General features: G+C 49.4%; 2 protein-coding genes across 2 annotated transcripts; both read left to right on the forward strand.

Moving 5' to 3' along the window:
- The first annotated feature begins 24,663 nt into the window (after window positions 1–24,663).
- On the forward strand, window positions 24,664–31,044 carry LOC114675823 (SH3 domain and tetratricopeptide repeat-containing protein 1-like). The gene is made up of 3 exons (XM_077966593.1): window positions 24,664–24,900; window positions 27,694–27,735; window positions 29,506–31,044. Exons 1-3 carry the CDS (start codon window positions 24,753–24,755, stop codon window positions 30,207–30,209), a joined length of 894 nt encoding a protein of 297 aa, XP_077822719.1. The 5' UTR covers window positions 24,664–24,752; the 3' UTR covers window positions 30,210–31,044.
- On the forward strand, window positions 30,305–44,838 carry LOC144329479 (uncharacterized). Its single transcript, XM_077966591.1, has 6 exons — window positions 30,305–31,044; window positions 34,610–34,791; window positions 35,988–36,147; window positions 39,399–39,521; window positions 41,349–41,545; window positions 44,421–44,838. Exons 1-5 carry the CDS (start codon window positions 30,524–30,526, stop codon window positions 41,521–41,523), a joined length of 1,161 nt encoding a protein of 386 aa, XP_077822717.1. The 5' UTR covers window positions 30,305–30,523; the 3' UTR covers window positions 41,524–41,545; window positions 44,421–44,838.
- Window positions 44,839–71,129: the final 26,291 nt, after the last annotated feature.

Consider the following 71,129-nt stretch of genomic DNA (forward strand, 5'->3'; position numbering starts at 1 on the left):
TAAATGTATATATAAATATACATTTATTATAAATTTATTGATATATGAAATATGTTTATTTCTGAGATAGTGTCTGGCTCTGTCACCCAGGCTGGAGTGCAGTGGCACTATCATAGCTCATTGGAGCCTTGAACAGATGGCTCAAGCGATCCTCCCACCTCAGCCTCCAGAGTGGCTAGGATTGCATGCACACACCACCATGCGTAGCTAATTTTAAAATTTTTTGTGGAGACAGGGTCTTCCTTTTTTGCCTAAGCTGGTCTTGAACTCCTGAGCTCAAGTGATCTTCCTGCCTCAGGCTTCCAATGTGTTAGACGTGGGCCACTGCATCTGGTCTAATGCATTTTTTAATTTGCGAGTTTATATTATTTGATATTTTGAAGTATTGAATGTGTTGAACAACCAACTTGCAGAATTCTCGAACAATGGATGGCCAGCTCTCATGTCCTGGTTCAAATCGCCCCAGCACACCATGGCTGGAAACCTTTCAGCCAACTTCCACTTATGTGTCCTGGGGCAGGACAATGTCACTTGGCCAATCCCCACTAAGAGGGACTCCAGAAAGGCAAGAAACTATTCTGTTCTCTATAATGGAACCTGACCAGGGAGAAGGCAGCTGGGAGGGCCAGCTGGGTCCTCCAACCAGCAGCGTCCACCATCGACCCACTGCCCTAGAACTACACCGTGCTGGGCATTTGGGGCACTGTTATGAACAAGAGTTTCCATTTTTCTTCTCATGGGACCTTCATTCTAGTGGCAAGAGACAATTTTTTTTTTTTTTGAGTGAGTTTTGTTCTTGTCACTCAGGCTGGAGTGCAATGGTGTCATCTCGGCTCCCTGCAACCTCTGCCTTCTGGATTCAAGCAATTCTCCTGCCTCAGCCTTCAGAGTAGCTGGGATTACAGGATTGCACCACCACGTCTAGCTAATTTTTGTATTTTTAGTAGAGATGGGGTTTCACCATGTTGGCCAGGCTGGTCTGGAACTCCTGAGCCACTGCACCCAGTCAAGAGGGAGATTTTCAATCAATAACTATAATTGTGATGAATGCCAGAAAGAAGAATGTGTGTGATGGGGAAGGGACCTAAGTTATTGTCTCATATTTTAACACTTTCACAGGCAATAACTAAAAACTTAGAAGCTTAAAACAACACACACTTTTAAGCCAATTTTGGCAAACTAGGAGTTGAGCACATTTTAGTGGGTCCTGTGCTTGGGATCTCACGCTAAGCAGCTGGGCTGCATCCTCATCTGAGGCTCCACCAGGGCAGAATCCATTTCCTGGGACCCAGTTGGCAAGGGCCCAGCTTTTTGCTTCCTTGCCTACAGGGCCCCTCCAAAGGTCTTTTCTCAGCACATTATCTCCCTCCGGCAGCGCCTGCAGGCGGAACATTTCTCTCAAGTGTGAGAAGGTGATGCACTGTGACAGTGACATCCGATTGCTTTTGCCAGGCTCTATGGGTTAGAAGCCAGTCACCGGTTTTGCTCGTACCCAAGGTCAGGAAGACTATACAAGGGCATAGGTTATTGGGGGGTCAGCCACTTTAGGGTGTGGCTGCCACCACAGAACTTGGTGAGAATTTAAGGGTTGGTAGGAGCTGGCCAGGTACAGGGGTGAGGGTGTGTCAGGCAGGGGTGAGGGCATGAAGGGGGATGCAGAGGCCTGCACCCTGGAATGTCCTTTCACTCCCTGAGGTTTTGTCCTCCTGATCCCTGAGTACATCCCAGAACACGGTGGGGCCCTAGCAGGGGAGAGGTAGGGAAGAATGTGTTGTTCATCTTGGGAGCTTGTTAGGCAAATCAGATTAGGGGCCAGGCTTTCAGTGGTGGGTGCGAGCGTGGGAGTGATGAGTGTTCAGGTGTGTGTGGGAAGAGCGATGGGGATGGGGTCAGCCCCAGCCACCATGAAGACCTTAACTGTGCATCCACCCATCCCAGCAGCCTCCCTGAGTGAGTGACTTCAGGGTGCAGGTCCTGTTTTACACAGGTCCCAGTAGCTGGGACCACAAGTATGCGCCACCACGATCGACTAAGTTTTTGTATTTTTAGCAGAGAAGGGGTTTCATCTTGTTGGCCAGGCTGGTTTCGAACTCCTGGCCTCAAGTGATCCACCTGCCTCGGCCCCACAAAGTACTGGGATTACAGGCGCGAGCCACCCCGCCCGGCCCTACTTCACTCCTAAAGCCCACCATACGTGCTTACAAATGTTTGCTGAATCACAAAGTGAACGAGTGAATGGGACTACGTGAATTCGGGCAGCAGGCAATCCTATTCCTTAGACCTCAGTTTCACTTTTTGTAAAGCAAGCCTGTCTCTCGCTCTCTGCCCTAAAAGCCTGAGTTCTGGGCTTGAGATGAGCGCGTCCTGTAGAGCAGCCTGCAGGTGGATGTTGAGCTGGGTCTTCTAGGAGGCCAGGATCCGGCCAGCTCTTGGGTCCGGTCCTCCCGCGGAACCCTGTACGCCCAATCCCAGCGCCGCCCCGCCCAGCCTCCATTTGTTCCCCTAGGCCCCGCCCTCTCCGCGCGGCTCGCTCCCCATTGGCCGGGGGGCTGGCCCTGGGCGCCAGGCTCCGCTGGAGGCGGTGCGGCGGGCGGCAGGCGGGGCCCTGTGCCCCAGCGTAGTGTGTGTTCCGGCCGCAGCCTCGCGCCAGCTGCAGCTCCTTGATCCGAGGCGGATCCTGAGCGTGGAACACGGGCTGAACCCGCGGCAGCGGCCCCGCCCCGGCACTCCATTGTTGAGCCTGTCGCGGCTCTGTCGGCTGCTCAGCTGCGCTCCAGTCGGCCCAGGCACCGCGGCGAGGAGCGAGCACTCGGAGGCGGCGGTCTGAGGTGAAAACGGGTAACGAGGTCTCTGGACCGGGCGGGGGTCTCTGCCCCGGGCGTGGCGGCTCCGAGCTGGGCTCCGCAGGGTCCGAGATCGGGATCCGGGGTCCTTGCGCCTGGGCTTTGTCTCGGCCTCGGGTGGCACCGGGGGCTTCGCACCTGCTAAGATACCACGTGGGCCCGCGCGGGGGTCCCTGTGGCCCTGCCGGTAGGGGCCGGTCCCCACTGCTCCCCGGCTCCCCGCGTCTGCCGCGGAGGGGGCTGCATGGACCCGGGTGCTGGCTTCTGAGCCGAGATGACGTCACTGCACTCCAGCGTGGGCGACCGAGTGAAACTCCGTCTCGGGGGAAAAAAAAACCTGGTCAAGTGTTTTACCCAGCCTAGGTACGTGTGGTAGAGCCGAATGAAAGCTTAGAAAACGATGACTTGAGAACTAGCCCAGCAGAGGAATCAGGCGGGATGTGTTGTTACTAAGTGAAATTTGCACCTGTTTTCTCCCAGGTCTCGTTGAGTTGTGTACAACAGAGAGCTCAGGTGTTGGGGGCAGTTGACCGATTGAAGAATGCATTACCATTATGTGAGAAACATTGGCCTTTGAAAAAGCAGAACTGGATCCACGTTCTTGCCTGGTAACTCTAACTATCAACTAGTTTGTAAAGGGGAATGCAGTTCACTGAAAAATTCTTATGACAGTGGGGAAAGGATTGGGGTGTCTGCATTGGTTTGTGTAATATAGGTCATATAAAAGAGCTTTTAGGCTGGAGAGAGACTTTTCACCTCTCTAACTTTACTTTCACAGGACAATTCCATCATGATTTGAAGATTTTTGAGTGAAAACTACATTGTTCTGCTATGTGTTTCGGAGCAAATTTCTACATACAATTTGCTTACATATTTCAGATGATACAAGAATATATGTGTGGGGTAAAAAGCTGAAATTTGCATTCCCCCTTCTCTAGAAGTAACCATTGTGAATAGTTAAGTCTGTTTTCCAGCTATTTTGTATACTATAAATACACTGTGAACATTTGAGTGTATATAGACATGTATGTTACACACAGTTTTAGAGATGGAATATTTCTCTGTTGCCCATGCTAGTCTCAAACTCCTGGGCTCAAGTGACCCTCTCGCCTCAGCCTCCCAAAGTTTTGGAATAACAGGCATGAGCCACCGCGCCTGGCCTGCATGAGTATATTTAGTAATTGCTAAGTTACTCTGTTCAGTACGTGTCTATTGAAGTCCCCCATGTACCAAGCATTATTCTGAATACCTTATATGCACCAATTGACTTAATTTTTAGAGCAGCTCTCTTATTGTGGCCGTTTTACAGTGAGGAAACTGAACCACAGAGAGGCTGGGGACGTCGTCTAACATCACACAGCCGGTGCTGTTGGAATTGAGGTTTGAACCCAGACAGCTGGCTTCAGATCTCTTAGCTGTTATCGTAGATGGCACACCCAAACCTTAGGGCCGCCTCCCAAGCCTTGCCTGAGCTCTGCCTGAGCTCTGCGAGAGCCGTGTATGTGAGGTTTCTTTCCTCTTTAAGAACACAAGTCTTGGAATTGTCGCAGACCCTGGTAGGACCTCTTGAGGACCAAAAACAGGGATTCTTCAAGCCTGCCCCAAGGGCTAGATCTCTGATTTAGCTACTTGGAAGGTAGATGTAGAAGAGAGTAATTTTACCAGAACAAAAAGTCAGGATGGCTGGGCTGACTCGGCCAGATGCCGTGGCTCATGCCTGTAATCCCAGCACTTTGGGAGGCAGAGACAGGTGGATCACCTGAGGTCGGGAGTTCGAGAGCAGCCTGACCAACAAGTTGAAACTATGTCTCTACTGAAAATATGAAAACTAGCTGGGTGTTTTGGCGGGTGCCTGTAATCCCAGGTACTTGGGAGGCTGAGGCAAGAGAACTGGTTGAACCTGGGATGCAGAGGTGGCAGTGAGCTAAGATTATGCCACTGCACTCCAGCTTGGGTGACAGAGCGAGACTTCGTCTCAAAAAAACAGAAGGAAGGGGAAGGGGAATGCCTAGGCTGACTCATAGGGAAGAGGCCCTACAGCAGCCGTAGGACCTTGGCCACTTGGGTGGAAAAGAAAGAAGGAAGAGCTTCACCCATGGCGGTGACCTGGACCGCAGAAACCACACTAAACAGTCCACATCCTGGAGCCTGGCCACCCCATTTGCTTCTCTTCTCCTTGGGTAGAGGGCGTGGGGAGCTTTCTAGCCCGGAGGCTGAGCAGCGCAGCTTCTAACCAGGGTAGGCGTTTGTCTGTCCCTGGGAATACAGACAGCATTCTCATAAGCAGCCCAAATCCTCCTGAACAGCTTTTTGTAGGGTGCGGCGGGGTGGGGCAGAGGGTCATTTTGACTCGTAGGTACCTTTTCCACTTTCACTGCTGATAACTGTGTTACAGATTAAAGTTTTGTTTTTGACACTGAAGAGGGCTTAAGAGAGTGAGCTATTATGGCACATCTAAGTCTGCTAAAATAGAACCACGGGGTAGTGTAGGAAAATCTCTTCTAAATTATGGATCATATATGGTGAACGTTAGAAGCCATGTGTACCTAAGTTGAAAAATCAAACCATGTCTTGTATTTGGGTGACCCCGGTAAGTCTGGATGTCACTGCGCCTTGTGTGAACACAGGATGCTGAGGTGTAGGGATCAACAGGCTTTTTCTGGACATCTTGCGCTTCTCCCTTGGGGTAAAGTGGGGCGGCAGTAGCAGCGCACAGCTGTTGGGCCCCTGATATATGTCAGCTGGTTTACATGTGGGATTCCATTTAATGCAATCTTGGAGGTAAAATTATGTTATTGAAGATGAAGATAGAGGCTTAGAGAAGTTAAGAAAATTGTTCAAGGTCACATCATTTGTTTTGTTTCGTTTTGTTTTTGAGATAGTTTTGCTCTTCTTGCCCAGGCTGGAGTGCAATGGTGCGATCTCGGCTCACCACAACCTCTGCTTCCCAGGTTCAGGTGATTCTCCTGTCTCAGTCTCCCGAGTAGCTGGGATGACAGACATGCGCCACCATACCAGGCTGATTTTGTATTTTTAGTAAGGATGAGGTTTTTCCATGTTGGTTACGCTGGCCTTGAACTCGCAACTTTGGGTGATCCACCCAACTCAGCCTCCCCAAGTGCTGGGATTACAGATGCGAGCCACCACGCCTGGCCAAGGCCATGTAATTTCTTAAGTTGAAAGATGAAGTACTGGATGAACTCAGAAGTTTGACTTCAAGGCCCTTGATCTTTCCATAACTCGTGGTTCCTTCCCTGGTTGGTGGGAGTAACTGAAGAACTCCAGGAAGCTGTGTTTTGTGGAAAGAGGACCTGAGGGGTGTATGGTCTTTCCAGGCTTGGAATCTGCCATGCTGGGCTTCTGAATTGTATAGCTTGACCATATAGAGAAGCCCCTCATTTAAGACTTATTCTTTGGGGAAAATGAAGGAAAGCTGCCCACATGAGACAGGCAGAGGCGACTTTCTCAGAGCTGCTGTGGCAAGAGAGTCGGCACCGTCACTTGCGTGTGGCAGAGACTGACATGCAAGTGAGTGGCGGATGAGGAGTGGGGAAGCTTCAGGATGGAAAGAATAGCTCCCAGTGGAGGCTGTTGTGGGGGCCGGAGGCGGCTGTGCAGAGGTGGGGTGTCCTATGTGATTGGGTAGGGGCATATTTGGCTTTCTCTGAATGATCCTAACTGGAAACACTGGGCCAAAATTGGGGTGGCTGTCAGTTTTGAGTCAAGTCCTGGTCACCTGGGACAGAATTGTGGTTTAGTTTCTGGGTTGTGGAGAGAGAGCAGTCTGGCTTTCTGTCTGATGTGCTAGCCTGGCTGGCCTCCTGGCTGTTGACTGTAGATAGGGGATTGGTTTCCTGGGTGGGCAGCTACAGGTTGTGATCTGAGTTCTGTCTTTCTACATATGATCAGGCATGGTCTGTTTGTATATTCAGTCCCTCATTTTTCTTGTCAGTAAAAATATCAAGTGACAAATTGGATACATTGGGAAGATTTTAGATGTCTGTGTCCCCTGGAGGAAGTTTTCACATTCACATTGAATCAGAATGAATATAAACAATGGGACCATTTATCTTGAAGATTTAAAAGAGGAAATCTTCAACAATACTACCTCGGCGCCATTGCCTCTCTGTCCATCGTTAGGGAATGTGTTTTTATGCACCGCCAGCTCATCGTCCACCAGTTTGTGGTTGATCCAGTTCTCTATACGTCTTACCTTGTGTGTATCTCATTGTTTGCTAGTGTTACCTTTCCCCTTCGTCAGTGTAGTTTATTTGTGTAGCCTCTGTTGGTAGGAAGTTATTTGTGGAATTTGTGAATGGAAGGGACCTTGGAGGTCTGCTAAGTCAACCAAGTGATTTTAGAGATAAACGGAAATACAGGGAAATGTTCCAGCTTTTTTGGTGGCAAAACCAGGAATAGAAAGCAGTGTTCTTTGTGCCACAATGTCATTGGAAGACAGCTCAATGTGGGCCTAAAATGCAGAGTAACTAACTTTCATTTATCTCTGCTTCTGACTCTTGTTATCAGACATTTTAAATTGACCTAAATGTGTTAGCAGAAATATGAAAAGTCTTGACTTGTTTACATATAAGGTACTTTGTCGCCTACTCATTTGGTTGTTTTTTTCAACAGGATTGAAAAGATATTGTTATAAACTGAATGTTTATGTCTCCCCCAGATTCTTGTACTGGAGCTCTAACTGCCTGTGTGATGGTATTAGGGGGTAGGACCTTTGGGAGGTGATTAGGGTTAGATGAGGTCATGAGCGTGGGCCCTGGTCTGACAGGATTAGTGCCCTTAGAAGAAGAGAAACCAGGCCGGGTGTGGTGGCTCACACCTGTAATCCCAGCACTTTAGGAGTCGCAGGGAAAGGGGGCATGGAAAGGAGGTCTCTGAACAAACCTTGCAACATCCATTTCTGCTGAGTCCGGTCCGAGGTCTGGTTCTTGACATGTACACTTTTCAGAGATACTTGATTTCGATTTTTATCATGGCTCACCTGAGCAGCAATGGTTTCGAACTGCCTGGAGATGTGGTCTGGAAGGCCAGTGCTATGGCCATCCTTCCCGCTCCTGCAGTAGAGGAGTCATCCTGGGACTAGGGGGCTTCGCCTGTAATCAGCTTTCTCATAATAAGTGGATTTGATGCTGGTTTTGCTAGGTCAGGAAATTTCCCATTTGGAAGGAAAACGGATACTTGTTTTTGGGTTTTGCTGAGGAGCCACAGAGTTTAGAGCAGGGACTGGAAGTTTGTTGAGACACGCGTGAGTGCACTCAAACATCTTCCATGAAACATGGAAATAAAGGCAGTGTTCCAGAGAGGTCCTTGGCTTTGGGATATAAATATTTCTGTAACAGAATGGCACTGGATGTCTGCTGTATTTTTTTCTCTGCTATTTTGGCAAGTTTTATTTGGGTGTGTGTCTCCTGTACAGAAAGTATCGCATCAGTTTTTGCCACCAAGTATTTACAGCCATTGGTTACCTCCTATGTGGGTCACTTTTGTGCCGTGGTTTCTTTGGGGAAATTGTAGGTCTCCTACCCAAAGCACATTGCCCATTTCAAGGTGCTCCTGGTTTCTGAACACCTGTGGCAGTGCCTTCCACGTGGGTGAAGCCCGCCGAGAAAGTACCCCTCCCCAGGAGGTGGGGACTGGTGATTGCCTGAGTGAGGAGGCCGGGGATGAGCCCTGGACTAGAACTTGTGACCGGCTGCTTTTTCTTCCCCTCGTCTCCCTCCTATTTTTCTACCACCCCCACTTTTTAAAAATTTCTTATAAAAAATTAAGCAAGTATTTTGGTTTCCTTTATTCGCTATTCCTTGCTAATCGTATGCAGAATGAGCCTGGGAAAGTGGAAAAGAAAGTTGTACTTAGCTTCAGATGATCCTACCAGCCCCGCATTGAGGGGCTTCCGCCAGGCGGCATTGTCAAGTGGCGTTGTGGAGGTTCTCCTTTCAGTCCTCAGCGTTAACCAGCAGAGGCAGGTGGCACTTATTCCTGGTTAATGTTGAGGAAGTTGAGCTCAAAGTGGCTAAGGGAACTTCCCAAAGTCACATAGGAAGTAGCAGAGTAGAACCAAACACAGATTGTCTCTGAATCAGGCAGGTCGTCAGATTCCAAAATGGGCTCTTAATTTTTGGAGGTCAAAAAGCTGAACAGACAAAGCTATTTCTTTTTTTTTCTTCTTCTTCTTCTTTTTTTTTTTTTTTTTTTTGAGCTAGGATTTCGCTATGCTGCCTAGGCTGGTCTAGGCTCAAGCTGCCCTCCTGCCTTAGCGTTCTGAGTGCTGGGCTTACAGGTTTGTGTCACCACACCCAACAGAACAGACATTTCTTTAAAGAAGACATACAAATGGCCAAAAAATATGTGAGAAAAATGCTTAGTATCACTTTTAATCAGAGAAATGCAAATCAAAACCACAGTGAGGTATCATCTCACCTGTCAGGATGAGTATTACCAAAAAGACAAAAAATAACAAGTGCTGGCGAGGATATGGAGACAAGGAAGCTCTTACACACTGTAGGGGGGTGTAAACTAGAGGAGCTGGCTGGGCGTGCGGCACACGCTGACATCCCAGCACTTTGGGAGGCCGAGGCGGGCAGATCACCTGAGGTCAGGAGTTTGAAACCAGCCTGGCCAACATGGTGAAACCCCGTATCTACTAAAAACATAAAAATTAGCTGGGAGCGGTGGATCACACCTGTAATCCCAGCACTGTTGGGCGGCTGAGGTGGGTGGGTCACTTGAGGCCAGGAGTTCAAGACCAGCCTGGCTAACGTGGTGAAACCCCATCTCTACTAAAAAATACAAAAATATGCCAGGTGCAGTGGCGGGTGCCCGTAATCCCAGCTACTCAGGAGGCTGAGGCATGAGAACCACTGGAACCCGGGAGGCAGATGCTACAGTGAGCAAGCCGAGATTACACCACTATACTCCAGCCTGGGCAACAGTGAGACTCTGTCTCGAAGAGAAAAAAGAGAAAGAGTAAGAGTAAGCTAAGGCACCCACTATGGCAAACAGTATGGAGGTTCCTCAGAAAACTGCAAATGAAATTACAGTGTGATCCAGCAGTCCCACTACAGTGTAGATACCCAAAGAAAAGGAAATCATTGTCAGAGGGGCATCCACACCTCCGTTTCCTACAGCACTGTTCACCATAGCCAAGATATGGAATCAGCCTCGGTGTCCAACAGCAGATGATGGATAGAGAAAATGTGGTCTTCATACACAGTAGCATACTATTCAGCCATAACACAGGATGAAGTCCTGTTATTCTCAGCAATGTGGATGGAACTGGAAGATATTATGAAATAAGCCAGAGACAGATAGTTACACAGCACATGTTCTCTTATGTGGAAGGCAAAAAAGAGTGGATCTCATGGAAGTTGAAAGTAGACAGAGGATCCTAGAGGGTGAGAAGGGTGTGGGAAGAGGGAGATAGGGAGAAATTTGTTAAAGGATACAAAATTATAGCTGGATAGGAATAAGTTCTAGTGTTCTATAACATAGGATGACTATAGTTAACAGGAATATATAGTTTCAGACTGGGAGTGGTGTCTCATGCCTGTAATCCTAGCACTTTGGGAGGCTGCGGTGGGTGGATCACCTGAGGTCAGGATTTTGAGACTAGCCTGGCCAACGTGGTGAAACCCCGTCTCTACTAAAATACAAAAATTAGCCGGGCATAGTGGTGAGTGCCTGTGTAATCCCAGCTACCAGGGAGGCCGAGGCAGGAGAATAGCTTGAACCTGGGAAGCAGATGTTGCAGTGAGCTGAGATCACACCACTGCCCTGTAGCCTGGGCAACAGAGGAAGACTTTGTCTCAAAAAATATATATATATTTATATATATAGTTCCAGATAACTGGAGGAAGGGTATTGAACGTTACCAACACAAAGAAATGATAAATGTTTGAGATGGTGGATATGCTAATTATGCTGATCACCTACAATACATGTATTATAACATCACCATGTGTACTACATACATATGTACAGTACACAATTATGTGTCAATTAAAAAAGAAAAAACTGAACTTAGATTGGAATGGCTATGAAGTAGCTAGCTTTTTCATATTTTTTATATAGACCCTAGGCATTTATTTTAAGTAAACTACGCTTGGCTTCAGGAAATGTTTAGTATTTGAATTTTAGCCTTGCATTTTATAATACAGAGAAGTAAAACTGTAGACTTGCTTTAGATACAGTCACAGGGATTTGCCGTGATGACCTTTTTATGTAATAAGGGGGAAATATACCTTAATTAATACACATACATGCTCAGTTTTCTCCCTCGTACACATTTTTAGTTGTTGTCCTGGCATTGTGATACTTATGTAAACTGTATGCGATATCTTAGGTAGGAATCAGAATTTTAAGTTAAGAATACTTAAAGTTATGTATTTTTCAAACTTTCAAACTGGATATTTTACATGTCCATTATATAACTGTAATTAAATTATCAAAAAGACAATACCTGTCTTTAATATGGGTGAGGCTCTAGCTTTTCTTTTTCTTTTTTTTTTTTTTTTGAGACAGGGTCTCACTTTCTCCCAGGCTGGAGTGTAGTGGTGTGATCATGGCTCACTGCAGCCTCAGCCTCATAGGCTCGAGAGATCCTCCCACCTCAGCCTCCCAAGTAGCTGGGACCACAGGTGTACGACACCATGCCCAGCTAATGTTTAAAATTTTTTGCAGAGACAGGGCCTCCCTCTGTTTCTCAGGCTGGTCTGGGATTCCTGGATTCAAGTGATTCTCCTGCTTCATCCTCCCAAAGTGCTGTGATTACAGGCACGTGCCACTGCCTGGCCCCATATAAGTGGGATGATGACTTGAGCCTAGGAGTTCCAGACCAGTCTGGGTAACATGGCACAAGACCCTGTCTCTACAAAAACTAAAAAAATTAACTGGTCATGGTGGCACCTGCCTGTGGTGCCAGCTACTCCAGGAGGCTGAGGCGGGAGGATAACTTGAGCCCAGGAGTCAAGGCTGCAGTGAGTTCTGATCTTGTCATTGCATTCCAGCCTGGGTGACAGAGTGAGACCTTGTCTCTTAAAAAAAGTTACTGGCTACCTGATTATTCATAGGAAAAAAAACTGAACTCTGCTCTAAACCTCATACCTAGTACAAAAATTAACTCAAAATGGATCATGGACTAAAATGTAAAATGCAAAATAAAGATGAAAAGAGGAGCTAGAGACTGGGAGAAACTATTCGCGAACCACATGTCTGATAAAGGACTCATATCTATAATATATAAAGAACTATCAAAATTCAGCAGTGAAACCGAATCATCTAGTTTGAAAATGAATAAAAGACCTGAAGAGACATTTCAGATAACATATAAGCACATGAAAAGCTGTTCAACATCATGAGCAATCAGAAAAATGCACACTAAAGCCACGTCACTATACACCTATCAGAATGCCTAAAATAAAAAGTAGTAACAAGACCAATGCTGGTGAGGACGCAGGGAAACGGGATCACTCACACTTGGCTGGTGGGAATGGAAGACGGTACAGACATTCTGGAAAACAGCTTGACAGTTTCTTAAACTCAATGTGCAATTGCCATAGGATGCAGCACTCACATTCATGGGCAGTTATCCCAGAGAAATGAAGACTTATGTTCACACAAAAGCCTATATGTATCTGTTCATAGCAGCATTATTTATAAAGGCTAGAAACTGGAAACAACCTGGAGACTGCTCAGCAGGTGAATGGTTAAACAAACTGGTGCACCCAGGCCCCAGATACCACTCTGCAGTAGTTAATGACATCCTTGTTCATCAGTCTTTCAAACTAGAAACCACCATCATGTTTACTCCCCTTTTTTCCATCCTGGGTCTGAGTGGACTTCATTTTGCATTTCTTTCCAATGCATTTTCCCTCTGTCCTTTCTGGTTGCACCTCATGCCTCATTTGAACCATTGTAAGAGCCACCGAATTGTTTCTCTGCCTCATCATGGAATCCTTTCTACACTTCATGCCCCGCATTGTCATTGGAACAATCTTTCCAAAACATGAACAAACTAACTTAAAAGAAATATCCCAGGTAGCCTTCCAAATAAGTATAAGCTTTCTGTGAGAAGTTTGACTTCTTGTCTATAGGGAACCCCAGGACTGTAGAGAGACGGATTTGCTGTCTGCATTTTCAGATCAGCCAGAAATCCCTGGAGGGGCCCATGTGGAATAGTGGCACAAATACCGGTTCTAGAATCAGAAGCCCTCATATCCTGGTTCTAACACTAGCTGGATGTTCTTGGGAAAGTTTTGATTTCATAACCTCAGAAACTCCATTTCTTAAGAAATGGAGATGAGAAAACATACTCAAGGGATCACACAAGGATACTGGGAGGAGCAGATGAGGGACATGGTTAACATGCTGTGTAATCCGTGAAGTACGTCGTATGTGTGAGAAGTGGAACTGTGTGGATAACGGTTCTGGAATCATTGTATGAAAACGATGGAAAGCACATTCATAGTTCTGCCTGATGATAGCACTGGGCACCTGTGTTGTACGTGACTGCAACATGGGTGAGGCCCGGGTCAGTACAGCTCACAGTTTGCTTTTCATGCAGTTAGAAAGGCCCGAGAGGACCCTTCCCCCCTCCAGCTGTAGGAAGGAAGTGGCTGTCTCCTGCCTCTATTTGGTGGGATTGTCTCTGGCTCCTTGGTGACAGGAATGCAGGGAGTGGGGGAAGAAAGCCGGCCTGACTGCTCACTAGTCAGCCTTCCCCCAGGAAGGAGTGGAGGGGTCATTTCGTGGTAACTTGCCAAGTCTTTCTTAACCCATCTGCTCTTTGACATGACCAGCATGACAACTAAAAGACCCATTAGAGACAGATGGGCTGTGTGTCCCGTGCCTTTATGGCTTTGTGGCCTCAGAGCTGCCAGAACTCGATAGCTTTCTGGGGAACGGTGGGTCAACCAAGGGGCTGAAAATAGTGAGAGGAAGAAAATTCCCCCTCGCTGCTCTGGTCTGGGAGTGATTACTGAGGAGAGCGGCATGGAGGGCCCAGCCGTGGGGTCCCTCTCAAGCACACCCTCACCTCAGTGGGAATGCGGGTCTCAACCTCCCTAGGCCTCCGGGATTTTCGTCTGTCACATACTCACCTCCAGCAGGGACGTCTATGGTAATGAGATGAAGGCGCATCCTAGCACATGTGGCACTTAGTAGGCTTGCGGTGAGTGGACGCTGGTGTCAGTGGAACAGGAGACTGGGAGCTGCATGTGGACGCACTCACGTGCTGGTGGTATGGGTGGACAGAGGAGAGAGGGACGCTCTGCCGTTCTCCTTTTGGTCTGTCACCCCCGCTGTTGTGAACAGAATCCGTGAGTGTATTCTGTTGCCCCAGTCAACTTGGTAGGCTGATTGCTCAATTTTCTGCTTCCACTTTTGATTTCTTAAGAATGGGAAAAGGAATACTTCAGTTACTTTTCTGGTTGATGGCATAGATTCCTTGATATCACCTTAATGCTTTTTAATTTCGATGTATTTTGGATGCTGGAGCTTGCCTGACATCTGTGTTTTTATGCCTCACACTCTCGCGTAACTGTTGGCCACACCAGGACCAGAGAGAAGTGACCAGACCGATTGATAGCAGGGCTAGGACCGGAATTCTCCAGCCTTTTGATGCCCAGCAGGCTCTGTTTTCTGTATTGCACTGCTCTTTCCTGTTTCGACCCCTGTTAGGACAGTGGATGTGAAATGTAGCTGGGCGCTTTTGGGGGTGTGATACAAGTATGGCAGATGCCTCAGACTGGCATTTTTCTCTGACTCTGAATTCTCATGGCTCAGAGTCAGTCTCTAGGCTACTGACCGGGAAGATACAGGAAGCTGTTCTGTATGGCAAACGATGCCAGGGCATTTTTTTCACCCGGCAATTTGTTTGGTTTGGACTGGAATAAATCTCTGATGTTGGTTTCTTTGGCAATATTATTAGGGAGTGGAGCCTGACTTGTTAACTTAGCCCGATTCATAGTGCTTAGAATCTCAGTGAGTGTGTGTTGAACTGAGTGGAAGTGTGAGAGCATCTTGGACAGTGGTTTGCAAACGTAGCTGCATCTGGATGGCTGTGAAAAAAGCATGCTTGCTTACTCCCGACCAGTTGAAATAGAATCTGCAGGAATGGAGCCTGGGCAGCTCTAGTGCTGTTAAAAACCCCCAGGTGGTTCTGATATACCGTAAAGGTTGAGATGCACTGATCCACAGTGAATTGGAGGCCTGGATCATAGACATGCCTTATGCTTTCACCAGCTTAGAATGGCTCTTGTGCTTTAGAACTGTGAAAAAAACAAATTGTTACCCAAACAAATGTGGAAACAGCCTAAATGCCACATCCTGTCATGAAGTATATTTAGCAGTTATTCACTCTATTCTGATCTCTACCCATTCCACCTTTTCTTCATGGAACAATAATTTGACAGTTGGTTATGCAGAACCAGAGTAAGTCTAGTTTGATTGGCAGGAAACGATTTTGGGTATGAAGTGCCCTTTAGGCATTTATTGAACTCTTGTTTGTACCACCGCTGTGCTGGACAGTTTATAAATATTACTTCTTTAAACAAGGCCTATGGAGTCAGGCTGCCTGGGTTTTGCTAAGTAGTTGTGTCATTTGGGGTAAGTTTTTAAGCTTATATAAACCTGACTTTCATCTATGAAATGGGATGACAAGGGGTCATTATCATCTCACAGGATCGTGCAAATGTGTGTGTAAAGTGCTTAGTTTCGTGCCTAACACATAATAACTAGTTAGTAAAGTTATTACACCATCGTCGTCATATTTAAATGTAAATATTAAGAGCTAATAAATTTGTAAAAGGTACTATACCTTTACCCCTTGACTACTTTAGTTTTAAGTGGTTGGGTTAATTTATCCCTTAAATATTGGCCTCTTGAATACCTTGAATTTCAATTGAACGTAGCCAGAGGAATTCATAATTGGACCATTGCCTCTGGAAGTTGGAGCTTTGTTTGTTCGTTTGGTTTCACTTCCTACACTAAGCATGTGGCTGTGCACACCTTTATGGTGACTCCTGGTACTGGGGAATCAAAGCTTCATTCGCTTCTTTGGAGGAGATGATCTTATGCTATATGAAGCACTCAGACTTTGTTAACTGTGTACCATCCAGAGAAGACCAGGTGCTTCCCATGGCAGCCTGTTCTTTTCTTAGCTCTCTCATCAATCTAGCCTGTTCCTTCTATTCCTCTTTATACTAGAACTTGTCTTTGAACAAGGAATGTTGTTTTGTCACTGCTAGGTCCCCAGCAATTAGTAATGCCTAGCACATACTAGGTGCTTCCTGAATGTTAATAGGTGATAATCTAGCAGAACACAAGATAAATCCGCAGGTTGAGATTTAAGCTGTGTAGTATGAACGCTGCATTGGCAAACTTATTAAATCAATTTTGTTAATACAAGTTTAACATATCTTAGTAACTGACTTAGTTCAGGAATCATTTACTGAGTGTCTTCTAGGCCAGACATTGGGGACAGAAAGGTAATAATATATGATCCCTGCCTCATGCACAGGAAGTCTAGTGTGATGGACGGGCACGTGCCAATGGCTGCCATGGAATATGGTGAGCATTAAGATAAAGGGGCACCCTGTGTGCCCTTGGAGCACAGAGCAGGGTTTGTGTTCTGGGAACATGAGCTCCATGTGAAAACACAATTTAAATTTTCTTTTTTTTTTTTTTTTTTTTTTTGAGACAGAGTCTTGCTCTGTGGTCCAGGCTGGAGTACAGTGGTGTGATCTCGGCTCACTGCAACGTGCTTCCCCCAGGTTCAAGCGATTCTCGTGCCTCAGCCTCCTGAGTAGCTGGGATAACAGGTGTGCGCCACCACGCCTGGCTAATTTTTGCATTTATAGTAGAAATGGAGTTTCACCATGCTGACCGGGCTGGTCTTGGACTCCTGACATCAGGTGATCCTCCCACCTCGGCCTTCCAAAGTTCTGGAATTATAGGCATGTATGTATTCATCCTTTTAAATATCTGCGGGTAGAACTTCACTTTAAATGGGTACTAATTAAACTATTGAATGACTTTAGTATGGATTGAATGACTTTGCTTGGGCCTCGTTTTTAATTTCCTTCATTAGAGGAAAAAAAAAAATGCACGTTGAATATCCCTCATCCAAACTTGGAACCAGAAGTGTCTCAGATTTCTTTACATTTTTGGATTTTTGAATATTTGTATTATACTTGCTGGTTGAGCATCCTGAATTCAAAAATCCAGAGTCTGAGCTGTTCCAATGAACATTTCATTGAGCGTCACGTCGGCACTCAAAAGTTGTGGATTTTGGAGTTTCTGGTTAGGGAGACTCATCCTGTATGGGTGCTGGGTTGTTGCAGGAGTTCCGGACCAGAGGTTGGGTGACTAGGCTTTGATTTTCGCTTTGTTACTAAACAGGCTGTTTTCTTCCATAAGCTCAGCTTTAGATCCCCCGGTTGTCAAAGAACGGAATGGGCCATCTGATGTTTAAGGCCTCTGTTAGTTCTGACTTGGAGACACCTGGCTTCAGTTCATCTTCCTTAGGAGTGGACAAAGAATATGGGAATTTTGAAATTGTTAGTCAACATCTACAGGGTCGTTGCAGCCTGGTTTTGGGTAAAGGTCATCTTTAGTGAGCCCAGGGAGAAACAGTGGTTTAGCTGTCAGCTGAGAGGGGTAAGCGGTCCTATTAATTTTCCTCTGTGTTAGTGAAAGCATTGTTAAGGGTCACAGCGTTAGTGGAGCAGGCTGGAAAGAGGAGGGGAACTCACTGTTACAGGTCATATTGAATGTCTTTTCAGTCACTAAATGCTTTTTATGATATGTTTTTCAGGATTTCAGTGTGGTATGATTTCTCTGTGTTAAGCACAGGAAATTTAACATCAGCAAAAGAGAATGCTCTTTCTTTTTTTTTTTTTCTTTGAGATGGACTTTCGCTCTTGTCACCCAGGCTGGAGTCCAGTGGCGTGATCTCAGCTCACTGCAACCTCGACCTCCTGAGTTCAAGGGATTTTCCTGCCTCAGCCTCCTGTGTAGCTGGAATTACAGGTGCCCGCCAGCATGCCCGGCTAATTTTTGTAGTTTTAGTACAGATGGGGCGTTGTCATATTGGCCAGGCTGTTCTTGAACTTCTGACCTCAGGTGATCTTCCTGCCTCGGCTTCCCAAATTGCTGGGATTACACGCATGCGCCACCATGTCTGGCCTTGAATGTTCTTTCTATGGGAATCTACAAAAGCCAGCTTTTGAGTCTAGTGGCAGAAAACCTCTTCTTCATTGTTTAGCTGTGCTGTGAGCTTGGAGGGCTTCAAGCCCAGCTGAAAAAGCTGTAGTATTTTATGTCAGTTGGCTGTCTTGGAGAACTTAATGAGCACTGGGCTGGAGTGATACTGTCAGAGTTCATGAGCTGTTTGAGACTCTCAAAGCCTAGATACTGGGGTTGCCCAAATACATTGGCTGGACTCACTATTTCTCTCGGGAGTCGGGGGATGGAAAATGCTGTGGTCTTAACTCTTCTCTTAATTTGACAGTGCTGTTATTAATGCTAAGAATGATTTCATACGGTTGCATTTTGCTTTGTAATTCACAGAGAATTTTAAAATCCATTATCTGATTTTATTCTCTCAGCAGTTCTGTGAAAAAGGTAGAGCACTTTCATATCTTCTGTTTTCCCGTGATTCTCTTGTGGCTCACAGAAGCTAAGAGCCTTCACCAAGGTCATAGGGTGAATGAGTCGCAGAGCTGGGAGTAGAGGCTCAGGCTTCTAGTGACCCTGTTTCTTCCTTGATTGCTCGCTCTGGTGGCGCTATGTTCAGGTAACTGCGCATGATCGGTTTGGTCTTTTGTAAATCCCTGCCCCATTTCGGGGGAGGTTCTTGGGAGGCTTCTATTCGTTTTGGAGCATTGAAGTATCTTGTCCTCTCTCCCTCTTCCCAGATGCATGGGCATTTCTGCAGGCCCCCAGGCTGGCCCTTGTGCATGGGGGCGTCTCCTGCCTCCATGTTGCTTGCACGCCCCCTTCTGAAGGTGCTCTTCCCCGCATGGAACCCCCTCGTGCCTGCCTCCACACTGCAGGCTGTTCGGTAAATGTTCCTAAGTCAGCATCGTTGTTTTCTAGAAATGGGACGGGGTATGGATGCCAAGTTCTTTTCTGTGTGAAGGCTGCGATTGTATCATCTTGCCTTCCCTGTGTGTGCTCCTTGAGGTTGTCGCTGTGCTGCGGTCATCTGTGTTCCCTAGGGTGCCTTCCTTGGAGTCCTGGCCGTATTAGACATGCCGTCAGTGGTCATGGCCTAAATGAGAGAAAGGCCAACAGAGTCATTAAATCTGGAAAATGACAAGTGAGGGAAAGGAATTTTTATTGAAGGCATGTGAAAAAGAATCTTTTTAGAAAAGTTGACCTGTTTCTCAACTGGAGTTGAATTTCAGCTCAGAAAAACAGCTGTGTGCCCAGAGGGCTTTGGGATTTCAGTTTGTGACAGATGAATTGAATTTGTTGTTGTATGAATGTGCTATCCTTTTGTGGTTTTATTAGGCCTTTCCCCCAAATGGAATCGATTTTTCTATAAAAGTCACACTTCCTTTTTGAGAAGTGTAGCACTAATTGTATGGGATGGTCTCCCAAAAAATTACCATCCAGGAACCAAACACACTGCCTGAGACTCACGGCCCCTGGTTTCTGCCTGTGCAGCTGCAGGGCAGAGAGGCACGCTCGAGCCGAATTCAAGACGCATGTCTGCATCTTCTCTTTCTTGACTGCTGTTTCGTCTCTGAGCTGGCCTGCCTTCAACGTCTAGGAGCTTGGTGGGTGTAGACACATTACGGTATGGAGGAGGGATATGGCGTTGCCACAGCCAGGAGACTCGCTGAAGTCTCTGTTCTCTTCCTGCTCACTGCTCTGACTTTGTACAAGTCACATTTGTAGGGCTGTGCACGGTGGCTTACACCTGTAATCCCAGCACTTTGGGAGGCCGACCTGGGAGAATCTCTTGAGCCCAGAGTTTGGAACCAGTCTGGGCCACATGGTGAAAGCCCATCCCTACAAAAAATAAAAATTAAAAAATTAGCCAGGTGTGGTCACTCATGCCTGTAATCCCAGCTACTGGAGAGGCTGAGGTGCGAGAATCACTTGAGCCTGGGAAGTCGAGGCTGCAGTGAACCATCATCACGCCACTGCACTCCAGCCTGGTCAGAGCAAGACCTTGTCTCAAAAAAAACAAAAACAAACAAAAACCATGTGTAATAGTGGCAGTAGTTAACTTTTGAAAGTTTGGAGAAGAGTTCCTAAATACCAGTGACCATGGACAACTTACTTAGCCTTTCTCTGCCTTAGTTTCCTCATCTATGAAAAATGAGAGAATATGGTACTGATCTTACAGGATTTCAACGAGAACCAAATGAGATCAAACTCAGAGCCTGGCACCTCGTGAGTGCACACTCAATGTTATTATTTCAACATTTTAGAGGAAAAAGAATGCTAATGGGTCATTATGGCTAAACATAGTCTATCACTGATGTTACTCATGGTATTGGAAGGAACTTGAATTCCATATAGATAGTGTGATGGAGAAAGTATTTTGGGCATTGGCAGTATTTATTCAAAGAACAAAGGACGTGTCTGTCCTAGTCTTGATTTGCATTTTTGTGTGTCTGTGCTCTTTATAGACAATTAAGACATGGAAGCCTGTTTATGGCAAGCTGGCAAATTCAGCAAAACATGGAAAAACCTGTTAGCACAGTTTGCACGTGTGTGGTGACAGAGCAGCCAAATAAACACACACGTTTTCCTGTATTTTAAAACTCTCTGGAAAAAAGAAAAAAGACATTAAACCATTGCCCAGATGGCTTCTAGAGATAGAACTTTTTCCTTGAAGTACATGAGTATGGCTGTCAGACATCTGAAACCCGAAGCCATCTTAAAACATCATTTGGATGCTACCCCCTGCCTGCCCCTTTTTTCCATTTGTAAGGGACAAGGATCCAGGAAGGAAAGTATCAGCTTACAAAGGCTTTTGTTACAATTAATCGTTCATGTTCTTTCTTTTGGTATCTTATTCTCTGTTTACATTTTATTTTTATTTATTTATTTTTTTTTTTTTGAGACAGATCCTTCCTCTGTCACCCAGGCTGGAGTGCAGTGGCATGATCTCGGCTCACTCCAACCTCTGCCTCCCAAGTTCAAGTGATTCTTGTGCCTTAGCTTCCTGAGTAACTGGGATTACAGCGTGTGCCATCACGTCCAGCTAATTTTATGTTTTTAGTAGAGACAGGGTTTCTGCGTGTTGGTCAGGCTGATCTTGAACTCCTGAACTCAGGTGATTGAGAATACAGGTGTTAGCCACCGCGCCTGGCCGCTGTTTCCATTTTGTAACGCTAGCATCACCCCAGTGTAGGGTGGCTAGGAGTATTCTTCTTTCCTGTTTCCTGGTGTATTTTCCTCTACAGTATTGATCACTCTTTAACATACTTTTTGGTAGTCTGTCTCTACCTAGAAAAATATGTGTTCCCTGTGATATCACCAGTGCCTGGCACATAGATAGTCAATATTTGTTGAATGAATGAATGAACGGGCTGAAAGAACCTTATTCTTCTTTCTTCTGTCCCTTCACACCAAATGCTTTTGGAAAATGCTATGTGAACAGGGATCATAAGCAGGAGAGGTTACACACATGGCTGTGGGATAGCCCATCATCCTCAGATACTTGTCTGGAAGGAGGTGGAGTACTTGAGTAGAAATGATACAAGATAATTTCTTCAGAAAATCAGCCAAGTGTCACAGCTTTTCACAGTGATGTTCGCGTATGTGTGTATGAAGAGCTGTCGTGGCCTAGAATCACGGGCCTTTAGATCCCTTGTACAGATGGAAAAATAAAGGCCAAGGCCCAGGAGTGCTGCAGGCCACCGAGATAGAGTTCCTCTCTGCCCTTCTCAGTTGGCGAGGTGGGATAAGTGTTCAGATGCCTGGTCATGGATAGCTTTTTACTTCCACGTATCACATGGGAATTTGGGACCGGGGAAGCCCGCTGAGAACTGATGATTATCTGTCCCCTAACCAACTGGGTTCTTTTTCATCCTGAGCTCAGAAAGATTGCTCCTACTGCAGCCAGGGAAGACAGGTTGTTGACTGGTTAGAAATCATGGCAGGTTATTTTCTCCACCCGCAGTTCGCAGTTGGAAAGCAGAGCTATCAAAAAGTTATCTTCTCTATTGTATTTCAAATCTGGGTGTTTAAAAAATTATATAAGCAAATTAAGCATTTCTTGGATGGTAGTTGTGTGTGTTCTTGATGCAAATGAGAGGTGCATTCCCTTGTAAAATCCCTGGGACTTTGTAGGAGGATGTGAGCCTTAGAACAGAAGTTGGTTTTCTAGATGATGATGTAGACATGATGCTGAGCACTAGACAAAGATGTTGATTGAAGTGATTTAAAAAAATTTTGTCTGAGTTCAGATTTTACACCAATATTTAGAAAATCTGCAAAAGAACTTTTAGGAATGTTCTCAGGCATCCAGTTCAGCCCCCTGCGCACATTGTCATAAAATCCGAGTGTGTGTACAGGGAGATGCATTCCTTTCTGTTCTCATCACAGGTCCTTCCCTGGCTCTGCACCTGCCTGTCATGCACGTCCGTGTGAGGAGACCACCAAACAGGCTTTGTGTGAACAATAAAGCTTTTTAATCACCTGGGTGCAGGCGGGCTGAGTCCGAGAAAGAGAGTCAGGGAAGGGAGATAAGGGTGGGGCCGTGTGATAGGATTTGGGTAGGTAAACGAAAATTACAGTCAAAGGGGGGTTGTTCTCTGGTGGGCAGGAGTGGGGGGTCACAAGGTGCTCAGCAGGGGAGCTTTTTGAGCCAGGATGAGCCAGGAAAAGGAATTTCACAAGATAATATAATCGCTTAAGGCAAGAACCGGTCATTTTCACTTCTTTTGTGGTAGAATGTCATCAGTTAAGGTGGGACAGGGCATTTGCACTTCTTTTGTGATTCTTCAGTTTGTTCAGGTCATCTGGGTGTATACATGCAAGTCACAGGGGATGCGATGGCTTGGCTTGGTCTCAGAAGCATGACATTGCCGTCTTCCCGACCTTCCCTACCTTTTCCCTCCTGTGCGGTTCTCTCACAAAGTGAATGGCCTCAGCCACAACTTCTCTGCAGCTGCATCAGACTGTGGCGACAGGAGTGGTGGCTCCTGCAGGGCCTGCTGTTCCCACGGAGCCCAGTCTTGCTTGCCGCTGCAACTTGGTCACCATTTTGCACCGAAAGTATGTAATTCTACGGAATGAGAGCCCACATGCTGGGAATGGAGGCATCTTTATCACGGTGCTCTGCATATTTTAATCTTGGGTGGAAAGTATGGAAAAGTATGTGATACCTGTGGTTTGATGTCAGAAGGACGTTGTGAACTTGACGTGGACTGAGGACGTTCAGGTGCAACAGGCACCCCGGCTTCATTAAATGAGACTTCCCCATCTCCCTGCCAGGCACGCACAGGTGTATGGCCACATCTTATGTGTTATCCTTATCTAGAGTGCGCCTTGTCGTCATGCTTAAAGTTCCATGATGATATTCTGCCTCATAGAGTAGGTCCCAAACCACATTCAACACAGAAATGTACTCTTGCTATTCTACATAGAAAGTGCTTTCATATACCAAGTGGGAGAGCAGTCCTAAAATCTGGGCTGGAATCGCAGAAGGAAGGCATTGGAAAGCAACAGATTCCCTAGTCCAAAGCTGATTTTTGATGAACCTAGAAACAGGACCAAGAGAAGTGAATTTGCCTAAGGCCCTAACAGTGTCTCACGGTAGCATTTGAACCTAACAGTTTCTTGACCTATTTCTTTAAATGATTAGTCATGCTTCCTCTGATTCCTATATAAACGTATTCCTCATTCATTCTTCTGTTTCAGTGAATTATTGCAGTGCTACCACGTAACAGTATTTGAGTCAAAATGTGGCAGTGTTTATCCTTTTCCAAGGTTTTTAGTTGCACAGTTTGTCAAAGTTGTGCTTACAGTTTCTTGTTGGTTGCAAGGTGTCCTTTCAGAAGCCAATTGTGTGGTGTATTTACGTTGATTGTTGGAGGTAGTTTGGTTAGAACCTACTTCGAGTGTCTGGTGTGGGCCTGGGGGACAGTGACAACTGCCCGCTTCATGGGCAGAGATGAAGTAATTGCTTCCTGGGAACTACCATCCTCCTGGCCACACTCTCCAGCCCATTTCATTTGTGTTGGTTTCCTTGGCATCTGCATGGTTCTGGCTTCATGTGAGTCTCATTTATTTTAGCATATGACTTCAGGCTGTGGGGAAGAATGGCCATTTTAGCACAGAGATGCACACAAAGGAACAACTGGCTAAATGTGTGTGAAGACATTCTTGGGGGGGGGGTTTATTTCTTTTATTCTGTAACAGGCAGTCTGGGAAGCATTCTGGACATGTGGCCTGCGCTGTCACAGTTCCTCCCTGCAGGATCGCAGATGTTTGGAGATTGTAGTGATAACTGTTATCATTGAGAATGTCATTCTCACAGGCTCTAATAAGTCAGGATTTATTCAGTGTTAATTTGTTAAAGACAACTGTGTTTCTAGCCAAATCCATGGGAGACGTTTCTCCTGGCAGTGTTGCTGGGAGTATTCCCGTGGCTTAGTCTTAGGGGAGCACACGCCTTTGAATACTGCTGAAGCTGTGAGTACCCAAAGCGCACCGGAGTACTTTTGCCATACGGGGTGTTAGTCACTGATACACGTCTCAGTCAGACCTGATGGATTCTTGACCCCTTCCTTTTTTAATTTTTTAATTTTTATTTATTTATTATTTTTTTTAAGAGCACAACCCCTCAGGTGGCCACCATGAATCTCTGGTGTTTTCAGTTGGCTGCAGCCTATTTGTCATCTGTGGTTCAAACATACTCGAAGCCTGATGATGCTTCCCTCTGTTGTTGTTCTGCTGTGTGACCTCCGCGCCCGCAGGGTTCAAGACTGTCAGAGCTGGGAGCCACCTTCACAACTACCAGGATTTCCGGAACCTCCTTTATCTACTCCTGGGGATGGAAGAGATGTCATCAGAGGTGAAGACCTATTAGGTTTACATGCCATTGATAACGAATGAGGTTTTCTTTTATATAAGGGGAGCTTCTTATAACGTGCTTTAGTAGGGTAAAGAAGCTTTTGAGGTTTGCTTTCTCTGGAAAGATAATTTGTGATCCTGCAGTTGTTTTCAACAAAAATATAATTTGCATACCAGTGCATGTTGTATTACTGAGCACTGGCTGACAAATGGTTCTTAACTCGTCATTCACTCCGCCACTGTTTCTTGAATGGCATATGTGTGCCAGCTGTAGTAGGAACTTGCTAGGCTCTAGGACTAACCCTTATGAAATAGGGGTCCTGGGGGAAGCAAATGCATATAACTATAAACGTTTGAGGGGATATCAGAGGGGGTGCCTATAGGTGCAAAACTTCGTTCATTCATTGCCCCATCTAGGAGGTTTTGTGTCTTAGCAGCGTGTTCCATAGCAACACATCCCTCTATCAAAATATTCATCATATTATTTTGAAATTCTCTGCTTAGGTATGTGTTTTTCCGACTAAGTTTAGAACTGGTTAAGGACAGGCTATGGGGTATGTATTATATATATCTACACACACACATATATTTATATATATACTCATTACCATTTTAAATATATATTATATATTGATATATGTACACACATATATATTTCTCCCTCTCTATATATACATACACACCATACACATATATATATATACACACACACACTTCTACTGCCAAGCACAGAAAGTCAAAACTCGGCAAGGGTTCTTTTAGTGTTCATGAAAAAATAGGTGTGTTAGTTGAGAGCGTCCTTAAGTTGCCAGGGGAAAGACAGGATGGATTCACAAAGGGAGATAGTGTGTTTTTTTTTTCTTTGTTTAACTCTTGAATTCCAAATAATTCTGACTTATGGAAAAGTTGCAAAAATAGTACAGAGAATTCCTATATACTCTTCCCTCAGATTCCCCAAACATTTCACCCCATTTGTACTTTCTCTCTCTGTGGATATAATTTTTTTTTTTCTGAAATGTTTGAGAGTGGAAGGTAGAATGCAGAGCAGGGTGAAAGGCGGAAGGAGAGAGGTGGGTTGGGAGGCTTTTTTTTTTTTTTTTTTAACCTTCTAAGATGGAGTTTCGCTCTTGTCATCCAAGCTGGAGTGCAATGGCACAATCTTGGCTCACTCTAACCTCTGCCTTCTGAGTTCAAGTGATTCTCCTGCTTCAGCCTCCCGAATAGCTGGGATTACAGACGCCCACCACCATGCTCGGCTAATTTTTTATATTTTTAGTAGAGGGGTTTCACCATGTTGGTCAGGCTGGTCTTGAGCTCCTGACCTCTGATGATCCACCTGCCTTGGCCTACCAAAGTGCTGGGATTATAGGCATGAGCCACTGTGCCTGGCGATTGGGAGGCTTTTGCAGTAACCCAGAGCGCTATGATGAGGGCTGGACCTGGTTGGAAATGATGAGGAAGGTGGGAAGTGGTTAGGTCTGGCATATATTTTGAAAGGAGAGTTTAAATGGGTTGGATGACAAGAGAGAGAAAAAGAAGTTTTAAGGATGATGTCAAGGATTTTGGCCTGAGTAACTGGAAGACTAGAGATGCTGTTATTGGGATCGGGAAGACTATGGGAGGAGTGGGTTATAGCAGGGGGAATCAAAAGTGTGTTTTTGGCATGCTAAATTTGAGGTCCAAAAAGGGATGTCAAGAAGTGTTGGCTGGGCACCGTGGCTCAAGCCTGTAATTCCAGCACTTTGGGAGGCTGAGGCGGGCAGATCACCTGAGGTCAAGAGTTTGAGACTAGCCTGATAATTATTAAAATCGATGATTGATGTTTGCTAATTAATCATATTATTGCTTCTAATACTGCAGGGGGTGAACACCTACCTGTGATGTTGTTCCTAATATCTAGGGACAGAGAGCATGATTTTAGTTTTAATACCACAGTAGGTGTACACTCACCCTGTGACACTGATCCTAGTATTGAGAGGGGTAGAATATGACATGACTCCCAACATAACAATGAATGGACAGCCACCCGGTGATATTGCTCCTAATATTCACAGAAGAAGCATATGATATTACTCCCAATATCCCAGGGAGGGTACAGCTCTTCTGTGATATGGTTCCTAGTATCTGGAGGGGGAGAGGATGATAATAATTCCAGTATCGCAGGCTGTGTTCACCCACCCTGTGATACTGTTATTAATATCCTGGAAGGGAGAGGATGATATGACTCCCCATAGAGCAGGAGGCGTACACCCAGCCTGGGGTATTGTTCCTAATATTCATGGAGAGGAGAGGCTGATATTACTCCCAATATGGCAGGGGGTGTACATCCACCCTGTGATATTCTTCTTAATATTCCAAGGCTGAGAGGTTGATATTACTCCTAGTATTGCAGACACCGTACACCGCCGTGTGATACTCTTCCTGATGAAGGGGAGAAGATGGTATTAATCCCCATATCGCAGGAGGTGAACACGTACTCTGTGATATCTTTCCTAGTATGCAGGGAGAGAGAGGATAATATTATTCCCAATATTGCAGAAGATGTACACGCCCCCACGTGATATTGTCCTTAATATTCCAAGGCACAGAAGACGATGTTACTCCCAATATCGCAGAAAGTGTACACCTCACAGTGATGTTGTTCCCATGATCCAGGAGGGAAGAGGATGATATGACTTTCAACCCTTGCACCCTGCAATGCTCTCACCCTGCAGCACTGACACCAGCTCAACCTGACATGGGACCAGAGGTGCTGGCTGGGGGTGTTCATTGCTTCTCTTTTCTCCCTTGGTAGACTCAGTAGAGGAAACTGAGACCGAGCAGCCGCAGGAACAAGGTAGGTTTTGCCCGTGGTTCAGGCTTCCTCTGGTTATGAGCTGGGCCTTGGAGTAACGCCGGGGGAGGGGACAGAGGTGAGTACAGTGGGCATTGGATGTGGCTGTCACACCTCTGTGGTGTGGGCCGGGGACTTGAGGGACATCGCTTGAGGTGGGCCTGAACCTCCCGTCTACTCTGGCACTGGAGGCTGTGGGGTCCCACACTTCTTCCAATGAACATGCTGACCCCCGCCTGGTCCCCGACCGAGGTGGGGCATCCTTTCCACTGCTGGGGCCCACATGTAGCTGTGGGTTCCTTTTTCATGACCTGGAGAAGCTGCAGTTCACCCTGTGCTCTGCCTCAGAGATGGGAGGCCACACAGCCCTCAGCGGGGAGCAGAATTCAGAGCCTTAGGTTGCAGGGGCCTCAACTGAGGTCCCTGAAGGGTCTGCTCCTTCCTGAGGGGCTGATTCAGGGAGGCCCTCCCGTCTCCCCTCTGCGGCTCTGTCGCTTCCCCTCACACAGGGTCCGCATGTGGACAGCCTGGTGATGTGGATGCACCAAGGGCCCTTGGAAGTTCCCTGGGAATGGGATCCATCCCAGTACATTTGGGATGCAGGCACAAGGTCCCAGAGGAGGCCCGGGAAGCCAGTGCGGAAGGGAAGGCTGTTGTAGGTTTCCCTTGGGGAGGGGGTGGTTCCACCCTCTGCCACAGTCTCTGGAGCAAAGGCACGTGGCTCTCCAGCTGCCCCGGAGGCCAGGGTAGTGGCTGGGAGGGGCGTTGTGCCTCTGCCGGGTGGGGGAGATTTCTTAGCTAATCTAGTGTAGTCAAGTCACATTTGCCTCTAAATCATATTTATTTATTTTTTTAATTCCAAGGCTTTACAGATGAATAAGGAGACAGTTTGTATTGAAAATAGTTTTACATGTGAGCTTGAAACAGAGAGTCTGTTTAAATCTAGTTTTTCCCTTCCCAGTAATGCCTCCTTTCATCCCAGGTTTTCCAATAGGAAATGTACTTGTTTGCTCACCTCTGGGAGGGGGCTTTGGCTAGGAATCCACCAAAACCAGCAGACACCAGTGGGCTGCTTGAGCAGTCTGGCCTTTGTTAACCCTTTAGGAACCGTGGGCTTCAGGTTTTCAGACCATCCAAGGTGAAGGTGGCCACAGGGGCCTGGAAGCTTTCCCATCCTTCCTGCAGGGATGGTCCGTTTCCCTGCACAGAGCTGGGTACATGGGTACAACACCCCTGTCCTGTGCCATCAGTGGCTTTACCAATTTTGCATAGCAGCTTTTGAGCTGATCAATAGCTCTGATTGGCTGTTGAGGATTTCATGGATTCCTGTACCCCACCGGGGGGCCCAATATGCTGACAAAAGTTACATTTGTAGTTGTAGTGCTGCATATACATGGGTCCAGTTAGAAGGCTTTGATTCTATCTAAAGGGAAAGGCGTCTCTGAGGGATCACTGAGCTGACATAGTCTCCTAAAACCATGCTATCAGGTGGGCGACAAAGCAGGACAGGAGGGTGATTTTGTAGGAGAGTCAATTTTGTAGGAGAGTGATTTTGTAGGTGATTTTGTAGCAGGGCCACGGGCCTGCGTGTTCTCTGTGTCCCCGGAGTTCATACGTGCTCCAGACCCTGGGTTTGCATTGCGCATAATTCTCAAGGGCTCATGGCAAGCTGCGCCAGGGACACAGAGGACGGGGATGCGGGGATCCTGCCCCAAGTGGACCAAGGACTCACTGTTGGACTCTAATCTGTCTAGGTGTTTTTGTGACTTGCAGAAATACCTCCACCTTGCCTGGGCCTGGAGCCACAGGAGACCCTGCCGAAGGTGAAGAATGTTCTGGAACAATGCAAGACCTGCCCAGGCTGCCCCCAGGAGCCAGCGTCCTGGGGTCTCTGTGTAGCATCCAGCAACGTGAGCTTGCAGGACCCCGAGGAGCCCTCCTTCTGCTTGGAAGCTGAGGACAACTGGGAGGATCCAGAGGCCATGAGCTCACTGCTGCTGTTCCTGAACACCTCTGGATTCAAGGCCAGCTTCTATGGCCTGTACAACCTGGCGCTGCCATGGCTGAGCAGCATGTTCAGCAGCTTTAGCGACGAGGAGGAGCTGACTGGGCGCCTGGCACAGGCCCAAGGGGCGGCCAAGAAAGGTGGCCTCCTCATGGCCCTGGCCAGGCTCTGCTTCCTTCTGGGGCGGCTGTGCAGCAGGAGGCTCAAGCTGTCCCAGGCCCTGGTGTACTTGGAGGAAACACTGGGGGCCCTGGAGGGCAGCTTCGGGGACCTGTTCCTGGTGGTGGCTGTGTACGCCAACCTGGCCGGCATTTACTGGAAGCAGAACCGGGAGAAGTGTACACAGGTGGTTCCCAGAGCCATGGCCCTGCTCCTGGGGACCCCTGGCCACATCTGTAGCACCGAGGTGGACGGGGAGGTCCTGCAGCTGGTGCTGCAGTGGGCGGTGGGTGGCCAGAGCCAGCAGGCCTAGGCCCGGGCCTGCTTCCTGCTGGCCAGGCACCACGTGCACCTCAAGCAGCCTGAGGAGGCCCTGCCCTTCCTAGAGCAGCTGTTGTTTTTGCACAGGGACTCGGTTGCCCCAGACGCTGCGTGGCTCTCAGACGGCTGCCTACTCCTGGCTGACATCTACAGCCGCGAGTGCCTGCCCCACCTGGTGCTGAACTGTGTCAAGGTGGCCTCATTGAGGACACAGGACTCGCTGGCTGGTTCGCTGAGGAACGTGAACCTGGTGCTCCAGAACGCCCTTACAGCCACTATGGCTACCATGGCCCAGCCATCACCTTCATGACGCAGGCGGTGGAAGCCAGTGCTGTTGCCGGAGTACGTGCCATCGTGGACTTCCTGGTGGCCCTGGCCTGGCTGCATGTGCTTCATAGGCAGAGCCTGGTGGCCCTGAACATCCTGCAGTCTGTCCAGGATGCAGTGGTGGTCAGCGAGGACCAGGAGGGTGTGATTGCCAACATTGGTGGCCGTGGCTCTGAAGAGGACGGGCCAGACGAGGCAGGCAGCCGAGGGCTACTACCACGCCCTACGGGTGGTTTGGCACCTGGGCCAGCGGAGGAACCAGGCAGTGGTGCTGGCCAACTTTGGGACCTTGTGCCTGCACGCGGGTGCCAGCAGGCTGGCCCAGCACTACCTCCTGGAGGCTGTACTTCTGTTCTCGAGGCTTCCCTGTGGGGAGTGTGGCCGGGACTTCACCCACATACTCCTGGGCTACCTCTTCACCCGCCAGGGCCCGGCCCAGCAGTGCAAGGGCTACTACGAGTGGGCCCTTCTGGTCGCCGTGGAGATGGACCACGTGGAGAGTGAGTGCCCCAGTTCCTCCTGTGCGCCTTCTGGGGCCACTTGGGTCAGGGCACACCTGGGGTTTGTGATTCGGAAACAAGTGGTGGTTTTACCACCATCGAAAGCGCTGAGTCATGGCCAGCAGCAGATGTTGGCAAACGCCCTGGAGACAGGCCGTTCCCATGCAGGGCCAGCCCCTCTGTACCCTACTGAGGCAGGCAGCTCTCCCTGGTTTGCCCAGGGACCATCCTGCCTTGAGCACGGAAAGTCCTGCGTGCTGGCAATCCCTAGACATAACCCTGGGATCAAGGCATGTTGTGCTGAGCTAGGACTTGGGGCCCCTCCATGAGCCAGGCCCTGAATGCCAGTTCTTGTGCCTGTGTTTGCTTGGTATCTCGGCAGCCCTGTGCACCGGTCATCCCACTTCACAGAGGACACAGGGGTGGGTGATTGGCCAAAGCCACAGAGCAGTTCACGCAAAAGCAGCTCGTGCTGAGTGTGCCAGGCCCCACCCACAAAAGGGGCTTGTGGGGTCCTCGGGAGGGAGGTGCTGAGCGTGGGAATGTGAGCTTCAGGCCAGAGAAGCCACAAAAGGGTGAGTGGCGTGATGGCGGGGCAGAACTTGGCCCCGGGTTAGGGAAGCCTCTTTAGTCTGGGACCAGAGGGTTGAGAGGATTTAGTCAAGTAATAGGTGTGGATGAGGGGCTGGTGGTGTAGCCTGTGTGAAGGCCCAGGGGTGAGCGAGTGGGGGTGAGTCAGCGAGGATGGGTGGGGTGTGAGTGGTGCTGACTGAGCGGGAGTGTGAGTGGGGATGAGTGTGGTGTGAGTGGGGGTGAGTGAACGGAAGTGGGAGCGGAGATGAGTGGGGTGTGAGTGGGGGTGAGTGAGCGGGAGTGTGAGCGGGGATGAGTGGGGTGTGAGTGGGGGTGAGTGAACAGGGCTTATGCAGGGAGGTGCAGAGTTGGGAGGGGTTAGGTTGGGTGCTGGATGGTGAGAAACTCTTCTGGAGAGCTAAGCAGGGCCTGGGGCCTCAGGCTGTGGCTTGGCCTTTTCCCTAAGAGCACTGGGGAGCCACGGAGTGCTATCGAACAGTCAGTGCAGACCGAGCAGTGAACGGACAGTAGCTGGGCAGGGCTGTCCGAAATCTAGGCCGCAGAGAATAGATGAGGAAGTTGAGTGCAGGGAAATGGCTGAGACAAGGGATACTGTTGAGTCCCCTCTGCCTTGCAGTGCTTTGTCATGGCATAGTGACACCACTCAGAGGTGCCTCCTGTGGCCTGGACCAGAGCTCCAGGGGCTGTGCCCAAATATGAATCTGCTCATTTCCCAGCACAGGCCTGGCACCCACTCTTGGCCCTAGGAGTGATGAGATTTTGGAAAGGACCGTGTGAAGGGGCCCCGGTCCCACACATCTGCCCAAGGAAGGTTGGGGGGTTCAGACCCAGGCTTCTTCCCCAGGGACATTCTGTGACTGGAAGGAGACCCTCCAGGAACCCAGCTCCCCAACCCCCACTGCAGCCTCCGGTGGCTCCTGGCACAATAGCCTGTGGTACCTCCTCCTACGAGGCCCTCCCCTGGGTGCTGGGGGATTCAGACTTGGAAATGCAGGCCAGGGAACGGGAATCATGCTTCCCTGTCTCCCCACCCTGGGCTGAACGATCGAGGAGACCGAGGGCGGGGCTGACACCCCACATGCTTCCTTGGGGTCATTTTTGAGTCACTTTCGGTAGTTTGTGTCCTTCTAGGAGTTTGGCTGTTGTGTCTAGATGGTCTGGCTTCTTGGTGTACAATTGTTCGTAGTGTTTTCATGGAATCCTTTTATTTCTGTCAGGTCGGCAATCATGTTTCCTCTTTCATTTCTGATTTTAGAAACTTGGGTTTGTAATTGTTTATTTATTTTTATTAGAGATGGGGTCTCATCATGTTCTCCCAGGGGGGTCTTGAATGCTGGCCTCAGCGATCCTTCCCCCTCGGCCTCACAAAGTGCTGGGATGACAGGCGTGAGCCATGGTGCTCAGTCTCTGATTTTAGTCGTTTGTGCCCCATCTTTGTTTTCTTGGTCAGTCTGGTGAAAGATTTGTCACTTTTGTTATTATTTTCAAAAAACCCACTTTTGGTTCTGTTGATTATCTCTTTTGTTTTTCCATTCTCTATATTTTTACTTCCCATTTCCACTCTCACATTTATTATGTTCTTCCTTTTATTCACTTTGGGTTTAGTTCATTTTCTAGTTTCTCAAGGTGGAAAGTTAGGCTTTTGATTTAAGATTTTTTTTCTTTCTTTGAATGTAGACATTTACAGTTATAAATTTCCCTTTCAGCACTGCCTTAGCTACATCTTGGTGTTTTTGATACACTGTGCTATTTTTTTTTTTTTTAAGTTTTGCTCTATTGCCCAGGCTGGGGTACAGTGGTGCAATCTTGGCTCACTGCAACTTCTACCCAGGTTCAAGTCATTCTCATGCCTCAGCCTCCTGAGTAGCTGGAATTACAGATGTGCACCACCACACCCGGCTAATTTTTGTATTTTTTTTTATAGAGACAGGGTTTCACCATGTTTCCCAGGCTGATCTCAAACTCCTGGACTCAAGCGATCCTCCCGCCTCGGCCTCCCACAGTGCTGGGATGAGAGGCGTGAGCCACCGTGCTGGCCCGGGCTGTGCATTTGTTTGTATTCTTTTCAAATTAATTTTCAGTTTCCCTGATGGTCTCTTCTTTGACTCACTGGTTGTTTAGGAGTGTGTAGTTTTCACATATTTTTGAATTTCCCACGTTTCCTTCACTGTCGATTTCCAGTTTCGTGCCAGTACAGCTGAAGAACACCTCTGCTTTGGTCTCAGTCCTTCTCTCTTCACTGAGGCTCATTTTGTGGCCTGGCACATGGTCTGTCATGGGGAATGTCCCATGGGCGCTCAAGAGGACTGTGTATTCAGCTGTTGTTGGGGGGCGTGTGTGACAGATGTCCATTCGGCGTACCTGGTTTCCTTTGTTAATCTTCAGAATGATTCTGACACTAGAAAATCAGAAGCTTTCCACTGTTCCCAGCGCCCTGGCTTTGGGAGAGGCCAGCGAGCCTGTGGGTTTGGAGCCTTGTTGCATGAGAGAAGCATGTGTGGAAATGCCAGGGGCCGGCTTTGAACCCCATTCCCCCAACATGATGCCGTGTGTGGCAGACGTGATGCTTGGCTTTGCTCTCTCAGGGTTCCATCTGCGACAGGGGTTACTTGTGTCCCTGGTCTCATCATCTCAGGCTGAAGGTGGCCCTGGTCCTGGCCAGAGGGGCTTTGTGAAGCAGAAATAGATGGCCTGGTGCAGAGGCCGAGCCTGGCCAGAACCTCGGCCCTGGGAGTTGTAAAGAAGGCCGGCCTGTACCATGAGCATGTGCACCAAGCTGTGCCCATGTCACGGTGTGCTCGGCGCCTGCCCTTGCACAGGTGCATGGCCTGTCTGAGCCCAGGTTCCCCGCCTATGGGGCCCAGGTTCACAGAGGTGTGAAAGAGACAAGCACAGAGCAGGGGCCTCTGAACCCAGCCAGCCTCGCTTCGATGCTGGGAGGCTGACGTCTTCCATTTTGTCTTCTGCCCAGGCCAGCTGCGGGCCGTCCAGCGGCTGTGCTGCTTCTACAGCGTCGTCATGCCCAGCGAGACCCAGTGTGTCATCTACCACGAGTTCCAGCTCTCCCTTGCCCGCAAGGTGGCCGACCAGGTGCTGGAGAGGGCAGCTCCTGGACACCACCAGTCAGCTCTACCTGTCCCTGGGCACCTAGTGGTGAGGACAGGCTTTGCAGTGGTGGGGGTGTGGAGGGGTGCAAGGGGGTAGGGGTGGCAGGGAGGGGGGCACAGGGAAGCTGGCCCAGGGCCTCCTCAGCCCCTTTCCTTTGGATCATTTGGTTCCTTGGCATCAGATGCTTTGAGCTGGTGGGTCTGGGGTCGTCCCAGGGCTGCTGCTGGCTTGTGAGTCCCAGCTTGAGTCTCCCTTGTTGGGTCAAAGGTCATCTCAACCCCAGCAGAGGCAGTACGTGCACGTGCACTCTGGGCTGTTCTTCCTACTATGGTGGCCTTTGTCATCTGACCTCTGCCTGCCCCGAGTCTTGACTCCTGGCCTTCATCTGTCCCCTTAAATGTGAACACAGCAGCCACCTGTGGCTTCTCTCCCACAGAAGACAGAGCCAATTGTGTCACCTGCTTCCCCGGGGCAGGGTTTCAAGGTCTCACGTCCCATATGTGGCCCACTCGGCTTCCCCCGAGCATGCTGACCTGGTGGGGTAACCATGGCCCTGGCCACCCCACCCACAGGGCCTGGTGACATTGCTGCAGTCACAGCCCCTCAAGTGTTGGACTTACTGAGAGAGGAGGGAAGGGGCCAGATTCCATGGGGACCTGGGAGACTGGCTCCAGTCTTGGCCTCAGGTTCACAGAAGGAAAATGGGCCAGTGTGCTAGAGCCATGCTTCTCAAAGTGTAGTCCCTGGACCAGCAGAGCAGCATCCATGTCACCTAGGAGCCTGTGGCAAGTGGGAGTTCTAGGGCCTGCCCCAGGCCTGTGGAGCCAGAAGCTCTGGGGGCAGGGCCAGCAAGCTATAAGGACAGGCCTCTGGGTGACTGTGATGCCTGCACACCTTGAGAACCATCGGCCTAGATAGCCTCTGAACACTAACGGCTCCTGGTGCGTTTGGAGAAGACACAGGCCATGTCTGGGAGGCAGGGGAGATGGACTAGCACACTCTTCCTGCCACAGGGCAGCATGATGCTCGATTCCCTCAGAAGGATGTCCTTCATCTTTTCCATGCCGTGTGTGTTCACCCTGGCCCTCCCAGCAGCCTGGGAAGGGCAGAACACTGCACACACAAGAGGGCCGTTCCCAGTCCCCACATTCCAGATTCATCTGTCACCAGACCCACGAGAGGAGGCAGACTGGTTCCAGGAGGATGAGAGCCCTTGTTCTGACACCTGTGTCTGATTCCAGTGATTCCAGGGCCTACAAATCCTCTCTGGACTACACCAAACGAAGTCTGGGAATTTTCATTGACCTCCAGAAGAAAGAGAAGGAGGCACATGCCTGGCTGCAAGCAGGGAAGATCTATTACATCCTGCGACAGAGCGAGCTGGTGGACCTGTACATCCAGGTGAGTGGCAAGGGATGCAGGACGACCCCTGTGCTGTTCACTCTCTGTCCATCCACCCATCCATTCATCCTTCCATCATCTATTTACCTGTTCATCCTTCCATCCATCCATCCATCATCCATCCATCCTTTCATCCATCCGTCATTCATCCATCCTTTTATCATCCATCTATTCACCCGTCTATCCATCCATTCACCTGTCCATCCACCCATCCATTCATCCTTCCGTCATCTATCTATTTACCTGTTCATCCTTCCATCCATCCATCCACCATCCATCCATCCATTCTTCCATCATCTTCCCATACACCTGTGGGTCCTTCCATTCACCCATCCATCATCCATCCATCCATCATCCATCCTTCCGTCCATCCATCCATCATTTATCCATCCATCCCTTTGTCCATCCATCCCTCCATCATCCATCCATCTGTCCATCCATCCATCCATCCATCATCCATCCTCCTGTTCATCCTTCCATCCATCCATCATCCATCCATCCATCCATCCATCCATCCATCCATCCATCCATTCTTCCATCATCTTCCCATACACCTGTGGGTCCATCCATCCATCCATCCATCCATCATCCATCCTTCCATCATCCATCCATTCATCTGTTCGTCTTTCCACCCATCCATCATCCATCCATCCATCATCCATCATCCATCATCCATCCATCTTTTTATCCATCCATTCACCTGTTCATCCATCCTTCCATCCATCTTTCCATCATCGATCCAACTGTTCATCCTTCTATCCATCCATCCATCCATCATTCATTAATCTATTCACTTCTTCATCCATCCATTCACCTGTTCGTCCATCCATTCATCCATCCTTCCATCCTTCCATCCATCCATCCTTTCATCCATCTTTCCATCCATCTTTCCATTATCCATCCATTCAGCTGTTCATCCTTCTATCCATCCAACCATCTTCCATCCATCCATGATCCATCCATTCACCTGTCCATCTATTCATTCATCATTCATCTTTTTATCATCCATCCATTCACCCGTCCATCCATCCATTCATTCAGCCGTCCATCCATCCATTCATCTGTTCATGCCTCCATCCATCCTTCCATCATCCATCCATTCACCTCTTCATTCTTCCATCCATCCATCCTTTCATCATCCATCCACTCGCCTGCTCATCCTTCCATCCATCCATCCATCATCCATCCATCCATTCTTCCATCATCCATGCATTCATCTGTTCGTCCTTCCATCAATCCGTCCATCCATTTATCCATCCATCCATTTGTCCATCCATCCATCCATCATCCATCATCCAACTGTCCATTCATCCATCCATCATTCATCCATCCTTTTATCATCCATCCATTCACCCATGTATCCATCCATTCACTTTTTCATCCATCCATCCATCCATCCATTCTTCCATCATCCATGCATTCATCTGTTCATCCTTCCATCAGTCCATCTTTCCATTTATCCATCCATCCATTTATCCATCCATGCATCCATCATCCATTCGTGTCCATTATTCCATCCATCATTCATCCATCCTTTTATCATCCATCCATTCACCCGTGTGTCCATCCATTCACTTTTTCATCTGTACATCCATCCATCCATTCATCCTTCCATCATCTATCCATCCTTCCATCATCCATCCATCCTTCCATCCATCCATCCATCCATTCATTATGCATGCATCCATCATCCATACTTCATCATCCATCCACTTGCCTCCTGTTCATCCTTCCATCCATCATTCATCCATCTATCCATTCATCCATCCATCATTCATCCATCCTTTTATCATCCACCCATTCACCCGTCTATCCATCCATTCATCTGTTCATCCATCCATCCGTCCATTCATCCTTCCATCATCCGTCCATTCACTTGTTCATCCTTCCATCCATCAATCATCCATCCATCCATCCATCCATCCATCCATCATCTATCATCCATCATCCATCCATTTATCCATCCATCCATCATCCATCCATACTTCCATCATTCATCCATTCACCTGTTCATCCTTCCATCCATCCATCATACATCCATTCATCCACCCATCCATTCATCCACCCATCCATCATCCATCCACCCATCCGTTCACCCATCCATTCATCCATCCATCCATCATCCATCCTTTCACCCATCCATCAATTCACCTGTTCGTCCATTCATCCATCCATCATTCATCCATCTACCCACCAATCTACCTATTAATCCATCCCTCCATACATCTATCTGTCCATTTGTTTATCCATACCTTCGTCTATCCACCATCTATCCATCCACATGTACATACATCATCTACCCTCCACCCATCCATACATTATCTACACACGCATACATACATACAGACATACACACATCATTCCACCCACCCACCCATCCATCCATCCATCCATCCATCCATCCATCCATCCATCCATCCAAGTATTCATCTATCCACACACCCTTCCATCCATCCATGTGTCTACATCTCATCCATTCATCCATCCATCCACTCATTCCTAAGCCACTGCTGAGCATCTGTTGTGTGCCTTTTCCCTCCCTCCAACTGGTTCCCTCACATCCTCCGCCGGTGGCCAGCATCTTCTCCCTGAGGGCAGAGGCGCGGCCCCTCACAGTGCACAACACCTGCTGGTATACAGCACATGCTCAAATAATGTGACCACTCAATTAACACACAGAAGAACTTGCTCCAAGCGACATGTGGCACATGTCCTTATAAAATGAATCTATCATAGTGGCTGTTTTCAGAGGCTTTCCCAAACACAGTGTGATCTGGAACAAATTGTGAAGCCCACGAGCCTGATGAAGCTTTCATTATTGAGCACCTGCTATATACCTCCTTGAGCTGAGGAGAGGGATGAAGAGCTCATGGCCAAGAGGGGACCAGGCCCACCCACAAACACTGCTGATGTGGCGGGGATGTGGCAACGCAGAAAGGAGCCAGGGGCTGGGCTCCCAGCAATCTGGGGGCCACGGAGACTGGTTTGAGTGCAGGGGGAGTGGGCTAGGGCTAGCCCTGTTGGTAGGATTCACAGGTGTCGGGCTTCTGGGCTGCAGCTGCTCAGTCACCTCCTGGCACTCAGGAGCATCAGTTCATTGTCCTCATGCCAGTGGTGGGGGCAGCCCTAATGCACAGGGTCTGAAAAATGCTCAAGTGTACCTGTACTGTGTGAGAGGAAGGAGCCTGGCAAAGGTGCGCGTAGCCACCTCGCTAGGTGTGGGCCTTGAGGGAACTTCTGTCTCCTTTCAGGTGGCACAGAATGTGGCCCTGTACACAGGCGACCCCAACCTGGGGCTGGAGCTGTTTGAGGCAGCTGGAGACATCTTCTTCAATGGGGCCTGGGAGCGGGAGGAAGGCCTGTCCTTCTACCGGGTGAGCTGGCCTGTGGGCTGATGTGGGTGGGCCTCAGTGGGGCACCTGGAGGGCTGAGGCACAGGTGTGGCAGGGTAGAGGCCTCCCAAATGGAGGCAGGGCCACCCATGCACATGATTAATTTCCAAGTGGTCTCACCGGGAATGATATTGACCATGCCCCTGCCTGGGACAAACGCTTGGGGCCTGGACGTGACAATGGCTCTACCCTTGTACCTGATGACCTCAAGCAACCCTGAGTGGGAAGTCCTGTCCCCATCTTCCAGATGAGGAAACTGAGGCTCAGAGAGGCACAGGGACATGCCAAAGGACACACAGCATATCAGTGGGAGACCCAGGTCTGCATGCACCCCGAAGTGGGACGGCTTCTCCCTTCCTCTGAGCTCACGGTGTGGCTCAGCCCTGGGCACAGATCAATGTGGTGTTTTTAGAGCAGAGAGGAGTGCTGGCTCCCCCCAGTCAGACCCCCGGTGCCCAGGTGGGAGAGGCTGGTCTGAGGCTATCGGGTGTAGCTGGATGGGCCTCAGGTGACTCTTCAGCCCCCAACTTGGATGTCTGAACTGTGTGTTATCCCAGAGCACAGAGCTGTGTCGAGGTGCAGGGGTAGCTGGGGTGTGGGAAGCTCCAAGCACATGTTTGAGCTCTGAGGAGGGCGCTGGGCAAGGTGGGTGCTGCGGGAAACCTGACCCCACCTGCCTGTGTGGTAGGACCGGGCCCTGCCCCTGGCAGTGACTACAGGCAACCGCAAGGTGGAGCTGTAGCTACAGCTGTGCAACAAGCTGGTGTCACTGATGGCCACACTGGAGGAGCCCCAGGAGGACTTGGAGGTTGCCCACATCGTCCTAGCACTCAGCATCACTGTGGGTGCGTCCCCTGAGCCCCCGCCCTGCCAGGACCCACCCTTTGCCAGAGCCCAGCCTCCAGGTCTGCAGGCCAGGAGCTGAAACAGCTGCTGGATTTTCCTGGTCTCCTGTCCAGGCAGGCAGCTCTGCCCAACTGGCTTCCCCGTCCGGCTGTGGGGCACAGCCCGAGGTCTCTCAGGCAGTGCAGAGCTCCCTGTCTGACTGAGCTCTGCTTCCTCTGCCTGTTCCCGCTGCTGACCACAAGGGCCGCCCAGTGTGCCCTCTGCCTTCCAGACATCCCAGGCATCTCGTTGGTCCCTGTATGTGTCAGGCTGAGTGGCACATTCCCTTTCTCTTGTGCCCTTCCCACCGTCATCAACCACACGGCTCTCTGGCTGATAAAATCCCAGTTCCCCTTCCAGCAGTCTGCCCCTTAAGGCCGTGCATCCCCTGGTGCTGTGCCAGAGTCGTTTGTCCCCCTGCAGAGACAGGGAACCCTAGGCAGGCCACATGCCCCAGCGCCTTGTGCCCCGTGGCCCAGTACACAGTAGGTGTGCAGCTGACTCCCCAAGGTAGGGGGCTCTGATCATGACACACCCAGGAGGAGTCGGATGTCACGTCTGTGGGTTGCCTGGAGCCGGGGAGCCCGGGAGCACCTGCACTGCATGGCTTTTGGGCTCCCCTGGTTAAAAGCAGTGAGCAAAGGCAGGTGGCTATGTGTAGGCACAGAACTGGGCCATCCAAGTCCGACTTTGCCAAAGCCTCTCAGTAGACAGGGGCAGGCCTTATTAGTTCTGCTTTGCAGATGGAAAAGTGAGTCTGGGAACCTGGAAGGGAATGGCCAGAGCTGCCCAGGTGACCACAGGTGCCTGGAGACAAGCCACGTGTGCTGCCTGGGGGTCTGTATACCTGCTCCTGAGGGGCATGTTCCCTCCCTGCCCCAGAGAGCCACATCCTCACACCTGCCCCTTTGGCCTGCACCCCAGGGGACCGGCCGAACGAGCGTGTGGCCTACCACCGGCTGGCCGCCCTGCACCACCGGCTGGGCCATGGCAAGCTGGGGGAGCACTTCTACCTCAAGGCCGTTTAGCTCTGCAACTCGCCGCTGGAGTTCGACGAGGAGACCCTCTACTACGTGAAGGTGTACCTGGTGCTCGGTGACATCATCTTCTACGACCTGAAGGTGGGTGGGGAGGGGCAGGGCTCGGGGTGTTCCTGGCCCCCTTGGAGTGGGATCTCCATCCGGACCCCAGAGGCCTGGGTTCCAGCCTTTCTTAGGAATGGCCCAGTGGCCTCCCTGGAGCTCTACACCCAGCTGGAGGGGCCGGCAAGGTTAGCAGGTAAAACCCAGCTCCCCAGATGGCCAGGCCCCACCCTCAAGAACTCAGTCTCAGCCAGGGAGGCTGACACATGAGTGGGCAATGGTGGCCTCTGGGTAAAGAAGGGGGATTGTAGTCAGGGGGCCCTCCTGGAGGAGGTGACACCAAAGCTGAGTCTTGACAGTCAAGTGTCAAGGTGCATTTAACAAAGAAAACAGGGTCGGGAGAGTGACATTTCAGAGGACGCCATCATCCTCACATTGAATCCACGTTGCAAGATCCAACCCAAATCTTGGCGCCTCCTCTAGAAAGCCTGCCCAGGGTGCCAGCCTGCACTGAGCAACTCCTTCCTGGAGTCCCGAGACACCTTGAATCTTCCCATCACTCAGGAAGGGTGGGGTGGGACCAGTGTCTTACCATTGAGTTCACAGACAGGGAAACCCCAGCTCAGGGCAGGTGCAGTGGGGCGGGGCCCCAGCCAGCCAGGCTGAGGCCTTGTTAGGTCGGGTGTGTCTCGAGGGGAGGTGCTGTGCTCCCTCTGCCCCCAGCCCTGCAGGGGTGGAGAGCTGGGATTGGCAGACTGAGACCTGTGGTGTCTCCACCCATCTGCCCAGCGGACACCGCCCCTCCTTAGCATCACACCAGCCTCGTGTCAGTGCTCCTTACGGGCCGAGGGGCCAGGGCACTCCAGTCCAGGGGCCGAGATCTTGGGGGCCTTAGAACAACATGAGGAGCTGGGGCGGACCTAAGACCCTGCCCCGTATACCCCACCGCAGGCCTGGGGCTTCCCGCGAGGCCCCCGCCCAGTACTGGCGACACCTGGTGGTCAGACGTGGTTTCTGTGGCCTCCCAAGTCCCAGCCAGATAGGGAGGTGCCAAGTATCAGGCCCAGGGGGACGCTGTTCACGGCTCAGGGGCACGCCTGGGACCCAGGGGGACGGGCATCCCAGAAGAGGACTTTATCTCTCTTGGTCAAGCCTGCCGCCCACTCCGCCTGTCCAGGAGAAAGGAAAGGGCCAAGTAGCACATTCCTCCTTCCCATGCACAGCCCTGCTTCCCATGCAGTCCTCCTTCCCATGCACAGCCCTCCTTCCCATGCACAGCCCTGCTTCCCATGCACAGCCCTCCTTCCCATGCACAGTCCTCCTTCCCATGCACAGTCCTCCTTCCCATGCACAGCCCTCCTTCCCATGCACAGTCCTCCTTCCCATGCACAGCCCTCTGGGCCTCATCGTGACTATGCTGTCAGCACAGGCCAGCTTCCCACAGGGAGGCCCCCTTGGAATTCCCCAAGGGCGGCTGTCTTTCCAAGGCTACACCCTCCTCCATGTATAGGAGGCTCTGGACCCAGGGCCCAGAGGAGTGGGAGAAGAAGCCAGGCTGTATGGGACCTGGAAGGCTGGCAGAGAAGCAGGAGTAAATGGGCATCTATGCCAATTGCCTCTAAAATGGGGTCCCTTTTACTCTACACATGAGAGTGAGCCCTGGAATAGGGTGGATTAGGTGTTTACTGGCTCAGGCTGTCACTCACTACAGGCACATGGAAATGCACACGCAAATGCACACAGGCACAGGCACACGCACACACAGGCGCGCGCACACAGACGTGCACACAGAGGCATGCACACAGGCACACACACAGGGACATGCACGCACAGGAACACAAACACGCACATTCACATGCACAGGCACACGCAGAGACATATGCATTGGCTGGCTCCTTCCTGTTTAGTTGGGAAGCCCCCACCCCTTCAGGAAGCCTTTGCCTTCCACCCCCGGCTGAGTCTGGGGCCTCCTGGGCTTCCCTCTGCCACAGCCCGGGCCACCCTGTGTGGTCAGTGTTCACTCCCGGGTCCCTCAGACTGGAAGCAAGGACGTTAGGCTCAACCATGCACCCAGCACAGAGTCCAGTGTTCGGCTGGGCCAGGGGGCATTGGATGAGCAGTGGCGGTGACTCGGGGTCTTCTCACGTCCCTGCTCTGTGTGTGGGGCGGGGCAGTGAGGGAATGGACTGCTGCATCTTGGACTCTGTCATTGGCCCTGGGAGCCATCTTGAGATGGTAAAGAGGGACAGGCCAGGCATGGGTCTTAGAGAGGTCCCTTGGGTGACCCCCATGTGGAGGAGGTGCCTGGGGAGAAGCCGGGTGGGGGATGGGAGGGTCAAGGAGGAGGTCTGGGAGGCGGCATCCCAACCCAGGGATGGTGAGTTTGAGCCAAAGACTCATTGAAAATGGGAGTGGATGTCTGGGGAGTCACACTCCGTCAATATTTCAGGGAACATTGCCAGAGAGGACACCTGTGACATGGTTTTGTACCTGGCCTGGCCCGTGGAGGGCCTGGAAATGGTCAGCATGGACAGGGGCCAGAGGGGAGCCTGGGTCACTCAACGCAGTGGCCCTGCTGTGGCTTGGAGCCACGGGTCCTGCATGGAACTCTCAGAGCAGGCAGGATCTGCCCTGACCTCAGCCCATGGGGAAAGCAGCCACTGCCTGCAGAGAGGGTGGCACTGGGGCAGGAGGCTTGGGGTGAGTGGGGCGTAGGGACAGTCAGGAAGGCTTCCAGGGGTGTCAGGGTCGTCCCCACCTCCTGCAGCTGAGACCACAGCAGTGTCACAGGCTTCGGGGCTCATGGGGTGAGCCAGCATCGGATGGACATGTGGAATGACCTGGAGACAGGAACGGCCTCTGGGTAGACGGGCTCCGAGTCCCCCTTTTGCTGACCATGACCTGTCCCCTTCAGGATCCGTTTGATGCAGCCGGGTACTACCAGCTGGCACTGGCAGCTGCCGTGGACCTGGGCAACAAGAAGGCACAGCTGAAGATCTACACGCGGCCAGCCACCATCTCCCACAACTTCCTCCTGGACTGCGAGAAGTGGCTCTTCTTCTACCAGAAGGCCAGGACCTTCGCCACAGAGCTCAGCGTCCACAGGGTCAACCTACCTCCTCTGCCACTCTGCGGGTGGGCCCCCTGGTTGGCCTCCAGCCACCCTCGCTGAGGACAGTATCCGAGGGAGTGGGTTTTGTGCAAGGAGGATGATCTCCTGCCTCTCCTGGTGTCTCCCGTAGCTCATTTTCTGGGTAATGGAAGCATAAAAGCAGGGTTCAAATAGCAATAAATGTTTTTTTTTTTTTTTTTTTTTTTTTTTTGCAAAAACATACCGAAGTCCCCATGGCATCCTTCCCTGTGTGCTTCCTGGGCTGTGTCTAGGGGACAGCTCCTTCCCTGGTGGCAGCCCTCTGATCTTGGGGATGAGAAGGACCGTGAGTCCAACAGACCTGGGCCAGGTCACCATGAGCCTCGGTTTTCTTGGCGGCCAAAGGGGAGATGGTGATTGAACTCTGGGCAGCTCCCTGCTCTCCCTGCTCAGAGTTCTTGCTGTAGATCTCGTGCCGCCCTTGCCTTTAACCTTCAGGCCACTGTGCCCGGATGTGGGGGCTGCTAGTGTCCCTGTTCGCCATTGAAGAAATAGAGGCACAGAGAGGTTAGGAGACTGGCCCACCGTCACACAGCAGGTAGAGGCGGACACGCAGAGCCCAGTACACTGACCACCACACCACCCTGCCAGCCTGGAGCCAGGAAGGTGTCCCCCATTAGGACCCAAGGTCAGCTCCTGGAGCTCTCTCGTGGTGTCAGGAGAGCCGAAGGCCAGTGAGGGTGGCCCCGGGGATCCCTCACTCAGTGTCCTTTGCTCCCAGACTTGGTTGGGCCGAGCCTGGCCAGTCCCACCTCTGGCCACTGGTCAGCCCTGCGGGAAGGGATATGCAGGGATCTCCGCCTGTGTAGACGCTGCTACCCAGTATTGAAAGCCTTATCTGGGCTGCCCCCCAGCTGTCCCCACCAACCCCCTCCCCTTCCGGCCTCCGGCCGTCATTCCAGTCCCAGGAATCCCAGGTTTTCCTTCTTGGAATCTCTTGGCCCCAGGGAATACAGTTCACACAGTCTCTTTGCCAGTTTACGCAAGGAAACTGACGTTCAGAGACTGGGTGTCCCACGTGATTCTCACATACACTGCACTCTCCCAGACCCCTCTTTTAAACACTTTAAATGAGGTGATTTTCACATCGCATGCAATTAACTATTTCAACGCAAATAATGTGATGGCATTTGTACATTCACAGTCCTGTGCAACCACCCCCGCCATCTAGTTTCAAAATGTATTCATCTCCCCAGAAGAAACCTCCCATCCTCACTAAGCAGTTACCCCTCCTTGGTATCCCCCAAGCCCCTCGTTTAATGGAAGGGGAAGCTGAGGCCCGGAGAGAGACTTGCCAGTGGACGGAGCTCTGATAATAAGGAATCAGGCACCCATCTGCTGCTTCAGCCCTGGGTTGGTTTTCCACCCAGCAGAGGTGACAGAGCCAGGAGGTTCTGGGAGCGCCACAGGTGTCACTGGTTCAGCCCTGGGTTGGTTTTCCACCCAGCAGAAGTGACAGAGCCAGGAGGTTCTGGGACCCCATGCTTGCAGCCAGAGCCCTACCCTAAGCCTCCCCACCAGGGGGCAGCAGAGAGCTTTCCAGAACTGGCCGCGGGGCTGGCGGGAAGCAGCGGGTCAGAGCTGCTGACAAACCTCACGTGGACCCCAGATCGCTGTCTCTGTGGGTTGGGCTTGAAATTGGAGAGGAGGCCGCATGATTGGAAACGTGAAGACAGCATGGCCTGGCTGGAGCAGCCGGAAGCGCCGTCACGTTGACTGAGGACACAGACCTCCTGTCCGCTGGGCCGGGCCTGCAGCCATTCTTCTCGGGGTGGGGCCCGTAGGTCCGGGTTGCTCTTGGTCCCTGACCTGCTTCAGAGTCCGGGGGGCTTTGGACCTCTGCCTCCCCATCTACGCCCACCCTGGCTGGTGCCATGAGGGGCCTGGATCCTGGGATCCTGTTCCTCTTGGGCAGCAGAGTCTGGGGGACCAGAGGAGATGATGGGTCTTCAAGCCCCACATTCAAACCCCAGCCCACCACTGACAGTCTGGGGGTTCGGGATGAGGGAGTTGATATCTCTGAGCCCCAGTTTTGTCACCACTAAAATGAGGCCGATATAATGGGGCAGAGTGCCAGCCCCCGGGCTAACAGAGGCCTGTTTCCTACTGACAATACCTCTTACTCCTAGGAAGAGCTCCAACCACCACACACTAGGGAACACTCAACCCAGGCCAACTTGTCAGAGGCACGAGAACCAGAGCGACTCCATCTTGAATGGGGGCTGGGTAAAGGGAGGCTGAGACCTGCTGGGCCGCATTCCCAGGAGGATGGGCATTCTTAGTCACAGGATGAGATAGGAGGTCGGTACAAGATACAGGTCCTAAAGACCTTACTGATAAAGCGGGTTGCAGTAAAGTTAGCCAAAGCCTACCAAACCCAAGATGGCCACGAGAGTGACCTCTGATTGTCCTCACGGCTCATTATGTGCTAATTATAACGAATTAGCTACTACAAGACACTCCCACCAGCACCGCGACAGTTTACAGATGCCATGGCAACATCTGGAGGTTTCCCTACATGGTCTCAGAAGAAGGGAGGGCAGAAACTCTCATTTCTGGGAATTGCCCATCCCTTTCCTAGAACACTCATGAATAGTCCAACCCTTGTTTAGCGTATGATCAAGAAATAACCATGAAAATGGGCAACCAGCGACCTTTGGTGCCTTTCTGCCTATGGAGCAGCCATTCTTTATTTTCTTTTTTTTTTTTTTTTTTTTTTTTTTTTTTTTTTTTTTTTGAGATGGAGTCTCGCTCTGTTGGCCGAAATGGAATGCAGTGGCGTGATCTTGGCTCACTACAACCTCCACCTCCTGGGTTCAAGCGATTCTCCTGCCTCAGCCTTCCTAGTAGCTGGGATTACAGACACCTGCCACCACGCCCAGTTAATCTTTTGTATTTTAGTGGCGACACGGTTTTGCCATGTTGGACCAGGCTGGTCTCGAACTTACCACGTCAGGTGATCCACCTGCCTCGGCATCCCAAAGTTATAGGATTGCAGGAGTGAGCCGCTGCGCCCGGCCAGAGTAGCCATGCTTTTATTCCTTTTCTTTCCTAATAAACTTGCTTTCACTTTATGGACTCGCCCCGAATTCTTTCTTCTGTGAGATCCAAGAAACCTCTCTTGGGGTCTGGATCGGAACCACTTTCCAGTAACAAACTTGCTTCACCTCTCAGACCCTTCGTCTCTTCATCTGTACCCAAAGACAAAGCCTTCCCCGAGGTTCCGAAAGTGTGGGGAGAACGCATGGGAAACAAGGGGCACAGAGTTGATGTGCAGAACCAATATCACAGACTGGGTGTCAAGCCACTGTCATACTGGAAGTAATATCATGCTCTCCCCCAAGTTATGAGAAACAATATCACAGGGGGGTGTGTACCTTCTCTGGTGGTGGGAGTAGTATCACCATCTCTACCTTTAGATGACAGAAACGATGTCACAGGGTGGGTGTACACCCCGTGAGTTTTTGGAAGCAATGTCATTCTCTCTTCTTCTAGGTTTTACGATTCACATCACAGGTGGGATGTACACCCCTTGTTATATTGGATGGAGTCTCATCCTCTTTCAACCTGTATCTTTAGAACAATATCCCATGGGGGTTGTATATCTCTTCAATATTGGTAGGAATACCATCTTCTCCTTTCCTGGATATAAGATACAATATCACAGGAGGGTGTACACCCCTTGCAATGTTGGTATTAATCTCACCTCTCCCCTGTGGTTATTAAGGACAAAATCCCAGGGTGGCTGTACGGTTCCTACGTTATTGGGAGTAATAACATCCATTCACCCCCTGGATATCAGGAACCATATCACAGAAGAGTTGTCCACCCCCTTCGATATTGTCATCCATGTCATCTTCTTCCCGCCTGGATATTAGGAACGATACCCCAGGGTTGGGGGCGGTGTACACCCACTGCGATATCGAAAGTAAAATCAGCCTCTTTCCCGCTGGATATTAGGAACTCTATCACAGGTGTGTGTGCACCTTCTGGGATATTGGGAGTACTAACGTGGATATTGGGTGTAGTGTCTCAGGGGTGTGTACACCTTCTTCGATATTGGGAGTAATATCATTCACTCCCCTCAGGATCGTAGGCTAAATATCGATATGGGCAGTAATATCATCCTATCCCCACCTGGATGTTAGGAACTATATCACAGGCGGCTGTACACATCTTGGCATATTGGGAGTCTTATCATCCTCTCCCATCTTGGATATTATGACAAATATTAGAAACGAGGTGTACACCCGCTGAGATATTGAGAGTAATATGCTCTCCTCTTCGGGATATTAGGAACAATATCACAGGACGTGTGTACAACCCCTGAAATAATGGGAGTAATAGCATTCTCTCTCCTTGAATATAAGAAACAATATCACAGGAGGATGTACCACCCCTGTGATACTGGGCGTCATATCGTGTTATTTGGAACAATAGCACAGTGGGTGTGTAAAACCCCAGCGATGTGGCCACTAGTATTATCTTCCCCATCCCAGGATATAAGGAACAGTATCACAAGGGGATGTACAACCCTGTGATCTTGGGGATAATATCTTCCTCTTCCCGGCTGGATGTGAGGGAAAATATCACAGTGGAGGTCGACGCCCCTTGCGATATTGGGAGTAATATCATCCTCTCGCACTTTGGATGGAAGGAACAAGATGATCGAAAGGATGTACACACACTGCGGTAGTTTCCATTATGTCGTCCTCTACCGCCTGGTTATTAGGAATAACATCACAGAGGAACGTATACTTTCTGCTATATTGGGAGGAATATCATTTTCTCCACACGGGATATCAGGAATGAGTCTATTAATTATTAATATTAATATATATAATAATAATTAATATTAATAATAGACATTAACAATGACAATACAGACACTAAACATAAACACTGCTTTAAAAAGTTAATGATTAGTATAAATAATAATAACACTTAATAAAATAATGATATCAACAATTAATGTTACTTAAAACAATACTAACTGATGCTGGCAGAAAAGCAATCATTAATATTAAAAATTAATATTAATAAATGACATAATTATTAAAAATTAATTTTTGCCATACATCATAATCTACTTAAACTAATTATCAATATTATGAGAAAATATTAATTGACAGTATTATTGATAATTATTACAATCGACTCTTGATGTTTAATAATTAATTATATCATTGTTACCGGAGCAATACAATGAAGGTGCAAACCCATCTGTGAAAGAGTTTACTATTTCCACAGGAGGAGACGATACTACTCACATTATGCAAAACAGGCTCTGAGACCACAATGACTCCCAATAGCCAAGGGGGGGAGAGGGGGTGGCTATTGGTCCCCACCTCGCGGGGGGTGGCTCACCCCCCTGCGAGGTGGCTCCCAATAGCCAAGGGGGGGAGAGGGGGTGGCTATTGGTCCCCACCTCGCAGGGGGGTGGCTCACCCCCCTGCGAGGTGGCTCCCAATAGCCAAGGGGGGGAGAGGGGGTGGCTATTGGTCCCCACCTCGCAGGGGGGTGGCTCACCCCCCTGCGAGGTGGCTCCCAATAGCCAAGGGGGGGAGAGGGGGTGGCTATTGGTCCCCACCTCGCAGGGGGGTGGCTCACCCCCCTGCGAGGTGGCTCCCAATAGCCAAGGGGGGGAGAGGGGGTGGCTATTGGTCCCCACCTCGCAGGGGGGTGGCTCACCCCCCTGCGAGGTGGCTCCCAATAGCCAAGGGGGGGAGAGGGGGTGGCTATTGGTCCCCACCTCGCAGGGGGTGGCTCACCCCCCTGCGAGGTGGCTCCCAATAGCCAAGGGGGGGAGAGGGGGTGGCTATTGGTCCCCACCTCGCAGGGGGGTGGCTCACCCCCCTGCGAGGTGGCTCCCAATAGCCAAGGGGGGGAGAGGGGGTGGCTATTGGTCCCCACCTCGCAGGGGGGTGGCTCACCCCCCTGCGAGGTGGCTCCCAATAGCCAAGGGGGGGAGAGGGGGTGGCTATTGGTCCCCACCTCGCAGGGGGGTGGCTCACCCCCCTGCGAGGTGGCTCCCAATAGCCAAGGGGGGGAGAGGGGGTGGCTATTGGTCCCCACCTCGCAGGGGGGTGGCTCACCCCCCTGCGAGGTGGCTCCCAATAGCCAAGGGGGGGAGAGGGGGTGGCTATTGGTCCCCACCTCGCAGGGGGGTGGCTCACCCCCCTGCGAGGTGGCTCCCAATAGCCAAGGGGGGGAGAGGGGGTGGCTATTGGTCCCCACCTCGCAGGGGGGTGGCTCACCCCCCTGCGAGGTGGCTCCCAATAGCCAAGGGGGGGAGAGGGGGTGGCTATTGGTCCCCACCTCGCAGGGGGGTGGCTCACCCCCCTGCGAGGTGGCTCCCAATAGCCAAGGGGGGGAGAGGGGGTGGCTATTGGTCCCCACCTCGCAGGGGGGTGGCTCACCCCCCTGCGAGGTGGCTCCCAATAGCCAAGGGGGGGAGAGGGGGTGGCTATTGGTCCCCACCTCGCAGGGGGGTGGCTCACCCCCCTGCGAGGTGGCTCCCAATAGCCAAGGGGGAGAGAGGGGGTGGCTATTGGTCCCCACCTCGCAGGGGGGTGGCTCACCCCCCTGCGAGGTGGCTCCCAATAGCCAAGGGGGGGAGAGGGGGTGGCTATTGGTCCCCACCTCGCAGGGGGGTGGCTCACCCCCCTGCGAGGTGGCTCCCAATAGCCAAGGGGGGGAGAGGGGGTGGCTATTGGTCCCCACCTCGCAGGGGGGTGGCTCACCCCCCTGCGAGGTGGCTCCCAATAGCCAAGGGGGGGAGAGGGGGTGGCTATTGGTCCCCACCTCGCAGGGGGGTGGCTCACCCCCCTGCGAGGTGGCTCCCAATAGCCAAGGGGGGGAGAGGGGGTGGCTATTGGTCCCCACCTCGCAGGGGGTGGCTCACCCCCCTGCGAGGTGGCTCCCAATAGCCAAGGGGGGGAGAGGGGGTGGCTATTGGTCCCCACCTCGCGGGGGGTGGCTCACCCCCCTGCCATACTGGGAGTAATGTCAGCTTCTCCTCTCCATGAATATTAAGAACACTATCCCAGGCTGGGTGTACACCTCCTGCTCTATCGGGAGTCATATCATCCTCTCCCTTCCAGGGTATTAATAACAATATCACAGGTCGGGTGAACACAGCCTGTGATACTGGAATTATTATCATCTTCTCCCCCTCCGGATACTAGGAACCATATCACAGAAGAGTTGTACCCTCCCTGTGCTATTGGGAGTAATATCATACGCTTCTTCCATGAATGTTAGGATGAATATCACCAGGTGGCTGTCCGTTCGTTGTCGTGTTGGGTGTCATGTCATACTCTTTTCCCTTAGTTATTTGGATTATTATCACAGCGTTAGTGTACACCTACTGCGATATTAAAACTAATATCATAATCTCCGTCCCTTGATATTAGGAACGACATCACAGGTAGGTGTATACCCCTTGCGGTATTAGCAGTAATAATATGGTTAATTATTAAACTTCAATGATCGATTTTAATAATTATCAATGACACTATTAATTAATAAGATACCATTATTAATTTTGGATAACTATTTTATATATATGATTATGCATGCTTAAAATTAATTATTAATATTAATGTCATTTAACAATATTATTAATTCTTAATAAGAATCATTATTTTATTACCAACATCTCTTAGTAATTATTTCAACGACATTAATTGCTGATATCATTATTTTATTAATAATGATATTAGTATTAATTATTAATATTAATAATTAAAGTTTGTAATGAGTAATTTTTAATATCTTTATTATGATTATTAATATCCATAATTATTATTAATTTTTATATTTATTAATATCAATAATTAATTGACTTGTTCCTGATATCCGGCGGGAAGAAGATGATATTACTCCCAACATCGAAGAAAGTGTACACCCCTCTATGATGTTATTCCCAATAGCCAGGAGGTATAGGATAACATTTTTGAAACTATTACAGTGGGTGTCTACCCCCTCAGTGGTCTTGTTTCTTATATTCTGAGTGGGAGAGGATGATATGACTCCCAATATCGCAGTGGGTGTAGACCTCCCCCGTGATATTCTCCCTAACATCCAAAGGTGGAGAAGATGATATTTCTTCCCATTTCGCAGTGGGTGTACACCACCCCTGTGATATGATTCCTAACATCCAGCGAGAGAAATTGTCTCAATATTGCAGGAGGTGTACACTGCCGGGTGATATTTTTCGTAATATTCAGGGATGGAGAGGATATCACCCCCTATAGAGCAGGGGATGTTCACTCCTTCTGTGACATTGTTCCTGATAGCCAGCAGGGGAGAGGAAGACATTACTCCCAATATTGTAGGGGGTGTACACCACCTTGTGATATTGTTTCCTATATCCTGGGAGGGAGACGATGATGCCAGTGGCAATATGGCAGGGGGTGTACACACCCACTGTGATATTGTTCCGAATATCCAGAGGGAAAGAAAATGATATGACTCCCAATATCACAGGGGGTGTACATCTTCCTGTGATATTGTTTCTTATATTCAGGGGGAGAGGATGATATGACTGCCAATATGGCAGCGGTTGCACACACCTCCTGCGATATTGTTCCTAATATCCCGAAGGGGAGAGCATAATATTTCTCTCAACATCGTAGGGGGTGTACACCTACTTTGTAATATTTTTCTTAATTTCCACGATGGGAGAGGATGATATGACTCCCAATATCGCAAGAAGTGTACAGCCACCTGTGATATAGTTCCTAACATCTGGGTGGGGAGAGGATGATATTACTGCCCATACCGCTCGAGTTGTAAAACCCCTTTGATATTTTGCCTGTAATCTTGAGGGGAGGGGATGATATTGCTCCTAATATCGAAGAAGGCATACACCCCCCAGGACACTATGCCTAATATCCACTTTGGGAGACGATGGCACTATGCCCAATATCTCAGGGGATGTACACCCACACTGGGATATTGTCCCTTATATAGAGAGGGGGAGAAGATGCTATTGCTCGCAATAGCGCAGAGACTGTGGCTGTACACCCCTCCTGTGATACTGTTCTTAATATGCTAGGGACGAGAGGATGATACTACACCCAATATTGCAGGGGGAGTACACCCACCCAGTGATATTGTTCTTTTTTTTTTTTTTTTTTTGAGACGGCGTCTAGCTCTGTAGCCCAGGCTGGAGTGCAGTGGCCGGATCTCAGCTCACTGCAAGCTCCGCCTCCCGGGTTCACGCCATTCTCCGGCCTCAGCCTCCCGAGTAGCTGGGACTACAGGCGCCTGCCACCTCGCCCGGCTAGTTTTTTGTATTTCTTAGTAGAGACGGGGTTTCACCATGTTAGCCAGGATGGTCTCGATCTCCTGACCTCGTGATCCGCCCGTCTCGGCCTCCCAAAGTGCTGGGATTACAGGCTTGAGCCACCGCGCCCGGCCTGATATTGTTCTTAATGTACTCCACCTCCCACCACCAGGTATATCGTTCCTAATATCCAGAGGAAGAGAGGATAACATTATGCCCAATACCGCCGGGCAGTGTCACACCCTCTGTGATGTTGTTCCTAGTATCCAAAGGTAGAGACGATGATGTTACTGGCCATATTGCAGGGGGTGAACACCCTTCTGTGGTATCGTTTTTGACATTCAGTTGGGGAGAGGATAACCTGAATCCCAATATCACTGAAGGTGTACAGACCCCTGTGATGTAGTTCCTAATGTACAGGGGAAAGAGAAGAATATTGCTGTCAATATCGCAGGGGGTGTAACCACCCTGCCCCCTGTATGTTGTTCCTCATATGCAGCGGGGTAGAGGCTGATAGTACTCCCAATATCCCAGAAGGTGCACACACACCTGTGATAGAGTTCCTAATATCCAGCGGGAAAGAGGCTGATTTTACTTTCGATATCGCAGTGGGTGTACACCGCCCCCAACCCCGGGGTATCGTTCCTAATATCCAAGCGGGAAGAAGATGACATGGCTGACAATATCGAAGGGGGTGGACACTTCTTCCGTGATATGGTTCCTGATATCCAGGGAGTGAATGGATATTATTCCCAAAAAAGTAGGAACCGTACAGCTACCCTGGGATTTTGTCCTTAATAAGCACAGGGGAGAGGTGATATTACTACCAACATTGCAAGGGGTGTACACCCCTCCTGTGATATTGTTTTTTATATCCAGGAGAGGAGAAGATGGTATTACTACCAATATTGAAGGGATGGACAGCCCCCATGGGATATTGTTCTAAAGATACAGGTTGAAGGAGGATGAGATTCCATCCAATGTAACAAGGGGTGTACACCCCGCCTGTGATGTGAATCGTAAAACCTAGAAGAAGAGAGAATGACATTGCTTCCAAAAACTCACGGGGTGTACACCCACCTTGTGATATTGTTCCTGTCATCTAAAGGAAGAGATGATGATACTACTCCCACTACCGGAGGAGGTACATACCCCCCTGTAATATTGTTCCTCATAACCTTTGGGGGAGAGCATGATATTACTTCCAGTATGACAGTGGCTTGACACCCAGTCTGTGATATTGCTCCCAATTTCCAGTAGGTAAAGTACAATGTTCCTGCCAAGAGAGTAGTGGGTGTACAGCCGCCCTCTGATATGTCTCCGAATATTCAGGGAAACACAGGAGGACATTACCCCAAATCTCCCAAATAGCGTACACCCATTGTGTGATATGGTTGCTAATATCCGGAGGTGTAGAGGATGGTATTCGTTCTCCTGTCGCAGGCTGTGTACACACAACCTGTGAAATTCTTCCTAATATCCTGAACAAAAGAAACTGCTCGTAATGGACACACATTGCAGGGGGGAGTAATTGGCTATTACGATCCACATCGCAAGGGGTGAGGAACTCCTCACTATATGGGGAGTAATATCAACCCCCTCTCCCCACTGGCTCTTACGATCCACATCGCAGGGCAATTCAGGACACCAGCCCTGCCCCAAACTTGACCCAGACAGTGGGTGTCATGGGACCACCTCAGGGTGGGTGGCAGCTCAGCTCAAAGGTATCCTTGCTGCCAAAGACCAACTGCTCCTGCTAGTTTGAATCTGGATACAGGGTCTCTGTTGGTGAGACAGATGACCATGAGGCAGACACCCTGAAATCTAGCACGACAGAGCTCAACGCCCCATGAGAGGCACCATAGCACGCAGACTTTGCAGACATACTAGCAAAGGCCACAGCAGGCCCTGAGAGAGGAACAATCTGACCAAGATCCTGGGGTCCTGCCACACAGCCCTTAAACCAGGGACTGGAAACTCTTTCCCTAAAGAGCCAGGAGTCAGTATTTTCAGCTTTGCCAACTGATCTTTGCCTCCAGGATGCAACTCTGCCATGGCTGCACGACAGCTGCCTTCTGCAGGTGGCCTGTGAAGAGATGGGCATGACTGCACCCCCATCAAACTTTACTTACGGACATGGAAATTTCTCAGTGTCATGAAGTGTTAGTTTTTTATTTGTTCAACCATTTGGAAATGGAAAATCTGTTCTTGATTCATGGGCCACAAGAACAGGCAGGGACAGGCTGCCCCTTGCCGACCTCTGGAATGAGCTTAGAGAAGGAATGGACAGGCTGGGCCAGCGCAGCCTACTCACAGGGGATTCGCTGCAGGAGGGTCCTTCGTAGCAACCACTTCTCATCCTTCGTCTTGGCTTCAAGTGCAGTTCAGGTGGAGAAAGAGAACAGAACCGGCCTCAGCAACAAGAAGGAAGGAGATGCAGGGTCAAGCAGCCGTATGGATCCATCACACTCAACATTCACACCAAGCGGAGCACAGGCAGGACCAGCCCGGGGGACCGAAGTGGAGGCTCTCTGGTGGGGGACCTCTGGGTGGGCAAGATTCTCTACCTAAAAGTCAAATAGAAGATCTACACAGCAGTAGTTCCAGAAAACACACACTAAGAAAAAGGCCAAAATAAAAATAGGACACCAAGTTTGGTCAACCGGGTCTCACAAGCCAGTAGGTAAGAAAGCCCAGGAGGGCTCCCCAGAGGCGCTGGGGGTGGGTTCCTGCCTGCAGGGGGCCTGGGACACCCCATTCCCACAGAGGAGGACCCAAGCTTTGGGGAAGAAGCTGTCAGAGTCACCCAGTGAGCTGCTCAGAGCTGGAGCCACAGAGCAGGTGAGGAGCCCTGGCTACGTCCCCATGTGCGCTGAGAAGCTGGGGTGGGGGCACACCCCCAGGGGCCGATGCAAACAGTGGACCTCGGGCCCTCCTCCTGCCCAGAGGATGCTCAGCTCCCAAGGGACCACCAAGGCCTGGAACCCAGGGACACACCACCTGACCCTTATGCCCAGGCCTCCTGGACCAGGCAATGTCCAGTACAGGCAGGCAGTCTGGGCTTGGGGCCAGGATAGGGGTGGGTGGTCCTGCTAGCCAGGCCTCCTTCTCCCTACCAGCTGGGCTGGCGGCACTGTAGTTTTGGTTCTGGCAACATATTGCTGCCCTCTTTGGCCACACCAGTCCCTGGCTCCCTGGTTAGACCCAGTGCTGTCCAACCCACCTAAACAGGTCCCACACACCCAGTGCCCACCAGGCTCCTGTCAGCCAGGAGGACCCGTGCTCATCCCCTGAAGTATCTGTGGGAGCCTGCATCCCACAGGGACCCACATCTCGGGGCCAACCTCCATGGGGTTTTCTTGCTTGTGGTGGCAGGGGTCGGGGGGTGTTGACCTCTAGCCCTCCCATCCTGGCCACTGTGTTTTATGGGAATCATTCAGTCCTGGGAGCCTCCTGGGGACCCCAAAATGAAGACAACAGGGTGGCCATGGCAGCCTCAGCCCCAGGCTCTGCGCCCAAGCACAACAGAAGGAAGAGAACAGAGCGGTCATGGCAGTCTCTGTCCCAGACTCCGGGCCCAAGTGCAACAGTCTTCCGGTTCTGGTTTGATCTGGGCGGTAACAACAGGGAAAGTCATTCACACAAGGATTGGCTTCCATATAATGCATCAAGGGACTGTGGAGGACACAGATCAGCCTCCAGACCAGTTACACCTGGTGACTTAGCCAGTGCAGGCTGGGGAGTGGAAAAGCTGACCCCTGACCTCCCCACCTACCCTGCCCACCAGATGTCAGTAGCGGCCAGGGATCCCTGACTTCAGGCAAAGGCAGACAGCACAGTTGCTGCCTCCTTTGATCCCATCCCAGGGCCCACAGGGCCTGGAGAAACCTGGCAGGGGCTGAGTTGGGAGAATCAGGCAGGGAGATGCCAAGTGAAGACTGTGAGGGACTGGGTATGAGGGGCACTAGGGCACAGGGTCTGCTTCCCCTGGGGAGGTGGCAGTGAGACATAGAGTAGCCAAGCCTCCACAGGCACCACCCTGCTGCCAGGCATGTGTGGTGCCCATACCCACCCCAATGGCTGCAGGAAGGTTCTTCATCAATAAAAGGAGAGGACGCACCCACACCCACATAGGCATTGGTGCCCACACACATCAGAGAAGAAAATTGCTGCTGTGTGCAAGGTGTGGGGAAAGGGGCAACGTCCCCTTCCTTCCCATGGTGGGTCCAAAATTACCTGTTCCTGCCAGCACCCCCACCCCCAACTCCACAAGCTGCTGACCTCCACCACAGTGCCATGCCACGTGCCAGGAACAGCTCAGCGGTACATCCCAAAGGGTGCTATCCTGGAGTGGCTGTGCTGGGCAAGGGACACATTTCCTAGTCACAGAGGTTTTCTTTCTTTATCGCTCACCGGCCCTGTGTCTCGGTTTCCCCCACTGTGGCACAATGTAAAAATCCCATCTTGAAGACTAAGAACCCAGAAAGGTCACCACACCTGGTGAAATGGGCGGTGAAACTCCCTGTCTTGGACCTCTTGCTCCAGGACTGATGTCCATTGGGACATGGCCAGGCCAGCATCCTGGGGAGGGCTGCATTCGTTGCCTGGGGAACCTTGCTCCCAGTTAGGGATCACTGGAGTTGAGGTCCCTAATGGATTGGGGGAAGCACAGGGGTAGAATGGAGGTAGCCCCATCATACAGGCCTGTGTAGACCCCAGAAAACAAGCATTGAATTCAGACTCTTGTCTGAAGTTGGCCACCTGAAAGTATTTGGGCTTTGGGGTGTGATGAGGGCCTGGGGTCAGGGAACAAAGTGTTCTGGTTTGGACACGCAGGAGGTTCTCTGTAACTCTCTCAGGTACAGGGTATGTTGCTAAGTATATGTTTTTAAAAGCCCTAGGAGGAGGGGGCACCTAGAAGGGGCCCTGAAGTCAAGGGCATGGTCCAGTCTTTCCACCTCCCCAGCTGAAGACAGGCTGCCGGACAGTTCTCCAGAGTTTCCTAACAAAGAAGAGAAAAAAGAAATCAAAAAGACCTGGAGGATAGGCAAGCTAATGAGGACTGACTGGGATTACCCTGCCTAATCCTCAAAACAAGCCTTCCCTATCTGTCCTTTGGGCCAGGTGAGGAAACAGATCACAGTAGGACATTCAGACCCTGGGCAGACAGCTGGCAGCCTGGAGCCCAGGAGGTGCAAACACATTTTCACTAAGGCACGTCCTGCACAGCCCTAAATCCATTCAACCTTGAGTCAATACAGCACATGCTTCTGTGAGCACAGGGTTGGGGCTAGGGTTACAGATTAACAGCATCTCAAGGCAGAAGAATTTTTCTCAGTACAGATCAAAATGGACTTTCTTATGTCTTTGTCTTTCTCTATAGACACAATAACAGTCTGATCTCTCTTTCTTTCCCCCACACAGAGAGTGTCACCACTGTACGTCAGCCACCGGGGGACAGGCTTCAGCTTGCACCCACCTTCCAAATTCCACCCTCTCACCTTGGCAGAAGCTGGCCAGGAATTGGGGCCAGTGGATGGGTGGGGTCTGCACGCGACACCGTGTTCAGGTCCCCGTGACGGCTTCATACATGGGTGGTGGCCCTGCAGTTCCAGGTGCCACACACACGCCAGCCCCTGCTTGGGTCCTGATCTTTGAGGAGGGGGAGCAGCAGAACCCGGGCACTGACCCCACAGTACCACTCACATCCACAGACGATTCTGCAGACAGGCATCAGGTCTCGGTCCTGGCCACCACCCCCTGCAGGGCCTCAGCTCTCTCCCAGGACTCACGTGGTCCTTCCTCACATGCAGCTCTGGTAGGATGCATTGATCTGTACACTGGGGCTCTGAGGTGACAATGGTCACGCTCATGCAGAGTGCAAGGGCACAGGCTGGGTGCCCATTTTGGGGACACTGACTGCAGCCCTCTCAGACTATCATCGGGCATGTTGGCCCCCAGGCTTAGCTAGGTCACCAGCAGTAGGAGTGCACTGCTCTGGACTCTGCAGGAGGAGGACAACTGTCACCACATCTTGATGTTCTCCTGCTGGTGTCACTCTGTGCTTCTCATCTCCTGGTTGTAGGATTCAGGGCAGACTCTCTGAACACCTTGTGAGAAACAGCAGAGTCCAGCAGAGAAGAGGAGAAGAGCCCAGCTGCAAAGATAAAAAATTGGCATGTGTGACATGGGCCCCCATTCAGATTCTGTATTTAGATGAGGTCTTCCAGAACACTTGCTCTCATTGGATAATACTTCAAATATATATGTATACATAAATATACATATACATATACATATACATATATATATATATTTTTTAGGCAGAGTCTCACTCTGTATCTCACGTTGGAGGGCAGTGGCATGATCTCGGCTCACTACAACCTCCACCGGCCGGGTCCTGGTTCAAGCAATTGTCCTTCCTCAGCCTCCCGAATAGCTGAGATTACAGACATGCACCCCCATGCCGGGCTAATTTTGTGTACTTTTAGTAGAGACGGACTGTCACCACGTGGGCAAGGTTGGTCTTGAACCCCTGGCCTCGGGTGATTCACCCACCTTGCCCTCCTAAAGTGCTAAGATTACAGGCATGAGCCACAGTACCCGGCCCATTGTGGCAGCGTAATCACAGAGGAAAAGAAGGCCCGGACCCAGCACGAAGATGATGAAAAGGGGTAAGAGCAGTTCTCTCACCTATGGTGTTGCCAGGTGCTTCCAACTTTCAACATAAGGGACACTAAATAGCTTTCCCAACGAAAACAACTGAGATGTTGGGTAAAACCTACCAAAATGAATCTTTGTAAGTGCATTACTGAGCTGGCATTGAAGGATGGAATCCACAGCAGTCAATAAAGAACTGGCAGAAACCAAAGTGGCATTTTTTTTTCTGTTTAGACAGTTGCACAGAGGATGGGGCATCAGAAACAAAACTGTATGTCTCTCCAAAATGAGGTCAGAAATCTGACATCTTAGACTTCAAATAAAAGCCCACCTCAGAGCAGGAGCAGCGAGGAGAGCAGCTGTCCCTGCATTGCTGCTGGGTGGAGGGAAAACCCTGACCCTGAGAACCGACGAGAAACAGTCCTCCAGGAGTTCATGCTGGAAGACCCGGAGAGCATGGGTGAAATCGACGTGGCACCAGACGGCTGCTCACTTCACCTCTACCCCATGTGAGTGAACATCTTTTCTGAAACAATCCAACCTTGTCCTCAAAACATCTCCCCACATAAAATTCCAAGGAAGATAAGTCCGTGTGCAAAAAGTTACAAAATATAAGTCAACAAAGTACTGTGGATACATCCAATAATTCAAGAAACAAATTCAGCAGAGCCGCAAAAATCCAAAAGGTGGAAAAGATCAACTGCTGGCAAAGGATCCACTGCTGTTGCTCCTGTTAAGAGACTGTATTTCATAAAAAAGTAAACACGCCCCTCTGTGGCCTCACACTTGCCTTCTCAAGTATGTCTGCCCCAGAAATGCCCTTGCACTGTCTTCTCCAAGAGACACGTACGGGGCAAGAATATTTAGGCAGTGATTGTAGAAATAGAAAACACCTGAAAGCCATCCAAACACACCTCTATCAAGGAAAAAAGCTGGCATAGTCATATTGTGGAATATGATACAGCTATGAGAATGAACTGCAGTTAGAAGCATCAACAATGAAAAATTAGAGTAAACAAAGGAAATTACTGAAAAATACACTGCTATTCCATATACAGTTCACAAACCATAACATATGACATTGCTTAATAATATACACAGAAATGATAAACCTTATGAAAAGCAAGACAAACATTAACACATTAGTCCTATGTCTGGGTGAAGAAGGGAGACCCAGGTGATCAAGGAAGGGCATATTGTAGCCTTTCAAGACAGTTGATGCTAATGGATGATGACATCAGTGCAATTATTAATCTTTGGTATTATGCATTCAGTTTTGTTTGTTGGTTGGTTTTTGAGGCAGAGTTTTGCTCATGTAGCCCAGGCTAGAGTGTAATGGTATGATCTCAGCTCACTGCAACTCCTCTCTCCTGGGTTCAAACAACTCTCCCACCTCAGCCTCCCGAGTAGCTGAGATCACAGGTGCCTGCCATGATGCTCAGCCAACTTTTTGTATTTTTTTAGTAGAGACGGGTTTCACCGTGTTGGCCAGGCTGGTCTTGAACACTTGACCTCAAATGATCCACCTGCTTCAGCCTCCGAAAGTGCTGGGATTACAGGCATGAGCCACCGTGCCCACCCAAATTTTATAGACTCTTACGTGTCATATATTTCATAATTAAACATAAAAAATAAAATATTTACTGTAGTTTGTAAATGAAAGAGCAACAAAAATGTTGCAAACTTTTAAACATCAAACCTGTTGTATAGCTCATAGTGACCCTCGTATTAAGCTGTGGTAAGTTCCAAATTGTATTTCACTGTCATTTTCTGAAAACTAGGTGAACAGATGAAAAACAGAATTCAGTTTTCAAACAAGATATTAAGATAATGTTACTGGTTGAAGGTGTCCAGGTTCTTGGTGCCTTGAACCAAGACTTGGACACAACGCAAAAATGGAGCAAGGAAAGAATGAAGCAGCAAAGCAGAGATTGACAGAAAATGAAAGCACACTCCACAGGGTGGGAGCGCCTGAGCACAGGGAGCCCGTTACTGAAGTCTGTGGGGTTGGAATCCCCTCTAGAGGTTTCCATTGGTTACTTGGTGTGCACCCTATGTAAATGAAGAGGAGGAAGTACAATTACAAAGTCGTGTACTCGGTGTATGTCCTGTGTAAATGGAGAGGATATTTCCTGTCATAGCTCAAGAGTTTCCATTTGATTTGGTTCTCCGAAGTCAGGGTGAATCGACCTTATGTTCCTGCCTCCAGACCCTTTTCTCCGGCCTCCGTGGAATGGATGGCAGGACATGGAAAAGTGTTCTGTCCAAATGACATGCCCCAGGGCACTGGCAGCTGAGGACGAGAGGGAACCAGTTGGTGCCACTGAGGAACGCTCACCGGTGTCTCCACACCACACAGAACAAAGTGAGTGTCCTTGTCCTGAACCCTCTGAAGTGAGTATCTCGCCTCAGGGCTTTCATGAAACCCTCTTTTGGAGAGGCTCCTTCTCTCTCTGTCTGCAGCCACAAGGCAGCAGGGATAGCCCCTCTCTCGCTGAAGTTCTTCTAAAAAAAACAAAGAGAATAAAAGAATAGAATTAATGTAATGAATAATAAAATAATGAAAATGAAACTTTTTTTACAGAAGCAGCTCTGGAATTTCATGTATTGGTGGCATTAAAAGCAGAAAATGGGCCTATAGGCGTGGTGGAGTGGCTCACGCCTGTAATCCCAGCACTTTGGGAGGCCGAGGGGGGGAGGATCACGGGGTCAGGAGATCGAGACCATCCTGGCTAACACGGTGAAACCCCGTCTCTACTAAAAATACAAAAAATTAGCCAGGCATGGTGGCGGACGCCTGTAGTTCCAGCTACTCAGGAGGCTGAGGCAGGATAATGGCGTGAACCCAGGAGGCAGAGCTTGCCATGAGCTGAGATTGTCTCACTGCACTCCAGCCTGGGCAACAGAACAAGACTCTGTCTTAAAAAAAAAAAAAAGAAAAAGAAAAGAAAAGAAAAGAAAATGGGCCTATTATAGAGCTCAATTTAATGGCAAAATTTAAGGAAAGAATAAAAAGACTCTGCTAATAATGATGACATGAGCTGCTCATATTGCCATTTTCTCTGGGAACCAATATTGGGGAGGAGGTGGGACCACCTGCAACCAGGCTCCAGGTGATTTTCAGGCTGTTCCCCAAAATCACTACAGCCTCTTCCCTGCTCCTCCCTTGATGCTGTTGCCGTGCCGGGTGTCCTGTGTGGTAGGAGGCACCTCGGCAGCTTCCAGTGGGATGGGCTTGTGGCATTCTGAACCTGAATGCCGTGATCACTAGGAAGTGAGGAGACACAAGCAGGAAGGGTTCAGGGATGGAGCGGCCGCTTCTCAGGGATCAGTCTCAGGCCTGAGCTGGGAAGAATCCCCTTTCAGGACAATGGCTCCAGGCTGAGGTCAATGCTCTTTCTGTGCATTATGATGACTGACCTGCATCCACAGGGAAGCGTATCTGGGCTCCTTTTTTCCAGGCGATGTTGGGAACACCTTGAAATGGGCACTGGTGGATTTCAATTCCAGCCTTCCAGAAGCCACTCCAAATGGAAATTGAGCTAAGGGATGTAGCTAGAGTAAGTAAACAACTTTAGGTCCTGGACAACAATTTTCACATACAATATAGTGTGCAGGGAAAAATGAAGCCTCAGGACCCCAATTCACAGCCAAAAAGAAAAAAGCATTAAGCTGGAAGCTGAATCATGCAAGAAACTGCCTTTCCTTTTGTTCCTAAGCGGATAGCTACAGATAAAGGGTTACATATCTCCACAGGAAGCTGGTCTATGTTCACCTTATCTTATGTAAAGGACTGATTTACTGCATGTGAGATGAAGACATAACTGACCATTCCCCACCTGCTCTCTTTCTCTTGCAACCTGAGGACGACCACAGGCTCCCTCTTTCCCCTCCAGCCCACCCTTCCTCTCCAGCCCACTCTTCCCCTCCAGCCCACCCTTCCTCTCCAGCCCACCCTTCCCTCCAGCTCACCCTTTTCCTCCAGCCCACCCTTCCCTCCAGCCCACCCTTCTCTCCAGCCCACCCTTCCCTCCAGACCACCCTTCCCTCCAGCCCACCCTTTTCCTCCAGCCCACCCTTCCCTCCAGCCCACCCTTCCCCTTTAACTACTGAAGCTCTCAAAATCATCTTGGGAGGAAGGCACAGACCACAGACTGTTTCTGTGATTCCGGGTTTTTTTCTTCCAAGCATGTCCTTAACCTTGGCAGAATTACCTTTTAAATGGATTGAGATTGGTCTCAGGTACCTTTTGGTTTACAATCGCATGCCTCAGCCATCACACAGCTCCCTGGCTTTTGTCCTCTTTTACCAAAGGAGGAGGGTGAATTCCATGATCCTAAAACCCCTTCAGCTCTCCATAGGTTTCTGGGGGGACACAATTACCTAAGAGATTAGAGAGAGCATCCTAAAAATAGAAGTAGACGGTGTGTGGCAGTTAGGGTTAAGTTTGGCTGCATAAAACAGAAGATTCAAGCTAACAGAGGCTCACACATAGAAAGGTCTGTCTTTTCACATGAAAGGAATCTGAGGGCAGGCAGTCCTCCCCTGTGCAATGGATCTGTGATCTTATCAGAGAGCCCAGCTTCTCCTATCATTCCCTCAGGCGCTTTGACTGAAGGTGGTTGTATCTTCTAGATCACCTCACACCCCAAGAGAGCAGCTTTGTTCCTGCAATCACAGCTGCATTCAAAGCAGCAGGAAAAAGAAAAAATAAAACAATGTCGTACTCAGTAGTTTGGCTTCTTTTAAGTCCTTTTGGATGTCTTACTCAACAATTCCACTTATATCACATGGGCCAGAATGCACCAACATGGCCACATGGGTGCACAAAGACAGCTGGGAAACGAAGCATTTAGTGCAGAACCTTGGTCAGAAGAGGAGGAAGAAATGGATGTTGAACCAACTGTTTCTGTCACATGGCGTTTTAGTTGAGCTTGGAAGGATGAGTGGGTTATTCACAGACAGGCTTGGAGAGAGACACAAGCAAGGATCGTGTGTGGAAGAAGCACGCTGGGAATTCGGAGGATAAAAAGAGTCTCCCCCTCACTGCAGATTCTTCTTGCTAAAAACTCAAGGGCTTCTGAATTATTTCCATACTTTTTCTTTCTGAATTTAGAGGATTTACAATTCAATTATATGTAACGCTGAGACGTCGTCTTCTTGGGGATTGTTTAAACACTAGTCCGTTTGGGTTGGGAAAGAGAAACCTAAGACCCAAGTGCAGGGGGAGGGAGTTTCAAGGTTCCTGGAACAAAATGCTGGAAGGAATTCAGGCAAAATATCCCATGGTCTTCTGATTGCTCTCTGGTGCCTGTTGTGAAGTCTAAAAGCTGTGATGCTCCCCAGGAATGGCTGTGTTCTGAAAGCTTTTCCAGGAAACTGTCTTGAGCTGGGCTACATTGTTAGCTCTCTGCTTCACAGAAAGAGCCTTCTTGAAGTCCAGAGGGCACTTAGATAAGACGGATTACATGGCACTCAAGGTTTTCTCCGTGGTTTTCTTCCAGACATCTCTGAGGCATCAGAAGCAAGGGTCAACAACTCAGTGTCATAGAAATTTTTAAATGAATAAAATATTTGGATGGAAGGAGAAACCTTCAAAATGATGCCTATTATTTAGCATTTTATCTTCCACAAAGCAAAACAAAGCTATAAACTTCTCACTGTAACTGTGAGGGAAGAGAATCCTAAAACATTTTGTCTTAGCCTGTTTTCTGCTTCTCTTAGCAGAGTGCCTGAGACTGGGTAATTTACAAAAACAGAGATTCACTTCTCACAGTCCTGGAAGTGGGAAGTACAAGGTGGAGGAGTGGTGGGCATCTGACAAGGACCTTTGTGCTGTGTCATCCCACAGGAAAGTGGAAGGGCAAGAGAGCATGAAGGAGTAAGAGGGGTCAAACTCACCTTTGTAACAGACCAATTCTTGTGGTAAGGAACCCACTCCCCCAATAACAACATTAGTCCACTCACCAGGGCGAAACCCTCATGACCTGATCACCCCTTAAACATCCCTCCCCTCAGCACTACTGCATGGGGGATTCAGTTTCCAACACTTGAAATTTGGGGGACACTTTCAAGCCATAGTAAGAAAGAAATGGCAAAAATAAATTACTTAGACAGTGTTTATCACTAATAATAAGATATGCACAAAACATCATTTATAGTCTATATTCACTATAATATGTTGTGCTCTATTTTCATGTTACTTTATGCAAAGAAATAAAAAACAAAGAGAAAGATTTTTGAGAGAGGTATTAAGAAACAGCACCATAACTTTAGTTAAACTGAGAAACTGGTGGAAGTAATTGTTTTAAAAACCTTTTTTATTTGTTGGTTGTTTGGAAGTCAATGGTGACATTTCAAGGAGGAGTTGTCATTGGGAAGGCAGATTTCAGGAGGGTTTCATAAGAGTGTGTGAGGAAGATGGGCAAGGAAGGAGGACAGGTGACTTAGAAAGTTTCTTGGTGGCAACTGGAAGTGCAGAAATAGAATGATGACTTCAGGCAGAAGCAATTCAAGGAATGTTGTGCTTTTGCTTCCCTCTTTCTGTCCCTCTCCCCATCTCTCTTTCCATCTCTCTATGCCTCTCACTTTGTCTGTCTCTGTTTCTCCCTCTCTGTGCCTCTCTCCTGGTTGCTCTGTCTCTCTTTGTCTCTTTTCAAGACTCTGTGTGTGTCTGTGTCTCTCTCTTCCCCTCATTTCTTTCTCCATCTTTCCATGTCTCTCTGTGTCTCTGCTTCTCTGACTTTTTCTGTCTCTCTCTCTCTGTCTCTCTCACTCTCCTTCTTTCTTTCTTTCTTTCTTTCTTTCTTTCTTTCTTTCTTTCTTTCTTTCTTTCTTTCTTTCTCTTTCTTTCTTTCTTTCTCTCTTTCTTTCTTTCTTTCTCTCTCTGCGTGTGTGTGTGTCTCACTCTCTTGGTTTCTCACTCTCACTCTCCATCTCGCAGCTCTCTTTGGTTTCACTATGCAAGCTGACTTTCCCCACCTGATGATCCAGTAGTATTAGCAGGAACCGGGTGGACTACCCCCACCACCCGCATCCTGTACCCATCCATGAACTGGGGCAGAGGAGAGGACTGATCTCGCTACTTGGCCTGGCTGGACGTGCTGACCCTCAGGATCACAGGCAGTGGAAGGAGCAGTCCTGGAAGGTCAGAGTGGGTCCTGTGATGGATGGAAGTGACAAGTATGTTGAGCAACAAAAATGACCAGCACTTGGTCTATGGCAGCAGGAGCTCAGAAGTGAGGAATCCTAGGGCCTTAAATGAGTGGCTCATTGTGGCAAAAACTTTTTTAACAAAAAAAAATAGCCCCTTGGGCCACGTGCGGTGTCTCAGGCCTGTAATCCCAGCACTTTGGGAGGCCGAGACGGGCAGATCACGAGGTCAGGAGGTCGAGACCATCCTGGCTAACACGGTGAAACCCCGTCTCTACTAAAAAAATACAAAAAACTAGCCGGGCGAGGTGGCAGGCGCCTGTAGTCCCAGCTACTCGGGAGGCTGAGGCAGGAGAATGGTGTAAACCCAGGAGCGGTGCTTGCAGTGCGCTGAGATCCGGCCACTGCACTCCAGCCTGGGCGACAAAGCCAGACTCCGTCTCAAAAAAAAAAATAGCCCCTAAGGAGTGTTCCAATGACCACCTCTTAAGCAATACAATTGACCCGTGAACAATGCAGAGATTCCGGCACCAAGCCGCCACACAGTTGAAATTTCTACAATAACTTTTGGCTATACCAAAAGGAATTTACTAATAGCCTATTCTTGGGTGGAAGCCTCAGTGATCATGCAGAGAGTCGGTTAACGCACATTTTGTGTGTTGTATGTATTGTATAGTGTATTCTTACAGTAAAGTAAGCTAGAGGAAATCATAGGAAAAATGTGTTTACTATTCATTAAGTGGCTCATCATAGAGTTTCTTCTCCTCATTTTTGCATTGAGTAGGCTGAGGAGGAGGAGGTGGGAGGAGAGGAGGAAGGATTCATCTTGCTGTCTAAGGGGTGACAGAAGTGAAAGAAAGTCCAAGTGTAAGTAAGTGACCCACGCGGTTTAAACCCTGTTGTTCAAGGGTCAACTGTTTGAACAGGGAAGTTTTGAAGTGATCTCTTTTTTTTTCTTGAGACAGTGTCTCACTCTGTTGCCCAGGTTGGACTGCAGTGGTTTGATCTTGGCTCACTGAAATGGAAGTGACTTCTTTTCAAATAGGGCATGGCAGGGAAAGGGGGCGGAAAATGGCAAAAGTCTGCCCCACAAACTCAGGACCAAGATCCCCAATTTCTTCACCTGGTGAGTGGGGCTCTCATTCCCTAGACCACAAAGTCTATTTGGGTTCAAAGGTCACCTAGGCTCTGGGCTTGGCCTTCCAAGAGAAGAGGTATCTGGGTCCTCCCAAGAATGCAGAGCTGTCCATTCCTGGATGAGTGACCGCAGCTCTGACCCTGTCCCTGGTCAGGGCTTCACTCCTCCTCCTGTAGGCGGCCGCGGCCACAGGCTCAGGAGTTCTCTAACCCAGGCAACACGTGGTTGTGGGTGGGCGTGCTTGCAGGCAGAGGAAGAGGTCTGGGGCTTACTTGAGAATCTCAATGCTGACACCCAAAAAAAGGTAAAAGCTCCTGCAGTATGCTGGCATATACAGCTAACAAGATAACACTGTGGGTGTACATCCTGGCACACAGGAAGACTATTCTTGTTCATGGCGGCGGTTTCAAATATTTCGGTGAGTTCTCCCTTGAATGCCTCTGTCGGGAGCCACTTCAGTTCAGCGTGGGCAGCAAGGGAGCGTCAAGGACTGGTAGTTACGAATTCAAGCTTGTACACAGCGACAGGTCACAGGTCTGTGGAAGATGCCTGTCAATCAATATTCAGAGGTAGCATTCCATAACTGAAGCATAGGGCATATCTGACCTCATCTGACATGGCTAAAATCATGATTGTTTTTCTAACTGGGAAATTTATGTAACTGATTTGCCAATAAAGAACCATCTCTCTCCCCCATTTTCTGACATAACGCTAGTCATTAGGGAAATGTTCCGATGATGTTCGTGAAAGAACAAACCAATGTCTTCCGCTGTAATACCACCCATTTCACACATATGACTCTTGCTGCTTCCATGTGACACTAAAAGTATCAGGAGTGCCAGGAAGTCTCTTTAATCATCGTTCTCCAAGGTGCTCAGGAGATGAAGTCATTCTGTGAAGTGGACTTCAGTTAACACCACTGAGAAAATGTCCTAGAGAAAGTAAAACTTGTAATGGCCTCATACTTTACAGAAATAATGCAACTTTCTTCTTTCGTTTCTTTCCAGTTTTTAGATATTACTATTAATTGGTTCAGGGCAACCTGTTTCTGCATCAAAGTCTTGGGAAGCTTCCACCTGTTTTTATTTTATTTTATTTTATTTTATTTTATTTTATTTATTTATTTAGAAATACAGTCTCACTGTCACTCAGGCCAAAGTGTAGTGGTGTGATCACAGCTCACTGCAGTCTCAACCTCCCAGGCTCAAGCCAATCCTCAGGCCTCCACCACCTGAGCAGCTGGGACTGCAGGTGTGCCACCATGTCCTGCTAATGTTTTATTTTTATTGTTTTATTTTGTGTAGAGTCAGGATCTTGTTATGTGGCCAAAGCCGGTCTCAAACTCCTGGTCTCAAACAATACTTATGTCAGCCTCCTAATGCGCTGAGATTATAGACATGAGCCACGGCACACAGCTGATTTATTTATTTATTTTCTCAGAACTATGCGACCTGATTCTTAATACATAAGGAAATAGAAGCCAGACAAAGGTGGAAGTAGTTACACACCATGAGAGTGTCATTTGGCACTTAGACAAGAGAGGCGGATTATAAAAATAAAAGATCCACATGTTGCAATTGACTGTGGGCTTGGATATGAACTCCAGCACGTTTTATTTTTATTTTCTAAGAGATAGTGTCTCACTCTCTTACTCAAGCTGGAGTGCAGTGATATAAGCATAACTCACTGTAATCTCAAACTCCTGAGTTCAAGTGATCCTCCTGCCTCAGCCTCCCAAGTAGCTGGGACTACAGATGTGCCATCGCTCCAGGCTAATTTTTTTTTTTTTTAATTTTGTAGAGACGAGGTCTCCCTGTGTTGCCCAGGCTAGTCTCAAACATGTGACCTCAAGCAGTCGTTCCGCCTTGGCCTCCAAATCGGTGGGATTATAGGTGTGAGCCACTGTACCTGGCCAAGAAATCAGCTCCACCTGTTTTCTGTATAAAGTTTAGCATCCAGATACAAAGCAAAATAACGTTTAAAGATCAAGGAATCTGAAGGGAAGCTTGTGGGAGGGGAATGGGCTGAAGGCAGCGTTTTTTGGTCTACGGTTTTGCTTATTCTTGGACTTTCCAAAGTCCCGAAAGAAGCAGAAGGCAAGTGAGAAGGGAGGAAGAGGCGGGAGGAAAGGAGGAGGTCTGCGCCTCTGAGGTTGCAGATTAGCCCAAGGCGGCTCAGTGGCTGGGAAGGAAGGAAGGAAATTCCCAAGCCCGAAGGTAGAGACAGGGTC

Source organism: Macaca mulatta, chromosome 15 (genome assembly GCF_049350105.2).
Source record: "Macaca mulatta isolate MMU2019108-1 chromosome 15, T2T-MMU8v2.0, whole genome shotgun sequence".
NCBI lineage: Eukaryota > Metazoa > Chordata > Mammalia > Primates > Cercopithecidae > Macaca > Macaca mulatta.

Coding starts and splice junctions, on each gene's coding strand:
- LOC114675823 (XM_077966593.1), top strand. CDS start 24,753: ATGATGCTTCCCTCTGTTGTTGTTCTGCTGTGTGACCTCCGCGCCCGC. Junction 24,901..27,693: donor TGGAAGAGATGTCATCAGAG/GTGAAGACCTAT, acceptor CTCCCTTGGTAG/ACTCAGTAGAGGAAACTGAG. Junction 27,736..29,505: donor CGAGCAGCCGCAGGAACAAG/GTAGGTTTTGCC, acceptor TGTGACTTGCAG/AAATACCTCCACCTTGCCTG.
- LOC144329479 (XM_077966591.1), top strand. CDS start 30,524: ATGACGCAGGCGGTGGAAGCCAGTGCTGTTGCCGGAGTACGTGCCATC. Junction 31,045..34,609: donor GGAGATGGACCACGTGGAGA/GTGAGTGCCCCA, acceptor TCTTCTGCCCAG/GCCAGCTGCGGGCCGTCCAG. Junction 39,522..41,348: donor AAGGCCTGTCCTTCTACCGG/GTGAGCTGGCCT, acceptor CCTGCACCCCAG/GGGACCGGCCGAACGAGCGT.